Genomic DNA, 72,089 nt, shown 5'->3' on the forward strand with positions numbered 1-72,089 from the left:
CAGAGCCTTCTTAGGATTCTCTCTCTCTCTCTCTCTCTCTCTCTCTGTCTCACTGCCCCTCCCCCACTCATGCACGTGTGTGCATACTCTCTCAAAATTAATAAACATTAAAAAAATAGAGTCAGTAAATGAGTCCTCGTATGCATAAGGAAAGCACATGTTTACAGAAGGTATTGGATGAGCAAGTGAGGAATACATTCCAAATAATTTCTCACTATATTTGATGACTTATGGATCTGCCTTTTAATATATTTGATTTAATTAATGCAAAGCTTAACTAAAAGAGACAAATAAGTGTGTTTGTCACTGTGTAAGTTTTAAGTCTGAAACTCATTTCCATTAAAAGGTAAAAGAGCTTAACAATAGGGAACTAAGTGAGGGTTGATGGAGGGAGGTGGGTGGGAGATGGGCTAGATGGCGATGGTATTTAAGGAGACTTGCTGTGATGAGCACTGGGTGTTGTATGTAAGTGATGAATCACTGAATTCTACTCCTGAAACCAATATTGCACTGTATGTTAACTAACTAAAATTTAAATTAAAAAATAAAGTTAAGGGACGCCTGGGTGGCTCAGTCGGTTAAGCGTCCGACTTCGGCTCAGGTCATGATCTCGCGTTCCGTGAGTTCGAGCCCCGCGTCGGGCTCTGTGCTGACGGCTCAGAGCCTGGAGCCTGTTTCAGATTCTGTGTCCCCCTCTGTCTGACCCTCCCCCGTTCATGCTCTGTCTCTCTCTGTCTCAAAAATAAATAAACGTTAAAAAAAATTAAAAAAAAATAAAGTTAAAAGGGAAAACTCGAAAAACAAGACTGTAAGAGTTAAGGAATAAATAATGACCATTTTTTCTTCTTTGGTCATTTAGTTCCATTTATGTATAATGGGTAAAGAATTGTCTTTAAAAGTAAATAGAAGAAATAAAATGGTTTGTATTTCATTATAGGCAATTCAAACTTCCGTGAGTTGGTGTATTTGCGAGCCTTCTCTTTCCTCTCGAGACTGCTCTTTAGCATCTGCGGCTGAGAAATCAATTGAATGGGGACTGTGACATTCACACTGTCTGTCTCCTCTGTCCTGTTCTTGGAACTTAAAAGAAAGTCATTTATTCTCTTGTGACTCTTCTGCCAGTACATGATGAAGGCTTTGCAAAGCGTCATTTAAGTGGGACATCCATCACTTACAGCCTGGCTCCTTTTCTTGCCGAAGACTCTCACACTCCAGTACCTGGGATGTAAACAAAGATAATGCATTTGATTTTCACATTGATCTTATCTGTCTTAGAGCCTGGCTCACTCCACAGGGGCTCTTTCAAACCAGATGGCCTTCCACTGACCTCACCTGCCACAGCCCATGATCTCTCCTTTCCTAGTCCTTCCTCCATGGATGAAAGTGTACCCACTCATGCTTTCCCTCCTCCTCCCCTGCCTCCTTCTTATCTTAGACAATAAAGTGCATGATGATGATTCCTTAATTTGGATGACACCTTATAGTTCATAAAGAGCCTTTATGCAAGAATAAAACACATTTAGTGGGTAGAGTAGTGTTATACAGAGAACTTGGACTTAAGAACTAAAGTCTTAGAGATTTGCAATTTGTTTCTAACATTTTGTTTCATATCCAGGGGAAAGTATTTAAATTTTTATTTTCTTCCTTATAAAATGAGGACAAATTACTTGATAGTATTGATAGGAACACTTATTTGTTTGTTGGTTAGTTTGCTTATTTATTTAGCAAGTACTTATTAAGTGCAGATCCTCTTCTGGACACTGGAAATACAGGCAGCACTGAATAAGATAGAGCAAGTTCCTCTCATATAACTTCCATCAAATTGATAAATCAGACACAATACTTATAAATATTTTATAATATTAGATAAATGGCATTGTACATGTCGACTAACTGCACATAATAGGCCTCAATAAATAGTATCTTTCTTTTAATTTCTATTACTATTACAGGTATTAACATTTTTATCAGCTCCTTTTTCTTTTTCCTTTTATAAAGGGAATGTGATAGCTTTCTGAAGTGTCAATCTGCCTGCTCTGAAACACAATCCACAGATTACCTTTTCTGGCACATTTCCTCTTCAAGTTGGCTTCAGGTGTATTCTTCCAAAAGAGCTAGAAGATGAAAGGGAGGCAGCCACATTTTGTAGCCAACACATATCTTCTCCAGTTATTCAATCAAACACTAACTTGGATACTGCTGTGATGGGATCTAAAGATATCATTAAAATCCTTAATCAATGCACTTTAAGTTATCAAAAGAGAGAGTATTTAGGGCGGGCCTGATTTAACCTATTGGAAGCTCTTTAAAGAGTACATGGACCTTCCCTGAGTTGATAGACACCAAACAGTAGCTGCATCTACAATTGCCCTCCCTTCTCCCTGGATCTTCCCTCCTGACTACCTGCCTGTGGAAACAAGCTTCAGCTCATGCCTTTGGGGTTATAGCCTGATTTGTCTTCCTTCCTTGCTACCTATCCTATGAGCTTTAGGCTTTAAATACAGAATTTTAAATATATTTAATGATTGGCTATGCCACATATATATAGTATAGGTTCTGCTTAGGTGATTGAACTCTGGTACGGTAATATATACTCATTTAAAAAATTGTGAAAATTCCAAATAGAAATAAATAGAAATTATCATTGTAAATATTTAAATTTATTCATTTCCACTAAAAATATGACATGCATTTTTGCAAAACATTACAAACTCTTTGGAAACAGAATTTTATTTTCTACACAATTATTATTATGTCAGTAGTTTTAGGATAATTAGTCTATTTCACTGTTGTAAATAATGTGATAATAAACATCTTTGTGCATAAAGCTTATTTTTTATTTTGTATTATTATTTAAGGACAGAGTCCCAGGGGTAGAATTGTTAGGCTAAGTGGCATGTATATTTTGTGGTTATCAATAAATAATGTTTCTGAAAAGACTGCAACCTTTGTACTCCTACCAATAATGTATAAGCAGCAACTGAGGGACACCTGGGTGGCTCAGCCAGTTAGCGTCAGACTCTTAATTTCTGCTCAGGTCATGATTTCACCGTTTATGAGTTTGAGCCCCGCATCAGGCTCCATGCTGGTGGTGTGGAGTCTTCTTAGGATTTGCTCTCTCTCCCTCTATCTGCCCCTCCCCTTCTCTCTTGCTCTCTCTCTCTCAAAATAAATAAATAAACTTGAAAAAAAGAGAGAGATCTCGCCTAAAATAATAATAGCATGCACAGCCAAGTTAGCTATTTCTCCTTAAATGGCCACAATCTGCAAATAGCACATAGTGGAGTTCTGCTACATATTTAATTCCTGTCTTTTACTATGAAGTTTGTGAAAGTCTCATCAAAGTTTACGTAAGAATATTTTCCTTGCTTTGGTACTGTTTGGTGTCCATTATTTGTATTTATCTTTTTTCTTTTCTACATGCTACAGAGTTCTTCATCTAATGTTTACTTCTCTGTAGTAAGAGAACATTATTCTAAGTGTTTTTTGCTATAATTACTCACAATTCCTACTGCAAGTATATGTTCTTTCTCAGTTACTTACATACTTTTCCTATGACTAGTTTGTTTTCTGAAAAATGTTCCACTTTTCCTTAGGGCATTTTGGAAAATATTACTTTACCTCTCTGTCATCTCTCTTCCTTTGCCTTCATGCAACAAACATTTCTTGGGCACTTAGAGAAGCATGCTTGGTCTCTATTATCAAGGTGATTAAAAATGTAACTCAGGAGACAGATAATGCACAAGTAAACAAATATAATTAAAATTTTGAAAGCACAATAATGGAAAGAATCACCATGCAATCACAGAGAATTATGAGTATATGTGTATTTAGGACAGATCTAACCAGTGTATAAGTATGGTGACAGGGGAAGCCTCTCTGTGGAGGTAACATTCAGTAAAGGATCGAGGACTAAGGTTAGCTTAAGTATGGAATTTACTGACAGAGGAATGTCTCTGACAGAAAAAAAAAAATACAAGATTCTGAAATTACCTACGGGACTGAATGTGTGTTGGTGAGAAACACAGGAGGCTAAAAGCAAAGAAGCATACGAGTGAGGCTGGAGAGATCACAAGAGAGGTGGAACATGAGGAAATGACAGAGCCAAGTGTGAGTTTGGATTTGTTTTTGAGCACAATAGGAAAAAAACAGAAAAGGGCTTTTAGCGAGTAAATAATGGGATCAGATTTTAGTTAAAATAGGAATTTTTAAAAACCTGATTTATTAAAATGTCTATTTTCTAAGTGTTTTACATGTATTATTTCATTCTAACCACCCAAAAGTGAAATTATTACCAATCTAATTTTATACATGAGTAACTGGAGGTTAAGGTAGCTAAGTAATCCACTTATGGTTACACAGCTACTGAGGGACAGAGCCATGATTTAAGCCACTGTTCTTCCCACTACCCTAAACTGTCCAGTGTTCTGAAACCAGTTAACAGTGCTTGGCAGGAAATATCTGTTGAGGAAATTATATTTATTTTGTCTTTCTTTCTAACACCTATCTCTTTCTTCATTTTCGCTTCTCACACACTCACCCAGTTTTTTCATCCCCTGTAATTGGGTTTTGGTTTTAATGTCTAGCTTTTAAGTGATTAACGTGGTAATTCTAACACTATTATAAAACTACAGAAGGGAAACATGAATCTTCATTTAGAGCTATTGTTTGGACTTTTTGTTTTGTTTTAAAACTCTGGGTTTAGATATTTATCTAAAACCAATTTGCATGCTGGGAATCCTTTCTTAAGGCTCAGATATATGAAAAGAGCAGAATTTGTTTATTACCTTTTATGAGCCATTCCACCAGACTGAAAACAGTTGCTTTCAGCCCAACTGATAGCACTGAAAGTACAAACCTATTTCCCTAAGACTGAATCTCATCTTATCTGTCTTGACTTCCTATAACAATTATCTCTATCTCTATGGCACATGCAGGCATTTCTACTTAATTATCAGTAGGTTGTAATACAAATGGCTGAGCAAATGCTTTCTAGTATGTGCATTAAGTTTTTGAATTAAACCTTCTGTAAGATTGAAGCTGAGATGTTCTGAGTTGGACATTCTCTGCTTGATATCCAGAATAAACCTTTAATAAAAGTCCTGGCGTGAATGTACAATTTAAAATACAAAAAGTCCAGATTATAACATTGTATTTTAGTGTCTGAAAATATCCTAAAATTTTAAAATTAACAGCTTTATATGTGGCCATAAAGAAGCAATTCTATTGTTTCATTTACTTTCAACTAAATGTTGTTGTTGTTGTTGTTGTTGTTGTTGTTAGTCATTCAACAAAAAAGTTACTAAAATCTGAAAACTGTGGTTGGAGCTATGGGTATCTGGAAATCTAAGAGAAGTGTTTCATCCTTCAGGGAAAACAGTTTGGAGAGGAAAGAAAAGCACAATTGCTACAGTGACACTTTAGCAGAAGTTTCTAGGACCAGATGCTGTGGGGGCTCACAGGAGAGGGTAAAAGACTTTATTAAGAGGTTTAGCTTTGAGCTGAGTCTTGAGATGGGGTCTGCAAGCTGAAGGAAAGTCAAGATAGAAGGAAGAGCATAAACCATTAAGCACCATGACTTATTCATGGTATTGGTAGCATTTCCTTTAGAATGTGAATTAAAGCCCAGAAAATATAAAGGAAACAATAAGAACTTGAAGCTTGAAATTAAGGCAGGACCATGTTAAGGACTTTGGCGTTGAACACTCAGAAAACCAGAAACAATTAGGGAGAGTTAATAAGGGAATGAAATAAAAGTAATTTGTGCTTTAGGAAAGTTGAGTTACAGTTTACAATACAGTGTACTGACAATATGTTACCCAATGTATATACTTCCTACAAAGAATATACCCCTTCAGAAACTTATTTATATATTGATGTATATGTGCCACATCACCTAGGTACTGTGGTACAACTCTAAGATTGTTCAAAATTGACCCTACAAACCTTCAGCCTCTTAGTTCCCTGAACAAGCAGTAACTGGACTTAGAAGCTCCTTCAGTTTTCGTAAGAGTTCAGTTATACTGTAGTCAGCTCCCCACAGGTACCAGATCTCCAAGTGATTGGCAGCTGTCACTCCCAGAATACTCCAATGAAAACTTACATCTAAACTCAGAAAGACAAAAACTTGGGCTTGGGTAGTATTGAGAAAGGCTGCTTTGAGAATGGGAAGTCTGACGTGGGCTTTGTTTGCATGAGTAGAAGAAAAAAGAAGGGTGGGTCATTGTAGGAAGAGATGGCATTTCCATCCAAGTCATGGAAACAGTAAGGATTGTGACAAATTTACATGATTTGAAAGTAGATATAAATGGATAATATCATTGATGCGTTGAAAAAGAAGGTATGCATATCAATAGTATATATATAATATAAATCTTTGAAGTTTGCTTCTCTAGAGATACCTCCTCCTAGTAGCTTTAGACACACTGAATGTCCAAGTTGCATAGATACATCTTGCATCTTTATGCAAGTTGATCATTTTCTTTTTCTGTTTTCATGTTTTCATTCAGGTATCTGTTGAAAGTCTTTTGAGTTTCATAGCCTTTGGAAATTAAAAGATTAATCAGACTTGGTACTCTCCCTGAAGGGGCTCAATGTTCATTAGAATAAAACAAGAAATTCACAAATAGATATATTTAAATTATTGTAATAATTAAAGCACGAAAGTCATGAAAAAGTATAAATGTCCAGGTCATTATAGAAAATGAGAGGGGAAAAATGATCATCTATTTGGAGGGTTGTCAGAGAGGGCTTCATATTGGAGGTGACTTTTCAGTCAGGTCTAAGATCAGTACAAATCTCAAAAGTAAATCAAAGAAAGGAAGGACACTGTAGATAGAGAATAATTTTAGACATGTCTGGAAGATATTTATTTTTAATAATTGAAGCTTGGTAGATTCAACTTATAGTCTCTTTTCTTTTTTTCACTGTACCATGATGTTCAAAGTATAGGGAATACTGAGGTCAGGCATTAAAATAATATGCTGTGAAGAATGGAAGCTCATGATTTGAATCCTAGTTCTTTTTAGATTAAGTGTTGAACAGGAGAGTATGTCTTTATCCTAAACTCAGATTCCTTGGTTGTAAAATAAAGTTAATAATGTCACCTATTTTATAGGGTTATTGTGGATATTAAGAGAGATGGTATAAAGTCCAAAGCACAGTGCTCAGTATATGTTAGCTCTTTTTAATATACCTGTCCTACATATTCTTGGTCTGACCTGGCTTCATCAGAAGCAGCCATTTGGCTATGTTTTCCTTTGGTATCACCATTAAGCCATAGATATCATTTTTAAAAGGGGAAATGGGGTCTGTGGACAGGGTTCTGAGCTAAAGCACTAGAAAACTTACTCTAGAAGACATTGATTAGCTAATAAAAATTTGTTTTCATTATTCAATCAGTTCCTAATAAGACATCATTTAGATTCCATTCCATATATTTCTTTACCTCTTCTGTAGGGTGGTCAAAAGAGGTGGACTTGCATATGTCCAGTTACTCCATGGCCCCCCAAATTCTTCTGCCTGACCAGTTGTCAACAAAGGATGCATTAGGCTTTGGGAGGAGGACCTGCCATCCTCGTAAAGTATGGTATGTAACCATTTAGAAATACATCATTTTCCTTACTGTCTTATCATCTAATTCTGGCATGTATTCTGTCTGGCTGACAGTGGAAAATAGGAGTGCCTACATATAAGATTCCTTTTAAAATATGCAGAAACACAAAAATTTAGGGACTGTTTTCAAGAGAAAAACTAATAGCATACCCATTATCTGTGAACTTTTATTAGGCCAAGCCACATTTCATTATTATCCTTATGTCTTCAAATGTCTTCTAACTCAACCATTTTATTTCATGATATAATCATTCTGATATTTTGGAAAGGTACCATTTTTGTCTACAATATAAAAGTAATGTTTGTTTACATTTATGGCCTATAACATAACATACGTAGCAAACATTATGTCATAGAAGTTTAATAGGTAGTATTTAGGGGCGTCTGGGTAGCTCACATCATTAAACATCGACTCTTGATGTCAGCTCGGGTCATGATCTCACGAATCATGAGTTTGAGCCCCACATCGGGCTCTATGCTGACAGTGTGGACCCTGCTTGGAATTCTCTCTCTCCCTCTCTCTCTGCCCCTTCCCCCACTCATGTGCACTCTCTCTCTCTCTCTCAAAATAAATAAAATAAAAAACTAAAAATAATAGGTACTATTTAATAAACAACAACAAAAAAACTTCTAAAATCATGCTCCGACCAAAACGCAAAAAAATTAAAGTTATATTATCTGTGGGACTAATTAACTAATTCCTGTGTCTCTTTTCCATGTAAAATTCAATGAGGGCCATATATTTTTTTAAAGATGAATCAACTTACTCTCCCTTCTTTTTGAACAAAAATCATCTAGATTACATTAGCATTTCATACAATAGGATTTGGCACTTGAGACTCACGGAAAGAAGTGTAGATGAATTATTCACATGTGAGAGGAAAGTCAATTGGAGAAATAAACATTAAAATGATTTGCAATCTGCAGTTATTCAAGACAGGCAGAATCATCAAGTGTAAGAGAAAGATGAGAACACCAGGAAATAAATGGCTCAATTGATTTACGGAATGTTTTCACAGTACCCAAATTTTGAGAAAAGGCCTGTATCGATCAAAAAGTCCCATTAATGTCTTTCATATCTAAGATGGTGAAATTACATTTTATTACCATTATGACTTATTATTGAATCAGATTTTCTCAGGGGCTAAAATCATTCTTTGATTAAAACTCAGAAAAAAATTTAAAATTATATTAACTTTGGGGCAGCTAAGATACAATTTAACAAATTATCTTTTTGGTTTCCTAAATGGCAGGGAACTAATGTCCCAAGAGTCAGAACTATGTTCAAAACTGCCCATGAAAACCAAAGAATTGCCTGTGAATGATAAGTACATGTGCACAACATAACCTTCATTCCCAGAAGTAAATGAAGCAGCTAAGTGTAGTGGAAAGCATGTTGGCCTTGAAAAATCAAAGGCCTGTGCTCTCATTCTGGCTGTACCCTTGGCCCATGGACAAGTTAGTAAACCACACTAGCCCTGACTCAAGAACCTCACTGAAAAATACGTTTTCTGATATTGAGCTGTATGTGAGGTACCTAGGACTTTGCCTGGAGCAAAGCAAACACAATCAATATTAGTTTCCTTTTTTTCTACCTCTCACTATACTGTAGTAGCTCAGCCTCGCAAGTAGGATCACATTTCCCCATAGCATTCCCAGTCAACATGAATTAAAACATATACATGCATGATTATATTGGGAAAAGCTGTTTATATGGATTTCCATATTGGCTAAGTCATGGTAAAATGAGCTTACATGAGAAATACAATTTAAATTATGAAACGGTGTGTATATGACAGTTATTGTTTCATGATAGTGGTGGTGAAGACAAACTGATGACTCTCTGATTCAAAACTCATATTCCTACTATTAGAAAAAATATTAAAATGCCACAAGGAATCTTCATCAACAAACTTACAGTGTCATCCTTGGGTTCTCCCCTTGGGAAAGCTGATCTTATAGAGGAATCTTGTCGGAAGTGATTTCATTCCTTCTTTAATGGTGATTTTCCTAATATATATCTGTATATATATATATATATTTTATTCTGAGAAAAATTATTCTGAGAAAAATCCAGAAACAATGGATGGGATGAATGGAGGGGCAAGTCTCCATGCTGTGTATGGTAGTAATATTTTCTTTATGAGGATGCTATGAATATTGATTGAGATGAAGCATGTAAAGCACTATGAACAATGCCTGACACATAATAGGTATTTAATAAACACTAGGTATTACTTCTACCATCAATGTTGCTGTTGTTGTTGTGATTATAATTAGAAAAGACATAGTTATGTGGAAGGCTATGGATATAGAAGGCAAAACAAGAGAAGGGAGGAAGCTGGGGGAGAGAGTGAGGCAGGGAGGGAGGCAAGAACTCCAGAAAGGAGCACATTCACCGCTGAGAGGAAAGAAAAACAAAGTCTCTTAGAAACTGAAGACTTGAAAGCAGGTCATAAGGCCTTGCAACGATGGTAAGGTTTGATCCAGATGCACTCACACACTCATGTGCACACCCTGAATATCAGGGTCTTTTCATTTGCCTTTCACAATTTGCAAGCAAGCATTCTCAAATACACTTTCTCATTGAAATCTTCCAGTAGATCTGAAAATAGGACTGAAAGACTGTCCTCATTTTACAGTTGAGGAAAAATCTGACGATGTGAATGGTGTTTTTCCAAGGTTTTCATAATTATTAAGAGGTGGAACCGAGGCTGAAACTCGGTGTTGAGGCTCAACCTCCACGTTGTTGTCCATGATGCTCTCCATGCCGTGCTGCCAGATTGAGCAGGAGGAAGTGTATAGAGGCTAGAAGAGTTTCCCACATGTAGAGGACATAAAGGTAGGTTCGTTCTTATCATAAACTGTGAAGGGAAATTAATATTCTATGCAAAACTTCCACCTGCAGAAAATATCTACAATTTTTAGTTTATGCAGAATGTAATCATTGATCTGATGTTTATAAATTCTGTGATAGTATAAGCATATTATTTTCACATTACCACTTTTGGTTTCAATTTCTAATTAACAAAATTTAATTAGTTCTGGTAGAAAGAATAGGGACATTAATTACAAGACTGCTGTCCAGGAAAGGAGAGGTTGCACATGGTCTATTTTAATTTCTACTGAAGTCAACCAAAATGATCAAGTATAGGTGTATAGGTATTTGTACATGTTATTGTCTATTGCATAGCAAGCCAGTAATTTGGGAAAGAAGAGTTGGATACAGTACTGTTCTTTTCACATTCTCAATTTTCCTAGACTTCTATTTTTTTTAATTTTTATTATATCTTATCTCATCACAAAAAAATAGAGAGTTAGTTGCAAAATTTCTAGAAAGAGAAAGGTCTTTGATGGCAGCCATATCTGGATTCAGAGTAAATATTTTACTATATGTGTCAACCCAGTCATGTTATAATTTAACTTGCCTAGAAACATTGTTTCCTCATCTGTGATATGAGTATAATAATATTTGGGTCATTTTGGGAATTTAAAATAACATATTAAGCATCTAATACAGCATAGCTATTGTTACGCTCCTTCTCCTCATTATTACTACCTATATTTACATATAGGAGAATAACAGTCAGTGCTGCTACGTCCTAAGACATATTACCTAGATAGCTTATAAAGTAATTTTTTGGCAAATATTTTTATTAGGACTTTTTAATTATTTTTTCCCTTGGAAACAAGTGTGTAAAGAAACTACAGATAGACAATTTCCATTGTGTTTTTATTTTCTGGAAATCAATAAAGTTGATAATTTTCAAAATATGTTCATAACAAGATTTAACTCATTTTAAAAATTTCAAAAAATCAGTAAAATCTCATTTTGCTCTAAATGGTAGCTAATGAAGGAAATGGAAAAATTATAGAGCAGTTGCTGAGTGCTTACTATATGCCAGGCATTCAATTTTCACAATGTAATGTGAAACAGGTATTGTCCCTGCTTAACAAATGAAGAACTCAAATATCAGAGACACTGGTCACACATACAACAATGGAAGATTTGCTAATAGTACCCAGTCATACACCAACACCCAGGCCTTTTTCTAACACCACTGTGTCTCCTACAAAGATTGTCCCTCTCTACAAAAGTGGTGGAGAGAGAAAACAATACTTATTGATCGCCAATCATATGTCAGGTTCCAAAGAAGGTATTTTAAACCAGACCCACTTTGATCCTCAGAGTAAGCTTAAATGTTTACTATATGCTCCCTGGAAAACTAAGACTTTGTTAGATTAATTTTATGACTGTCACCTCACTAAAAAAAAGTACCAGGCAGAATTCAAATCTAAGAATGTGAAGCATTAAAACCTGGACCCATAATAGGGTATGATGTTGCCATTCTCTGTGGTTGATTCTCATAGCATTCAGTGGTGTATTTAGAGACATGAAATCCACATTCTCATCAAAAGAGCAGTCAGGAAAGAAGAACTGCCCAGTGGTTAGCAATATACTGTTCATTTTAGTATAGGGGGGAAAGTTCCGGACTGAGAATCAGAGGTCATGGTTTATTTCCAATACTGCTACTTACTGGCTGCGTCATCCTTCTTGTAAATCACTGAACATGTCTAAACCTATTTCTTTATGTGCAAAGTATGAGAGGTGGACTGAATGATATGTAGGGCCCATTCCAAATTTATTATTGTATCATTCTAATTTCCCAGATGATCTTTCTGTTTCTGATAAATATCTTCCATTTAGCGAAAACCAATAATATTCTCCCTCCTACTGTGGGTTTCTGATCCAGACATCCATAACAGACCAAAGCCAATATTGTGGTGCTGATTCTGCTTATTTTCTGTTTTCTATGTCCTTCCTACAAGGGCAGAATGGAGATGAGTATTTCTTAGTATTATAATTAATTATGTGGTCAATTAATAATGACCATGATAATAATAGAAAGTATATAATTAAGCAGGGCAACTATACAAACACAATTCTAAATCCTTTCTTTATGAAACTGACTAACAGAATCAATGGGTCTTTATATAAAATTGATGTTTGAATAGAAAATATTCATTAAGCAGTTAAGGCATTATGTCAAGTACTGTAGTAGGTGTAAAGATGGGGAAAAAAAGCACTGTACATGTATCTTTGCAACTTTTTAGCAAATTTTAAATTATTTCAAAGTAAAATTTTACCCAAAGCAGATAGCACACCAATTCTTAAGAAATGCATTTCCTAATAAGTATACATAAAATATATGCAGTAATAGCTACAATGAATTCTATGTGGAAGCATAATAAAGATTTTTAAAACTTGGATATTTGAGACTTCAGTTTCTGAAAGATGAATCTAAGCGAGAAGACGAAGGGAAATTAAGAACACCATGATGAAGCTTTGTTTCTCAGTCAAGCTTTGTTCCTCTTAATTCTTTTCATAATTCTTTGTTTTATTTAGTGGTGTCATACTATGGCATTCAGAGACAGTCTGTAAGACAGTCTCCTTTTCACAGGTACTCATGGTATTTGGGGGAAGATATAGAAGTAAGTAGATAATCCAAAACCTGAGTGAGAAATATAATGGAGGCACCTTGATGGCTCAGTCAGTTAAGAGTCCGATTCTTGGTTTCAACTCAGGTCATGATCTCACAGTTCATGAGTTCCAGCCCGACATCGGGCTCCATGCTGACAGTGTGGAGCCTGCTTGAGATTCTCTCTCTCCCTCTGTCTCTGTCCCTCCCCAACTTGTTCTCTATGTCTCTCTCTCAAAAATAAATAAATAAACTTAAAAAAAAGAAGTATCATAATAGAAGTTAACACAAGGTAGTAACATGGAATAATGTGAAATCATGATTTTTTTTTGTAAAGATAAACAAATGTGAAAGTATTTTGTGTTTGTAGAACAGTAGGAAGTTTATAAAGCATATGATGCAGGCAGGGCTGTGGTATTGAAATTATATATGTCAGCAGAAATTGATAATGATGGAACTTCCATTCCTCTAAAGAGTTTAAATTTTGAAATTTTAAACTTCACATAGAAATTCCTAAAAGATTTTGAAACCATTATCTTCTTTTGTTTCATTTTAATACTCATTCTTTAAAATAAGTAATAATTATATTAATATTAAACATTTTTGGTTGTTTTAATAACTTTAATCTATAAAACAATAAATTTATCAAAATATTCCCACCATTGGCAATTTATAGCTATCTGGACATTAAATTAGATGCAGTGGTAAAAAATGTCCTAGTAAAAATGTATTTTATTATTATTTTTTAATGTTTCATTATTTTTGAGAGGGGGGAGAGATATAGAGCATGAGCAGGGGAGGGGCAGAGAGAGAGGGAGACACAGAATCAGAAGCAGGCTCCAGGCTCTAAGCTGTCAGCACAGAGCCCGACGTGGGGCTCGAACTCACGGACAGCGAGATCATGACCTGAGCCGAAGTCAGATGCTTAACCAACTGAGCCACCCTGGCACCCAAAAAATTTATTTTAGAAAAACTATTGACACTGGATGGAGAGTCATGACATTTGGTATTGATGGGTGGAAATAATGAAGCTTTTTTTTTTTTTTTTTTTTTTACAAAAAAGTGTTTTTCACATAGGTAAAAGTGTTTCTGTATCAGAAAACTTTTCCTGTCACCGAAGATATGACACTTCTTTTCCTTGGTTTTTGTTTCTGATCCTTTCCCAGAGCAATCTCACAGTCTCCCTAGCTGTAAACTTGAAAGAATGTTCCTTCTTGTTCTTGTTAGATTATTGTGAGGACTAAGACATATACAGAATAATAGCTAGATAATAATAGTTAGATATATCTTTTATATACCTATAAAAGTGAATACAGATCTCAGTGCTAGGCATAAAGTAAATGCTCAATAAATATTTGTTAAATAAGTAATCAGTAAAAAATAAAAATAAAATATTTTCAGAATTTGGGAGATTAGAAAATAAGTGTAAAGGGATTATAGTACTTAATGGCATAGGAGGGCCAGAATAAAAACCAGATACTAAAACTGCTAGGAAACATCCTAAATCTTTTATGGAAAGTTAAGATTAGTGAATTCAGAAGTCTGATCCTCCACTTAACAATATCATCTGTTAAATTTGCCAAATACAGACAAAAATTATTTTTAAAAAATAATTTAAAAAAATATGTCACACCAAACTTCAAAGAAGCCATGTTTGATGGGCCAGTGCAATTGAGCAAAAGCATGAAAGACGAGAAAGATGGAACGGGACAGGTATGCTGCTTTTTCCTGTTCCACATCTTTTTGTGTTAGTGTGGCAATACAGCCTCTGTTTTTGTCTGGTTTGGATGGAGCTGAGCCACCCTGTTCTTTGCCACCTGGGTGACACATTGACCTTTGTTTTGGCAAATTAGAGAACCTATTTCTCCAGGTATTTCCTTCACATTGTTCCCGCACTGGTACTTGTCCCCTGTAGGGCTGTCCTGGAGAGTAGAAGATAAAAGGCATCTTTGATACTGCTAGCTGTGAAGCAGTAAACCTGAGGCAGTGCTTGCCCACTTTGCCTGTACCTGCTTGAGAGTGAAGCCATCCCAGAACAAAGCAGAGCCAAGGGAGAGAAAGTTCAGGAGCACAAGTGATGTCATTTGAACTCTGACCCAGTTGTGTCTTTCATAAGAGACAATGAGTTTACATTTGTTTTTGGTTTGAGTTAGGTTTCTGCCTAACTGAAAAAAAATAAGTAGAAGATGATGTATGTTTATTGGACTCTATTGAGTTCACCTAGATTTATGGCATATTCAAGGATCTTAAAAAGAGCAGTGTGGAGGGGCGCCTGGGTGGCTCAGTCGGTTAAGCGTCCAACTTCGGCTCAGGTCATGATCTCACGGTCCGTGAGTTCGAGCCCCGCGTCGGGCTCTGGGCTGATGGCTCAGAGCCTGGAGCCTGCTTCCGATTCTGCGTCTCCCTCTCTCTCTGCCCCTCCCCCGTTCATGCTCTGTCTCTCTCTGTCTCAAAAATAAATAAACGTTAAAAAAAATTAAAAAAAAAAAAAAAAAAGAGCAGTGTGGATAAAATAAGAAGCACTGGTACACAATAAGGCAGGAGTCAGACAGGTGCACGTGTTAAAAATGTTGGTCTTATCCTAAGAGCAATGGAGTGTCATCACGGAGTTTTATGAAGTGCAGTATGGTCAGATTAACTGTTTTTATTAATAAACTAATGATAACAGTGACACTATTCTCTAATATCAGAACAGATATTTCTACCACTGAAAAGCAATGTAATCCTGGAATATTTGGGACCCTTTTACACCATTATTCCTGTACCCATGTTTTTAATGCATTCATTCTCCAACAGGAATATGAATATGAAGGCTCATATTCCCTGCGTGATGGTTACCAAATTGATTGTGATGAATGTGATAAATTGTGTAGCCCTGATTTAAAAAGATATAAATGATGCAACATTGTAAGTTTATGAAGAGAGGGATTTAAATGGCAAGCAGCTGTCAAGTGGAGGAAACTCATGTCAGTTCCTACCCAAGGGCCCAGAAGCTAAAACTGGGCCCTTTATAGGGGTGAGGGTGGGTGGCCTTTTTCTCCCATAGTCATTATCCACTGTTATGTATAGCAAGTATGTCTTTGAAATAATGTGCTGGTCTGGCATACTCAGGTGCAAACCATAAACTGGAGATTTTAAGTTACAAGTGTATCAGGCCTGGGAATAACCATAGCTGTTTTTAAATGTTCATCTGTGCCAGACACTGTTCTAAGTGTTTATAATCCATTTAATATTTACAGAAATCCTGTAAGATAGAGGATATCTCTTGATATCAGAGATATCATAGAGGATATCTCTGATATCAGATATCAAATCTGTTGATTTGATGTTGTTATACAGATGCAGAAACTAAAGCATAGAAATGTAAGTGACTTGCCCAGGGTCACGTGGATTGAACACAACCAGTTGGGCTTGAGAGTCTGAACTCTTAATCAGCAAGTATTACTGTCTTTCTCACCCTCACCAGCAGGGCAGATAATGTGAGTCATTCCCAAAACATTGCTGAGCAACTAATATAGGGGACCAATATCAGATTATCTCAGGAAGAACTAAAGTTCATGCTAGCCTGGAGTCATGTAAACATGAACTGTAAAATCATACAACTTTAAATGAGAAGCACTATACACTGTCCAGCTTGAATTAGTTCCTTATGGTATGTGTATGTGTTTCATTTCAGATCATTCTCACCAGAGAATGAAGCAGTTATTGTTACTATTAACCCACTTTCCAGATGACATCCTTTAAGTATTCAGAAAATGCTTTGTTTTGAGTCATATTTTATCTCCAGCCCATTTGTGGCCCGAGCAGGTTTATTATTTCATATAACAGGCATTTACTTGCATGTCTTTCTCCTCGTTAATGGAATTAAAAACAGTGGAAAATGCATTATGCTTGGGCAAGAACAAAGAGCATAAGAGTGCTTGGGTCATTTGAAATATATAGGTTCTGACAGCTTTCTTTACAGTGATTTCATTTCCAATTTTAAAAGAACAGGGAAAGTGCCTTGGTAAATAAGACTTCTTGCAATTTCCATCTATAGCTATGCAATTGCTTCTCTCAAAGGAATAAAGATTGTTCCTGTGTGCTTGATTCCTTTTGCTTTCTAGTAATTTCCACATCACATTGCTTTACATCATTTGAAAGGTGTTAGTTTAGAACCAAAAGCAGTTGTATGAAAACAGTAAAAATTCTAGGGAGGATAAACAAAAATAAAACAACAGCTTTGAGTAGATGAATCCTGATCTTTGTGGCGATTTTCTTTAAATATGCAATTCTTTTCTTTTCATATTTGCAAATTAAATTTTATGATCTACTTTTTTCTAAAAACAGAATAGAATTTAAGGACTACAATAGATTAAATACTTTTTCTATATTTGTAGAGGCACCCTCATAAATACCATTTTCCTGCATTTCCCTAATTGTCTTAGAAATTAGACATTAGTGTTCCTATTTTACAGAATATGAGATTTGGAAAAGTTTGGTAATTTATAAAGCCATACAGTCATTAAATGATAGAATATGAATTCCTTCATTTGGCCCAAAACAAACTTATGGATGCAACATGAAGTTAAATTTTTCTAAGGTCATTAACGTAGGGCTGAAAGCATTTTTATTCTAATGCTTTTTGTAATGATTTTATATTAATAAATACAATATAGGTATGTCTCATTGTTTTCTTTCCATATGTTCATTGTAGATGATACAAATTTGATATTTGTAGAAATTGATTCTTTGGTTTCAGCTGTGTTTCATATATGATTTTTCTTTCTCTAGTTAGTCATCAATCAATACTTTGACTGTAAAATACGTTGATTTTATAGCCCTCCAGTCTCCCTGGCTGGTGTTTGTTTATAAGCAGATATGAAGAAACTATTAATTACATGTTTTTTTATTTTAGAGAGAGAGTGTGCATGCAAGTCATGGAGAAGGACAAAGGGAGAGAGAGAAAGAGAGGGAGAGAGAGAGAGAGAGAAAGTTTTAAGTTATGCTCAGCACATAGCCTGACACAGGGCTCAATCCCTTGACCCTGGGATCATGACCTGAGCCAAAATCAAGAGTCAGGTGCTCAACTGACTGAACCACCCAGGTGCCCCTACATTTTTACTAATCATGTTGTAAAGGAAAATAGAATTCTGGCAGACAAATTAACAAGTACACAAATGCATCAATAAATGTTGCTTTCTGCTCTAGCAAGTAAAGAGAATCTGGAGGAAAGAGCTTCAGTTCAACACTTTAATTAGTGATACCTCACAATCTGTGATTGCAAAGCTTGGCCATATCCTTGGTCAACCAAAAAGAGGGTCTTAATGATTTGGTAGTAAGGCATGAAGGCAACTCTATTGCAAAAGAATATGGGATAAATTGTCTCTTTCTTCCTAAGGTACAGGCATCAGAGAATAGGAAAAGAATAATGAAGAAAGAAAGAAGTGAGAGATGGATAGAGTCAGGGAGGGAGAGAGGGAGAGAGAGAGAGAGGGAGGGAGGGAAAGAGAGAGAGAGAATCTCCCAGGACTTCACATATTGATATATTGGAGCCAGAGCTAAAGAGGTGGTTAAGGAATTTCTTTTTTTTTTTTTTTAAGTTTTGTTTCTGTAATAGAGATAGTTATATCTAATATTGAAAGGAAAGATTTTATTGTTGAGGATAACACTCTATCTTTCCAAAATCCAGTCAAATTTATTTCTCACTAAGATAAGCAGCATCAAGACTCTGAAGAAATAAATCAAAAGGCTATGTTTCTAATCTTGACCAATTTGGTGAGGAACAAAGACAGCTCATATGGAATAGTCAGGCCATCCTAACTGAACTCCATGGAAATCAAAGACATCCTGAACTGTCTCCATGGAAAGCAAGTGCTAAGCCAGGACTGAGGTGGATAAACAAAATTGAGGGGATTTAAATTTCCTGTGCATTGAATTTTTGTGATGTGGGGTCAACAGAAAGATGCTACAGGTGAAATAGATCAACCAGTAAAATCACTCCATTTCTGACTTTTCCTTTGCCCCTTGTGAATCAGAACCTGGTCATCTAACCCTTTGTCAGCAGAATCTTTAGCTCAGTAATTACCTAATCCTTCTGCCACATCATCCTTAAAGCACCCAAATATGAAGCAATCTGCTCTTTCTGGTCCTCTCTCGGCACTACAAATTGATGATTTGCAGTGTCAACAACACCTTGCTTACCTTATATCTGATTCTGGACACTTCTTTTTTTTTTTTTTAATTCCCTATGGCTTCCTGCAAGATGGTGGAGTTTGTCATAGAACTGAAGGTTAATAGAAGAGGAGAGAGAAGTAAACATACAAACAAAATAGGCGAGAGAATTTTAAGTCAGATGAAGCACAGAGTAATATCTAATATGCTGAAGATAAAACTCAACCTAAAATTTTATAAACTGTCAAATTGAAATGAAAGTTCCTATGTACCAAGACTGACTTTACCAACCACAATTCCTCACTGCAAACAGTTACTAAAGAATATACATTATTCATTGACAACAAGAAAAAGAAATGAAAAAATAAGGAGTGGGGAAAATAATGGGCACATAACTTAATAATATACTGGTGAATTCAACTGTAGGCTTCATATGGAAGTAATAATAGCTGTTTTTAATAAGAAAAATGAAAATTAAGACTGTGTATCACAGTGATAACAGATGAGGACAGGCTAAATGTGTAATTAAAACATGTAAACATCTCCTATTTGGGAGTGGTAGAAATGTTGATTTTCATTAAATTTGTTAGAAAATTTTACAGGCCAATTTATATCTTCATAATTTCAGGGAAGAAAATATAATGCAAAGGTAGGAAAGGAGAAAGAGGAAAAGAGAAAGGTGAGAGGGAAACATATAACGCAACCTAGCTTAAAAAATCTGAATGTATATAATTTATAAAGATGTATTTAAATTAATTTGAAAGGAGAGAGTATATAAGAATATATGTTTAAAATCCAATTTTTTTATGTGTGTGAAAGGCATTTCAACACCATCAAAGAGAGTGAGAGAGATAAAGATAGAGATTAAAAATAAAGAAATAAAAAGTATATCAAGGTACTACCAATCAAAAGAAGAAATATAGTATCTGGCTTTGGAATACAATTATCAGGCAAATACAATTTAATACCAAAATCTTAAATAGGCAAAAAACAGCACTAAAAAACAATTAACCAAAAAAATAATGGACTTATAGGCATGGACTAATGTCATTGGAAAATAAATATTGGTAAATTATCAGAGAATTAAAAGAAAAAAAACAAATTCACAATGATAGTGGGAATTTTAATATGCCATAACCAAATTGGTAAATGAAATAATAAAAAATTAGAATAGCTGTAAAAATGTGAATGCAAAATTAGCCTCATAGTCAGACCAAACAATAGACAAAAACATGTTCTTCAAGGACACTACTACATTTTAAACAATATTCCATGCAGTAAGCCATGTAAGATAACTTAGCACACTTCAAAGAATGGATGTTACCACAGTCCATGATTCTAAAACCATTAAATTGAAAATTAAAATAAAATCATAGTATGGAAAAATAAATATGAACATATTTTTAAGAAAAAAATCACTCTTAAGTAATTCATAACAGAAAAGGCACATTTCAATGAAAAAAATGTTTTTATTAGCAAAGAGATAATAAAATTACTAGGTATCAGAATATTTGAAACATAGCTAAATTAGGAAAACACTAAGAATAAATGAAATAAACATGGGAAAAGAAAGAAACGGCATCCAAATTGGAAAAGAAGAAGTTAAATCATCTTCATTTGCAGATGACATGAACTTTATGTGGAAAACTCTAATGACTACACACACACACGCACACACATACCTCTTAGAACTAATAAATTTAGTAAAGTTGAGGGATGTAAAATATACAAACAAAAATTAGCTGTGTCTCTACATTAACAAAGAACTAACCACAAAGGAGATTATGAAAATAATTCCATTAGCATAAACAATTACATATCGTAAAAAAATAAAATACTTAGGAGTAAAGGTAATTTAGGGTGAGAGACCTATATACTGGAAACTACAACACACTGATAAAAAAAATTAAAGAAGTCACAAATAAATATAAAGGCATCCTGTGTTCATGGATTGTAAGACAGTATTATTAAAATGTCTCTATTACCCAAAGTGATGCACAGATTCATGGAAACCTTATCAGAACCCCAAAGACATTTTCTCACAGGAAAAGAAAAAAAAACAATACTAAAAATCACATGGAATTATAGACCCAGTATAGACAAAACAATCTTTTTTTTTTTTTTGGTAATGTTTATTCTTTTTTGAGAGAGACAGAGCATGAATGGGGAAGGGGCAGAGAGAGGGAGACACAGAATCCAAAGCAGGCTCCAACTTCTGAGCTTTCAGCACAGAGCCCTACGCGGCACTTGAATTCACAAACTGTGAGATCATGACCTGAGCCAAAGTCAGACGCTCAACCGACTGAGCCACCCAGGCGCCCCAAGACAAAACAATCTTGAGAAAGAAGAACATATCTAGAAGCATCATACTTCCTGATGTCTAATTACATTACGAAGTTATAGTAATAAAACAGTATAGCACTGGCATAAAGACAGATGTATAGACCAATGGAACAGAAGAAAGACCTACACATTTACAGTCAACTGATCTTCAACAAGGTGCCAAGATTACATAAGGAGGTGGTGGGGTGCTGTTTTGCACCTATTTGGAAGCAGCTCCTTCAACTCAATAGCAAAATAGCAACGGCTATTTAATAAAAAAGGCACTCAGCATTGCTAATCACCAGAGAAATGCAAATAAAAATGCCAATGAAATATCACCACACGCCAGTCAGAATGGCTATTATTAAAATGACAAGATAACTAGTGTTGATGAGGATGTAGAATTAAGGGAACCCTGTACACTTTTGGTGGGAAAGTGAATTGGTACAGTCACTATGGAAAACAGTAAGGAGGTTCCTCAAAAAATTAAAATTAGAACTACCATATTACCCCGTTTTGGGGCATATATCCAGAGGAAATAAAATCTGTATATTGAAATCTATATCTGTATCTGTACTGTCATGTCGTTCAGCATTATTTACAGTAGTCAAGATGGAAACAACCTAAGTGTCTTTTCACAGATGAGTGGATGCAAATGTGTAATTTTAATTGTAATTAAAGTTCAAAAATCATATATAAGTAATGGAATATATATTATTTATACATAATTATATAATAAAATAAAATTTCAAATAAGCAGAGTGAGAAAGAAAAACATTATATGATCTCCCTTATAGGTAGAATCAAAATTTAAAAAAGCAAGCAAACTTGAACTTGGGTGCTTGGGTGGCTCAGTCAGTTAAGCATCTGACCTCAGCTCAGGTCATGGTCTTGCCATTCCCAAGTTCGAGCTGCAAGTTGGGCTCTGTGCTGACAGCTCAGAACCTGGAGCCTGTTTTAGATTCTGTCTCCCTCTCACTCTTCCCCTCGCCTGCTGTGCTCTCTCTCTCTCTCTCAAAAATAAATAAATGTTAAAAAAATAATAAAAAATGTTGAAGTCATACAGGCAGAAATTAGAAGGGGTGGTTGCTAGTGGCTACAAGTGAGGGAACAGGGGAGATGTTAGTAGAAGGGTATAAACTTTCAGTATAAGATGAGTAAGTTTCTGGGACATAATCTACAGCATAATTATAGTAAATAACACTATAGCGTTCACTTGAAATTTGCTAAGAGAGTAGAATTTAAGTTTTCCCATCACACACAAAAAGATAGTAACTATGTTAGATGATAGATGTGTTAATTAACTTAATTGAGGTAATCATTTCATAATGTATATGTATATGAAATCATCATGTTGCTCACTTTAAATATATACACTTTCATTTGTCAATTACACTTCAATAAGGATAGAAAAATTAAAAATAAAAAAGGTGACGGCGGTAGAGGCTGTGGATGACCTGTTGAGTTCAAGAGCTTCAGGAGAACAAGATCTGGTCAACTCTTTGCAAATCCTTGTCCCTAATTCTCAAGTTTAGTGGTTGGGTGAGGAGGAAGGTTAACCTAGTTGGGAGCCAGGTTAAAACCGGGTATGCTGTGGGTGTCTGCTCTCTGGGAGAAGAAAGAACCTTGATGCACCAGCCGGTTGTGCCCAGCCAGTGCAGACACCTGAGTCTCCTGCCGGATGCAGCCTGCTGACACATTGTTAATAGACAGACACGTGCTGGCTTCTGAAATCATGCCAGAGGCAGGTTCTCAGGCCAGGGGACCCCTTTAAGGAAAGACTGGAGTTGAGTTTGCTTAGCAGGCAGACTAGCCATCAGCCTGGAGATGCTCCTGAGGCTCAAAGAGATGCTAGGAAGGAGTTAGTTTGCTCCTAAACCTCTAGACTTGTTTTACATTTTGGCAAAAAAGTGCTGAGATTCCCAAGAAGACCACACCCATATTCTGTTCTTTTGGAACAGCTTAAGGACTTCATAGACACCATCTGGGCTCATAGGACCATCCCCGGTGAAGATGGACAATCCCGTTGCATAGAAGGATGAAATATAAGAGGCAGTCTTCTGGAAGGCTAGGCTGGCTTTGAAAGGGGGAGGCATGTGTCCTTGAGGGAGGGCACAGGCTTGCAGAAGAGTGGAGCCCCCAGGTGTGAAAGCAGTGGACCTCCAGGCTGTGCTGGAAAGGTGGACAATGCAGCGGGTCCTGGCTGTGGGATGAGGTGTAATTGCTATGGCGGATACTCTATGTATTCAGAAATACAGGAATACAAAAGAAAATCATGTAAAATGAAGATATAAAAGAACTAACCAACAGAAGATAGTCTTTCTTTTAGAAAAATGTATACTGGTCTAAGAAAAAAAAGTCAAAGTCAATAATAATATCAAAATTAAAAGCAAAATGTAAATATATTTAAAAGAAATTTTCACATCATAAAACAATATGTTTTATACTGAGTTGAACTTATAATTTCCATAAAAATCTAAAAACATCATAACTGTTACATAATGAATATAAAGCTGAACTGATGATCCTTTAGTGAATTGAATAAGTAATGAATCTGCTACTTCAAAAAGAAAATCTCTGTGATATTTAAAAATTTATTTCAGAAAATCAAAAACAGAACTGCTTCTCTGCTAATTTTATGAGGCTAGTAAAACTCAGTAGCTATACCAGCCAAAAAGAACATCAGAAATAATCATTTACAATTGTAAGAAAAAAAAAAGAAGGTATCTGGGAATAAATTTATGAAATATTTGCAAGGCCTTTGTAGACATAATTACAAAATATTATAAAACACATCAGTGGATTATGAGTCAGTATTTTAAAGATACCAATGACCCTAAATTAATCTGAATATCCAATATAATTCTAGACACAACTCCCCATAGGATGTCTCAGAGAATTTGACAGATTTCTCCTGAAATTAATATTGAAAGTGTAGGGGCAGAAATAGTGAAGCCAATTTTGAGAGACCTTTTAAGAAGCAAGAAATATACTAACATGATATTAATGTGGTATAAATCTAGAGTGAGTAAAAGAATGTAGAATTAGCACAACTTTATAAACAAGTAATGGAATAGAATTGAGTTTTGGTGAAAATTTGAATAAACAGGAAAACTCACACTGCTTATGAGAATGCAGAGTTTATACTTTGTTGAATAAAGTAAGAATGTAAGAATCTATAAAATTTGAGGATGTGCATATTGAATGAACCAGAAATTCCAGTTCTGGGTGTAAATTCTAAAGACATTCTGGAGCTTATGCCCAAGGAGACACACAAAAAGACCAATCAGCATTTTTAATAATACCAACAATTTGGATTGTTCCTCAGTGTCCATCGGTAGTAGAATTAATAATGTGTTTTATTCATAAATATTAAATAGCATGTATAATAGATTTTATCTAGCTGTTAACATAATTTTTATAAGCATAGTGCAGAGCAAAAGATTCAAATTGGAAAAAAATTCATAGACTATCTTACCATTGATGTTTAATTAAATTAAAATAATATATGTTGTTTAGGGAAGTATACATTAGAAGTTGAAATATAAAAACATGGAAAAGAAGATTAAACACCAACTTCAAGAATATTTTTGCCTTTGAGGACAGAGAAGAGGAAATAAGGTCAGAGAGAGATACTAAGGAGGCCCCATATGTAATATTTTATTTCTATTAAAAATCTGTAAATGGTGTGGAAAATTTTTATATTTTTTAGTTTGGCAGGGTGGGAACACATTTTTTTATTCTCAAACTGTTTGAAATATTTTATAATAAAAGAGCAAATATAAGTTTACAAATTACTCTTCATTCATTCATTCATTCATGCATTCATTCATATATCCACTCATTTATTCATTCTGTACAGTTCCACACTTTGTGCAAGACCTGGTGCCAGGAACAAATGATGGATAAGAGACAGGCTCTCTCCTCTGGGCAGTTTCCTCTAGGTGATTCATAGCACCATTATAGCCACACCTTCCTTAGGATCTCTAATTATCTACAAGAAAAGAACTTTCTGATGCACAGTTTATTCTAAGACTCTGGCCCCACTGTACAAATATATTTTCTTATCTATTACTGTATTCCATGTACCTGGCAGTCCTTGGCTCATGGGAAGCATTCAATAAATAGTCAGTTTGCTGAGTACAAGCACTTTGTGCTTGCTCTTGAAGTGTTTCAGCACTGAGCAACAACAGTTGGAATATTTACCCTGTATAGAGGTTTCAAGAGTTAGTCTATAATTTTCTTACCTGTGCTTTATGAAGGCTAGATCAAACGTCAGACCTTTTATCACTCCATGGCTATTTCTAAAGATTATTAATTTGTACTCATTTATGCCATCTTACAGAGGTGTGTGGTACACAGCATTATTTTTCCTTTCATCTCAATCCAGACAATTTAGACCTATTAAAATATAAACTTCTGGGGCACCTGGATGGCTCAGTAGGTTGAGCGTCTGACTTGATTTTGGCTCAGGTCATGATCACACAGTCCTGAGTTCCAGCCCCACATCATGCTCTGCGCTGACAGTATGGAGCCTGCTTGAGATTCTCTCTGTCCCTCTCTCTCTCTCTGTCCCTCTCTCTCTCTGCCTCTCCACTGTGTGTGGAGTCTGCGACTCCACAGAGTGCTGTCGCTCTCTCTCTCTCTCTCAAAATAAATATATAAACATTAAAAAATGAAAAAATGAAAAAATAAAGTATGAAAGGTTCTGACTTCTTTTATGGCCTCCAATCTTAGTGGCCCTAAAACTGTGATGCGTTTAGAAATCAGGAATGGATGTACATTGAACTCTAGGCACCTAATGGAATTGCATAGTTTCTAATTCCACTGATATATTTCAATCAAAAACTTCAAAATATCATACAGAAACATCTGATTATGTTCCATAAGATTCTTAAAGGAAAGGCACATTATTTACTGAAATAATTTTTATTGAAATGAGACAAAGAGACAAAGTCAGGGATTTTATATATACACATCTATTTATATCATATTATATTTATTATATTATTATATTATGTAATATTATAATATATAATATAATATTAGATTATATTTTATTTTATTTTATCTTATTTTATTTATAAAATACATACATATCAGACAAATACCAGAAATGTTAGGGAAAAATACTACCAAGCTAATCAGTGATACTCCATTCCTTATTTAAATTCCTTATTTAATTCCTTATTATTAATAAATTCCTTATTTACTAATTAATTTAATGATACTCCATTCCTTATTTAATTAAATCCAATTTAATTCCTCAAATTGCAATGTAAAGAAAATGAAACAAAGACAGGTCCTGAAAAAGCATAGGGTTTAACAAAAAGTAATGTATAGACAGTAATGTAAAAACAGGATAAAGACTGAAGTTGGGAAACACTGACTCTACTGGAGAAAGAGAACGCTTGCTTGTATTTTGAGGTCTCAGGCTAGAATATAAAAGGCCTTGTGGGTCATGTAAAGGATCCCTAATTTACCATGAAGACAATTAAAAACATAATGGGAACTTTTTTTATTCAGTCATATAGAGAATAAAGCTTTAGTTGCAAATCTTGCCCCAAATTGTTTACATTGCCTCCAGCAAATTCAAGCCTTAGTGCCTTAGCTGTTCTGTCATATTCGAATGTGCTGTAGTTTTGGATAAACCCTCTTCTAAAGCTGACTCATTTTTTTCTAATATGCACTGTTTCTTTATTGTTTTCACCACAATTAATGATTTAAAGAGCATTCATTGCATTTCAAAGAATATTTAAGAATCTCTCAGAAGCTCTATAAGAAAATAGATCTTTTGTTTCCATAAAAATGCACTTGTACATGTTGTTCTCTTGTTACACTGTGTGTACTGAGTAAGATTTCAGGACATTTGGTGTTCTGTGGTTGAAATATGTAGCCACAAAGCAGAACAAATGCAAAATGCTGCCCTCTGTTGAAAAATGTCCAGGATGCAAATCAATCCTTGAAAGGTAGATCAGAATACTACATCTACACCAGCATGAGATGATTTGGAGAGTTAAAAAATTTGATAAGATCCGTGAAGAAATGGTAACTTTCCCATATTTGAATCAAGGAGAACAATATCGAAGGAAAATATGACAAATTAAATATTTTTAAAATATCATCAGTGTTGAAAATTTTAAGCTAAAATACAGTAACAACCTGTATAGAAAAATATTTTCTCTACATATGACATAAGAATGAATCATTTCTTTATGAGTAAAGCCCTAAGTTTATAGTAATTTGTTATGGAAATATACAAGACTAATATGCATGTAAGATTATGTAGGAAAATATAAAGTATCCATGCCAACATGCTTAATGAAAGGGCAGAATACTAACACACACATACATACATGGACTTTCTCTCTCTCTTTCTTTTTCTTCCCCCCTTTCTCATTTTCATGTAAGTGCACACACAGAAAAGCAAAACAAAACAATGAACAAAGCTATACACACACCATCTGTAACTAGATAAAATTTAGAAAAATAACTGAAAAGAAAAAAAATGTGTTTAACTTCTAGAATTGGGAGTATTTTAAATGATTGTTTGAAATTATTAATTAATGTTCTATTACTGCATTGTACATTCATTATAAATTTAAATAGTAGTACAACATATAGATAATAAAAATATTAAAAGGTAGGTTTTCCCTAAACCAGTACCTTTGATGAAAATTAGTGCTATTTGTCTTCCCAAGAGCCCATGCCCTGATTTGGAGGAATTTAAAGCAGCTTACACATAGTTCTGGGTAAACTAACTTGTTTTGTGTCCCACCTTCTAAATTGTCCAACTCTCCATGGTGGCCACCATAATTCCTGACACAACTTTAATCCATGTTCCATTTTGTAATCAGTTCTTTGCTCTGTCCATGAAAGAGATAATTAAGAGCAAGTTTAGCCTGAAGAATACTCATTTTCTGATTCAATGTCTCAACTTTAGTGGTGAGACTCATGATATTCTCCTTGAGAAATACCCTTCTTAAAGCCAGTTAAAAAAACAAGTTATGTGTATGTGTTTTTTTTTCTTTTTCCATCTTCCTTTTCTGTTTCTTTCATGCCTATATCCCAATATCTGAATTCCATTTTCTCCCTGAATAAGCAATGAGGTGGGCAAACAAGGATGCTAATCAGTTATAAATAAGAGGAATTTGATCCAAAAAGACTCTATTCTGGCAGGAATACAAACTAAGATTCTTTGAGGTAGGAAAATCTGATGTTAAGTTAAAGTGAGAGTCCTTAAAGAGGACTTCAGTTGAAGGATTAACCCAAAGTAATGTAAAGAGGATAGGGAAAATTAAACAAAAATCTAAAACAAGTGAGGTTAAGTCCTATCCACAAACAACATCTGGGGATCATGTGTTAATGGACATACGGGTACACCATATGGGGTCAAGCTACGTGTCAAGTTATGTGTTTGTCCTAATACCTTCCATGCTCTCCAGCTCCTCCAGTCCTGGCCATTCTTTGTTTTCATCTGTTCCTTGAGGTTATGAAATTCTGTTCTCAGTTTTTGATCCCATAGTGAAACATTCTGTTGAGATCTCCTGTGTGTGGCTTGTCTCTCTATGTCCTAGTCAGCTGCAAATGAATGCCAGAAATTTGTATTTGAATCAAAGCAAATAAAAGACAGTAGGAATGCTTGAGAAGTCTTCACCATGCTGCCAGACTCTCTCTCCTCTGATCTATGACTGTGTTATGTATTTCCAACTCCCTTTCATTTTTACCATTTCAACATGCAGCTCTCATCTTTCTTTCCCTCTCAGAATCTGTCAGAGTTTAAAAGTAAATACCTCAAAAATTAGTGCAGGCAAAGATATAAAAAATCAAAAGAACTTCCTTGGGGGACACAGAAAGAAACCCATCTTCTATATATGTGAGTGGGAGTGAGGAGGGCTGTCAGGAGGAAACAGGCTGAACAAAGGCTGCCCGGAGGCACTCATGTGTCCCTTCATGCTCATCTGATGAATGAGAAGTTGACAACAGATTTTGACGGAATGATTTCGTCAAAGCCATAAAGTGGCCAACTTCTGTGTACTTGCACTTTCTAAGACAAAAGAATAATACAGAAACTTCCGGATTATAAAGAATTTATAGCTACTGCTATTAGGTTAGTCTAAACTACTATCTTTGGTTGTCTGAATGACATAATAGGTTCCTGAATGATGCATCTACATTACTTCTGCCCCTTCCACTTATTTTTACACAGTAATCAATCTAATTTATTAAAATCTATACTATATGATAGCATTACCTTAAAACTCCCCAACTACATTTAGAAAAAAATCAAAACTTTTTACTTTGACTTACAAGACCCAAAAGATGTGGCCTAGGCCATGCTCAGACCTGATCTCTTATTATTCATTTTTTACCCACTAAACTCTAGGGAATTACATCCCCATTACCCTAGATCCTCCATAAGTCTTTATGAGGTTACACTTTAAAATGTATCATTTTTCTCCATAAAGCTATTTGTGATAATACACTTTAAAATGTGTCATTTTTTAGGGATGCCTGGGTGGTACCAAATCTTGATATTGGCTCAGGTCGTGATCTCAATTTATAGGATCGAGCACCATGTCAGGTTTACACTGTCCGTGGAATTGTTTGGGATTCTCTCTCTCTCAGCCCCTGTGCCCCCCAAAATAAATAAATAAGCTTTTCAAAAAGTACTCTTTTAAAAAGCAAATAAAATGCATCATTTCTCTCTAAATGTTTTATTTCAATTTATTTATTTACTTTATCGCTTCTGTCTCCTTCATTTTATTTTTCCTCAATTCGACTTCAAGTTTAACTCCCTGACAGTAAGATATTCTATCCCAAAAACCTAGAGCAATACCTGGAGCATAGATGATGCTCAATAAATATTTGTTAATTAAAGGAATAGACTTATAGGATGTGATGGTCTAGAAAGCCTCAGACATCATTCAGGTGCTGTAAAATAATCATGGCCTGTGGAGTACAAAGACCTGTATTATAATCCCAGCTTCATTTCAGCTATCATTTCATCCAAGTGGGCCTCTTTTTTTCACATTTAAAAAATGAAAACAATATCTTTATACTCAAAAGTAGTAAAGACAAAAAATAATAATTAATCCATGTCAACCAGTAGTGGCTAATTGCTTAAAAACTCTATGGTTCTGTATAGATGGGAAATCTGAGTCAGTGTTCCACATATATAAATGTATTTCTAAATGTTTGCATGTAAACATATTTTTACACCTCAATTTCCATGGTTTCTATAGATTTATCTACTTTAAATGTTTTTAATGTTTATTTGTTTTTGACAGATATAGAGACAAAGCATGAGCAAGGAAGGAGCAGAGAGAGAGACACAGAATTCAAAGCAGGCTCAAGGCTATGAACTGTCAGCACAGAGCCCCACCTGGGGCTCAAACTCACAAACTGCAAGATCATGACCTGAGCTGAAATCAGACCCTTAGCCAACTGAGCCACCCAGGCGTCCCATGGATTTATCTACTTTAAAACTGCCATCTATCTTGTTATGGTATGGCTAGTTCAAATAATTGTGTGTGTGTGTGTGTGTGTGTGTGTGTGTGTTTAGGTATATTTAAAGCCTAGTTTAAGATCTACATACACATATAGATCCATTTAGATGTGGAACATATAAAGAGTATAACTATAACATATAAAAATATGTTTTAAGATTACAGAGACCAATTGGCCTCAGACATAGGGAACTATGATCATGATCAAGGACCTCAGTAGAAACATTGGTACCAGGAATCTGTATAATTACTATCATAGAGTAATAAATAACTTCACTGGTTTGCTAACAGCTTGACAAGTGGCTGCTTTTCCCGAACGTGAAGATTAGCATTTCGAATTTTGCAGAGATCTGTCCCAAACTTTGGGACTGTTTTACATTATAGAAAATGGTGCTTCAGGGAACAGTCAGAACAGAAGAAAAGGACAGTTGTTCTGACAATCACTTTGGCTCAGATTCTTCATATGTACAATGAGAATAATATCTGTCTCATCTCCTTGTCATGGGACAAAGTATGAACATTTATGTGTAAGAGCATTATAAGCTACCAGAGGTTTATTTTTCCATTAAAATTTTTTTTTTGCAACAAGAACTGTAGGAAACTAGAACACCAAAATTGCTGATTTGAATCCATCTTAGGGAACATTGTACTAATGGGATGGACTATTTTCTCACATAGCACAACTACATACTGTACAGCTGTGAAGTCTATGGGTATAAAGCTCCAACTACAAAAGAGCCCTCAGCAAAGTGGTACCCAGTGTATCCCTAGCAACAGAGCAATGGTACCATCGTAAAGACAAGATTGTTGGGAGCCTGGGTGGCTCAGTCGGTTAAACATCAGACTCTTGATTTCAGCCCAGGTCATGATCTCAGGTTCATGAGATTGAGCCCCACTTGGGGCTCTGCTCTGACAGTGTGGAACCTGCTTGGGATTCTCAGTCTCCCTCTCTCTGCCCCTCCCCCACACTCTTTGAGAGATCTCTCAAAGAGAGAGATCGTTCATGAGCGCTTATGAGAAATTCACTGACAACCCCTAGAAAAGCTGGCATTTTGTAAAGGCTAAGATCCTGCATGGGAAAGTGGAAAACAGCCAGTGGCATTTTTGTTGTTGTTGTTGTTGTTGTTGTTAATATTATTCCTTTTGTGTTTTTCACATTGTTATTTATATTGTTTTCAGCAGAGTCCCTTCTCCCATAGCTACAGCTGTTGATTAAACCAAAACACTTCAAGAGCCAAGGGACATGCCAACACCTTTCTTTTCTACATTTATTTTCCAACAAATGATAGAAGAAAAGCCATTTATAACTGATATCACATTTCCATTAATGAAGGAATGCAAACTTGACTCTCAAGAGCAAGATTTCTCAGAAATTATTTGTTTGGAGAATGGAGAGTGACTGGTTACCCAGGGGCATAATCAGCTGAAATCAGGAAAGATTTAAAGGACCTCTAAAGAGCTGAAATAGGAAGAACAATGTGGTCATCTGGGTTAGAAAGCTAGCAAGAGAGGAATTGTATTATAATGAAATGTAGCAAACATCGTGAAGTGACCATTGAGCAAAAGTGGTGATATGCTGAACTTCACATTTCTCATATGTCAGATGAGGAAGACCCCAGAAACAGCACCATCCAAAAGTTTTTGTTTGTTTTGGGGTTTTTTTGAAGGTTTTCCCCCAGAAATGCTACCTAGAAAAGGGTTTTACAGTAATTTTCAAAACAAACTTTAAAATAGGCTGTCATTGGGGCGCCTGGGTGGCGCAGTCGGTTAAGCGTCCGACTTCAGCCAGGTCACGATCTCGCGGTCCGTGAGTTCGAGCCCCGCGTCAGGCTCTGGGCTGATGGCTCGGAGCCTGGAGCCTGTTTCCGATTCTGTGTCTCCCTCTCTCTCTGCCCCTCCCCCGTTCATGCTCTGTCTCTCTCTGTCCCAAAAATAAATTAAAAACGTTGAAAAAAAAAACAGCTTGGAAAATTACAAATCCCATTAGCAAAGGAAAAACTCTGAGATATACTACAATGACCTAGGAAAATAATGAAGAAACATCCCGAATTGTGTTCTTTGTTTACCCTATTGAGGTATTTGCCTAGTCTATCTAGATAAGGCCCCTTTAGAACACCACATAAAACAATTGTTCTGACAAGCACACTTTGCAAAACTTTACATTAATGGTCCAACTTTACTTTAAATTATTATTTAGTAGTTACCTGCCAATACCTGTTTTCAATACCTGCTTGGTCATCCTTCAATATTGAGAGCTTGCCTTCTCTATGAAGCCTTTGCTGACACTAATGGGAGAGCTGGGCACTCTCTACTCTGTACTTCCACCACAACCAATTATTTGACTACAGATTCCATAACAATTTATGACACATGTATTTCCGTTTATTGTTGGTCATGGTTATATTTAATGTATCTTTGTTTCTGCCTTTTGCACATTGATCTGGCTTAAATTAAGTGACTGAGTTTTTTTTAATATATCAGTGGCGTGTGTGTGTGTGTGTGTGTGCATGGGTGCATGTATACGTATTTGGAGAGGTTGTACAGTAGAGAAGGTGGGCTGATATTTGAATCCAATATATATTTTTACAGCAAAACAATTGGGTACAATCTCTGGAACTATATTGTGTGTTTTAAATCCCAACTCCACATGCTATATGTTGTGAAAGTTGGCTGGTAACCTCTTTGGACCTCACTTTCTATATCTAAAAAATAAGATTAATAATAACAGCCATCTGATGGGCATTTACTGTGTGCCTTCCCCTAGATATGCCTTTCTCAATTTTTAAAGAAAGTACTGCCTGATTATGTCTGAAAAATGCTAGACAATGTCTGTGTCCCCAGGTGGGAGAGGGAGTAAGCAAGCAAATGAACCATAGCCTTTGTCCTCTGAGACACTGATCCCTTGAAGAGAGCAACTGTACACGCATGCCTATAAAACAAAGCAGAATATAACAAATCCTCGTTGTGGTTCTGGTTACTAAGGGCTTGTAATAGAATATAGATAGCCTTTTCTTTCTGTGGGAAACAATGGAATCCTAATAATTAAGGTCATATATCCTGTGCTACATATATAATACACATTATCACATTTCACCTTCTCAACAATTAGGCAAAGTTGGTTTTATGTCCCCATTCTGTAGAGGAGGGTGTTCTTAGGAAGCTGAGACTGGAAGAGTTAGACTGTCAAACAAGGTTATAAAGTATGGAGAAGGCCTAGAAGGAGAGCATACTGATTCCCAAATCCATGCTTGTTCTAATGGCATACTCCTTACTCATGACTTACTGAGTCAAGGAGACAGCTCCATGTGAAAGAACTGGAGGACACGTAAGAAATCACATAGGTCAGGATCTATTTCCTACTCTGTGTACTTAAGTGTGTATTTAAGTGTACAATAAACTTGGTTTCTTTCTCCCTCCTAGAGAACAGGGATTAACGCATTTTTGAAACCTTCCTTTAATTTTGCCTGTGCCGGCTGAAACAGAGTAGAACGTTCACTTGAGAGGCATTTAAAGCGCAATTCTATCACGTGTTAGTGTGTAATTTGGGACTGGCTACTTTTTATGCCTAAGAATCAGTTTCCCATCTGTAAAGTGAAATAATACACACATAGAGTTGTAAAAATGAAATCATCTACATAGCTTACACATTAAGTTGCCTATTATTATTTTTATCATCATTATTTTCCCATTAGTATTACAAGATCCTTAGACATTTTTACATTAGTATTACAAGATCCTTAGTATTACAAGATCCTGATGTGTCTTATCCCTTGATGCACATGAGTCAAGGAAATTGAGCTGATGTTCTACATATCTCAGTAAGCCTCACATTACCCTGATAATTCTGTTTCCTAATCCTTTGTTAGGCTGTTTTCCTCCAAAAGATCTATGCCCCTCCCATCCTTCACAATTCTACCCATGTTTAAACGTTTGAAGAATAGTGTCTACCCCTACTCAACACTGCCCCGCTGCCCCCCCACCCCACACACACACAGAATTTTCTCCAGGCATCATTCTTTGACTTCTGTAGCCCATACTCACTAAACCTTCACTAAACCTAAATGCTACTTACAAGCTAGTATTATACAAACAGGATGTACTTACATTTTTTTATTTCACCTAGCTTTGTTCTGTTCCCCAAGTTCAGGTTAAAGCATCTTCAAGTCAGGGAGCTTTCTTCAATCTTCCATAATATTCCCCACTGAGCTTAGCTGGATACAGAAGGAGCCCTGCACAAATACTAGGCTTACTTAATTCATTTTAATGATACATAAGATATTGATATAATCTAAATTCTTCTCCCAATTTGAATTAATCAAATGGCTAACACTTCCAGATTCTAGAACTCATATGAACTCAGAGAATTTCCATGTGTAACTGTGTATCTGTTTAATCTGATATCCATTTCTGAAAACATTTTGACAGTTTCCCAGTGTGAAGAAAAAGGATTTTTGTTTAATTAATGAAGCTTTTCTCAGGTCCAGATTTTAGTCTTTTAATGCACTTTCGGCTGTTAGAAAGATAGTATTAAAATGCCTTAGCTATTGACTAATGCTTAATTATTCTCTTTCTGGAGTAAATCACATTTTTAATGTAGATCAGTCTTTGGCTTTCTTAGCAGGAAATCCTTTAGCTTAGTAATATATCAATGACCTGTGTTTGTTTTCCATTTCTCCTTGTCTTATTTTAAATGGGAGGTTTGCAATGCATTGCATTTATGGAAATGCACTAGGTAAACTTGTGACTACCTAGAGTTTTGGGGGGAACAGGGGAGTGGGTTATGTACTATATGGTTAGCTAGATGTAGCCAGACCACTCTCCTCATCAGAGTTATGTATATATACTCATAATATATTTAATAATATATTATTGGGGCACCTGAGTGGCTCAGTCGATTAAGCATCTGACTGGCTCAGGTCATGATTTCATGGTTTGTGAGTTCGATCCTGGCATCGGGCTCTGTGCTGACAGCTCAGAGCCTGGAGCCTGCTTTAGATTCTGTAACTCCCTCTCTCTCTCTGCTCCTTCCCTGCTCATGCTCTGTCTCTCTTTCTCTCTCAAAAATAAACATTAAAAAAATTTAAAAAATAATATATTTATATATATATGAGTAATATATATGGTACATATAAATACCTCATCAAAGGTACATATATGAATACTATATATATATATTTTTTTCATTTGATGAACCCAAATATTCTGAAGTTATTAGTTAAATCAACTTTATTCAAATGGATGATGACATTAATAATCTGATTATTTGATATACCTGTATTTAGCAAAAGCATAGATGTTAATGTAACTGAAATCTTAAATTATTTGGAGAAAAACGAATATACAATAATAATCCAACCTAAATATACTCCAAAATAATCTCTTAAAATATTCCACATGTCAAGGATTTCTTACTTTTCAAATATGCATTAGACCATAAATAAAGAGGAATTTTGGATCTAGTTTAGTAGATTTCTAGCAATTTATAGTGCAAGTGACAAAAATCCTTCTTACATTGTGTGCTGAAGCCAATTATAAGTCTCTTCCCAAATTTGCATTTAGTGATATCTAGTTGGTGGTTCAAAATCAGCCATGGTGGGAACATTTATACTATGCTATAAATAAGCATTTTATTGTCTACAAAGATCCAAGTGCAGAGATACAACAGCATACAAGGTTAAAAATGTCACAAATCCCATGAAATTTACCTTTTAGCCTTCTAGTGGAGGAACTAGGTTTTAAACAAATCATTCAAATGAAAGATATTGCTAATTTATGATAAGATATTTGAAGAAAAGCATATAGTGCAATGCGAGATGAGCACAGGGTTAATTTTGTTGTTGTTGTTTTAATTAGGGGTTTAGTTTGAGGGAAAGGTGCGTTAGGACAGGCTACTCTGAGAAAGCAGAGTTAACACTGAACACTAAAATGTTGAACGGGAGCTAGTTTGATGAATCCCAGGTGAGTGGAGATTTCTTGTCAGAAGTTCTTTGCTATTGCCTAGGAAGAAGGTAAAAGTAACTATATTGATAAGAAAAACAGCATGTTGAAGTTGTCAGGATAACCACTGAAAGATTGGTAAATGCTTGTTTTATCTTCTAAACAAAAAAAGAGTAGTGGAATAATGAAAAAAAATCTAAAAGAAGCCAGGGAATGAGAGGGAAAAAAGAACAAATACTACTCAGGATAAATAGAAAAAATACACTAAAATATAGCTGTAAACCTATGTATACCAGTAATCACATTAAATATAAATGCCTTGATAAATGTTCTTATTAAAAGATAACTGTTTAATTTATTTTTACAGCCAACTATACATTGTTTGAAAAAAAAACCCACAATTTTAAAAAAGTATATACAGACTTTGAAAGTAAAAGAATAGAGAAATATATACCAGACAGCTACCAAAAGAATGAGAGTCTAGTCCTATCATTACTGGTGAAAGCAGGCAAGAGAAAATAAGAGAATTGGGATCATTGAATACATATAATCATAAGATGTTTTAGTGTATGTGATGAAATCCAAATGTGAAAGTAAATTGATAACCATTACAATCAATTTTAAAAATATATCCGGGTGCCTGGGTAGCTTAGTTGGTTAAGGGTCTGACTTTGGCTCAGGTCGTGATCATGGGTTCGAGTCCTTCATAGGGCTCTGTGCTGACAGCTCAGAGCCTCGAATCTGCTTAGGATTCTGTGTCTCTCTCTCTGTCCCTCCCCCACTCACACTCTGTCTCTATCCCTCAAAAATAAATAAACGTTAAACAAAATTTTTTAATACACAGACAGGTTTTTTACCTATTTTTCTTCTTAATAGATCATAATTTTACTTCTCCCTGAGAATTTTATCCCGATGTGATATATTTTTGTATTTGAATATTTTTATCTTTTATGGGTCACCCTATCTTCTGTAACAGAAGTGTGTACTCAAATATTTTCTACTTCCTGCAATTTTTTATAACTTAAAAAGTATTTTTGAGTGCATTATATAGTTATTAGTAGTGCATAATTGAACCAAACAACGTAAATTCTGGCAATTATTAACATAATTTAAATTTTATTAGAAATGTATCTTGTATTGAAATGGTGGTTGAAATATAGAGCTTTAATTAAAAGAGACATCTGTGGCACCAATATTTTAAATTTTTTATGTATATAACATCCTACAGGTTTTGTTTGTTTTGTTTGTCATTCCTGGGGAGTGCACTATGGTAATTCTAGATGTTTCAGCTTTATAATACTTTTCTTTTGTAGTGTGAAAGAAGGGCAATTATAAAAAAGGAGGTAGAAAAGGGAACCACAGGTAAGCTCTCAGTCTGGTCAATGAGGACCTGAAAATCAGGTTCCTTGAAATACCTCACTATACCACCAAGATACGTGTGGTCCAGTTTGAGACCACCAATCTAGATCAGTGTATTTGATACTTTAAATCTCCTCTTACACACCCATAACAGATAAGTCAGTGGTTATATATATATATGCACAGTATCCTTCCCACTGGACTGTTAAAGAAGTGGAGTCTTATATTTTTCATAGCTGGAAGCACAGGGATGACATTAAAATGATATATTGAATAAAATCGATAAACATGGATTGAATTGAATTAGGATTATAAAGTATTTGAAACAGTTCCTGGTGGAAAAAAATATACATTTCATTAAAAAAAAAAGAGGTTAGATGATAAAATGTTAAAGCTAATACATTGCATAGAAACTCACGTTAAATTTTTTTGTATTTCAAACAACACTTGGTGTCGACTAGGAATGAGTCAGTTTGTGAAGCACAGGGGAAGAGCCACAAAAAAAAAAGGGAGGGGGTACAAAACAAACAACAGATGGAGATTTAGGCCAGCACCCACTCTCCCTACAGGCCCTTTTAAAAATATAGCAGCTCCTTTTTAGATTCCATGTTCTGGGACTGGTTCTGCTGCTTTAGAGATATGTCCCTGGTTCAGTCAACCCTACCAAAACCCAGTTCACAAGAAAATAGCACAGTAATATTGGTTGAGTTAGGGAAATTAGTCTTGAAATACTATTAAGCCATACTTCTGTCTCCCCTCTGATTTCTCTGTATTCAAGCTTTGCTTCATTTATCTAATTTCCTTTCTCCTCTGTTACCCAGTTTGGTGAATCCTACATCCTTTTGGGTTCTTCTACTCTTCCGCTTATTTGACTATGACTTTTCTCCCCTTGTAGAGAATCTTACCTCCTATTCTCATATGGTCATATAGATACGAGGTCTTCTGGGATCCCTCCATCTAAATAAGGTTGACTGGTGCATCTCAGTCCCAGCCACACAGAATCCGTCCTGGGAAACCAATGAAATGGAACCAGGTGGGGGAAGTTAAATGTTTTCTGATGCTTTTGATCATTATCTAAGGGATTTTTCTCTATCCCCACACTCTTCTTCTTTTTTTTTTCTTTTTTCTTTTGTTTGTTTGTTTGTTTGTTTTTTGGCTTTGGATGTTAATTTTGTGCAACTACTTATACTCTACAAGTAAAATGGAAGCTGAGTTCATGGTGGTGATGTCACTACATAAAGACTACATTAATACTTATTTGGGTTCCTGTGTTAATATTTTCATTTTCACTGGCTTCAAAGTAAATAGTTTGTTGTCACAAAATTAATAAGCTCTGATTGGACTCAAGCTTAGAGTCCTTTCGGGTTCCTTACTCAAGCAACCAAGATAAAACTGTTTGCTAGTCAAGTGGTAAATTATTTCCTTTTATTGGTCTACGACTATGATGTGAGTGATTAATATCACATTTGCTGCCTCTTTCCCTTGTGTCCTCATAGCATGAAATTTCAAATGAAAGGTGTGTGCATTGAGCCAAATGAAAACATTTGGCTTGAGCTTCACTCAAAAACAGTCTTTCTGTTCAAACAGCTCTATTTCGGTGACCAAGTGCCTGCTATGTGCCAAGAGCTTCATGTTGTTTATAAAAGTAACAATGCTATAAGCTACATACAGTTTTACCCCATTTTACAGATCCTGCAACTGAGGCTCAAAGATGTTAAATACTTGTGCAAAAAAAATCCAATTACAGCTAAGTGACAGAGTTCGAACTTTGAATTTTCTCTGCTTCCGCATAAGACTCAAGCTCCTCCTACTCAAGAAATACAAAACTATGTTACAATTGTATTCTACTCCAAACATTTATTAATGTGTTCATTAATTCAACACATATTTGTTCTAATGCCTTCTTAAATCAATGGTAAATGCATATAGTTACAAAATTAATGAATAAGAAAAAAATCATAAAGATGTATGTATCAGCCCCTGTCCTTTTTATGTGGTTCAGTAATCATGGTGAGAATTCCACATAGTCCTTGTATTTTTTTTAAGTTTATTTATTTATTTTTGGGGGGGAAGGGCAGAGAGAGAGATGAAAGAGAATTCTAAGCAGGATCCATGCTCAGCATGGAGCCTGAGGCAGGGGTTCAGTCTCAAGACTGTGAGATCACGACCTAAGCTGATATCAAGAGTCCTTCACTTAACTGACTGAGCCACCCAGGCACTCCACCTCTCACTTAGTCCTTTTAAAAGTGCATATCAGAAACATTAGTGTTAGCACATAGAGCAGTCCGTTGTATGTAGTAATAACAACAAATAAAAAGCATTAGATAGGTGAATGAATATTACCGATGGTCTCAGGGAGGCTAATGAATTAAACCACTTTTCTCTGCCAGGATTCCTGCACAATTTTAGCAGCAACACACCAAAAAAATGAAAGATGAAATTGTATTATTACCTTTATTACTAGAAAGAAACCAAGTTGGAAGACCTGGTTTTAGTTGATGGCACTACTGGATTTTGAAATCTTATGCATTGGAAAAGAACACCTGGGAGTGTTCAGCAAAGCCTTCTCTAAGGGCAGCTCACTCCCTGAAAAAGGAGAATGAGTGCTAAGCCTCTTCAGCAGGTGTGTGTTCAGGGTAAAATCGCTCTTCATGGAAGTGAACAGTGTTGCTACGGCCAGCAGAGGACAAAGCTGAGCATGGTGAATCAGCTGCTACAGGTCCTAAAGCCATCCCTGCAAGGGCAGAGCTCTTCACCTGCACATGCCACCCAGCAGAGGGTGTATGCATATACAGTGTGGAGTGAAGGTAGGATAGACATCAGTATCATTTGCTGAGATTTCTCTCAAAATAGCGTGTTTTTTCCATGTAAGATAAATCTCTCTAGCTCAGCCTCTTCTGCCTCTCCACTCACAGTGTCTAAGATAATGCTTTGCACAGCCCTGCACCATTATTAGCCATCTCCAACAAAAGATCTATGCTTCTGAAGTAATGGATTTAGATATGTAGAGATTTATTCTTCACTAGGGCAAAGCAAACATGATACCGTAGAACCTAAACCTTTCTAAATGGGTATGGGTGACAGACAGAGAAAGGTGTTTCATTCATTCTTATTCTTCGATAGCAACAAAAACATATACTACGTACACTAACCCCTTAATTAAATTGTCCTACCATATGTGTAAAGAGCCTGACACAAAGATGTTGAAAATTATTCATATCACTTCATTATTATGATTATGGACAAAGAATCAGGCCAGAGCATTGCCTTGTTAAGCACAAGAACTGGACTTTGGGGTGAATACCTCAGGGGAAAGTCTCTAAACTGAACCTCTACTATCACCTAGCATAAGGGACTCTGAGTGATGCAAATATTACCTTGGGGCAAACATATACTTTCTGAAGTTGTTTCATCTTCTTGAGTTTTACTTATTCCAGGAAGATAAAGCACTTCTCTGCCTTAGAAAAGAGATGAGAATATATGGTCAACTATAAGCCAAAAAAACTGATTTCATAGAATCCATACAGGTCTGAAATTCAGTATTTATTGTTTCCATCAATTCCCCAAGGAAGTTTTCTTCCTTTACTCTGAAAAGATAATATCTATAGATAATAGAAAAGAAAAGAAAAGAGAAAAAGAGGGGAAAGAAAAGAAAAGAAAAAAAGAAAGAAAAGGAAAAGGAAAAAAAAGAAAAGAAAAAAGAAAAACTGTAAAATTCTGGAGATGGTAAAACAGTTCAAAGATGATAGAGATTGATTAATTGATTTATGGTTTTGGGAAAAATGATTTTACCTAAAAGTTATATACTTACATTTGTATTTTTAAATAGATTTAAATTCTAAAATTTATTTAGAATTAAAGATACCTTCAATGAAATCTGAATGTTCACTTTAAGTAATTTGTAGCACAGATGGCTTAAAATACCAAATCCCAATTCTTGGTGCAGTGGAAATATTATTGGTCTTAATATTATAAATGGTCTTAATTCAAACATTTACTAGTTTTTGTCTCGGAAAAGCCTTTTAACATCTCTAAGACTCAGTTTACTACCAAATCCAGCATTAGAAATTTTACTTATATCAAAAGTTGTGGCAAAATTAGGTGCAGTGATGTTTCCTTCAATGTAGCAAATGTGGACTTATTTGTACTTTGTTTTACATAATGCCATTAAGAAGCTCACCCTCAATATTTTTTGACTTTTGGGGCAAAAGTACAAATGTAGGTTAATATTTCTAATATTTAAGTACTAGATGCTATATATTTGCTTTCCTGACAAATACAACTTCAAAATTATATATATATATACATAATTATTATTATATATTATATTATATAATATATATTATATATAATACATTATATAATATATTATATATATATTATATAATATATATAATATATTATATAATATATAATTTATATTATATAATATTATATATATAATATTAAAATTAATATATCTATTATAATATATTATATTATTAATATATATAATTAATATAATATATATAATATATATTATAATATATTATAATAATATATAATAATATATAATATATTATATATAATATATAATAATATATTATATATTATATATAATAATATATTATATATAATATATAATAAATTATTATATATTATATATATAATATATTATATATATGATATTATATATATATAATATTTGTTATGGTCCTTATATAACCAAAAGGTAACTCAATATGAGGGACATCCGAATGCAATTATTGTTGCACATGCCTAGATAGTCTTTTGGGGCTAATAATGTTTGTGTTAGTAATTAAATAGGCACAAGAATGTTGTTATAGTAAAATTTTTACTTGATTTGTGTTTTACCAAGACTAACGATCTAAAGGATTTAAAAATAAAACGTAAGCTATCAAAGATTACTAAAGTCATCTCAAAAGGACTCCGGATACAACTAAATAAGACTCCCACTGACCAAATATTGAAATTATAAATACTTCTAATGATAATAACTGCAGTGGATGAAAGCATATTAAGTATTAATAAATGCATGGTTTAAATTATGCTAAAATCATGTTTATAGAAGATGCTAGGAATCTAAATCACTATTTGAACATTGGTAAATAAAGGGAAAGAATCACAATTTACCCTGCCATTAATCTCCACATAGATGCACTAAACGAAGAAGAAATAGTAGAATTTGAATGTTACCATTTTGCAACCTCTGATGAACTAATAATACATCTAGATTTTGAACATCCAGGACAGCTAATATCATAAACAGAAAGACTGCCAAGGTTTATATGCCTCTGGAAGGAAGAACATAAAAGTATCTGAAGAATTCTTACAAACAAAGAAAAAAGGAAAAACAATTGAAACTGATTAAGCCTCTCCTTTGGATTTAGGCACCTGTTTACAAGAAATAAAAAGCTCTGAGAGGCATGTTAGACTATGCCATAGTGACACAGTCAACAAACTCTAGAGCTTTTCTGTCCAGTGTTGTAGTCATAAGTTATCAGCCACATGTAATTAAATTTAAACTTAACAATAAAATGAAACAAAACTTGTTTCAGTTACTGGGGCACACTGTACACATTTCTGTCAAGAACTCAATAACTGTATGTGGCTAGCGGCTACCATATTGAACAGCCTAGAACATTTCCATCATTGAAGAAAATTTCTTTTGAACAAGACAGATCTAAACTGTGAAAGACACTAAAGGACCAATGATCAGTTTCTGCAACAGTGAGAGAGTGAAGAAAAAGAAAGTCAAGAGAATGAGGGAGGACAAGAGCAAGAAAGAGAGAAAAATAAATTCATAGATATTTATAAGACATGCCAATCGATTGTGATGTGTGAAACTCACTGTAATCCCAGTTCAAAAGAATTATTAAAAATAATATATTTTAATATTTATGAGGTCATTGGGATTTTGAAAAGTAGTTGGATATTTCATGATATTAAGTAACTACCATTAATGTGTTTTAGATGTAATAATGTTAAAAATAGTTCTTATATTTTAATATTACAAACCAAAATATCACTAAGTGAAAGAATAGCATGTTAAAACATTAGAAATGATCATAAAGGATGAAAGGGTGCACAAAATGTAAAAATACGTTTTACTTATAGGAAATAAACGAATAGGAATCACTATAATTGATTGAATGTACTCTTTGTTGAAGTGGTCCACCCAAGAAATGGTCCAAGCCTGGAGACAGGTAAAAAAGAATAAAACTAATATGATCATGATCATGATGCTCCTCTTCTTTCTCCTTTTCCTCCTATTCCTCATCATCACAATTTTATCTCCATGTTTTAAGAAAAAATTAATATCTGCATAATCTCTTTATAGACTTTTCTTGTGAAGAACCGAATACTAAATATTTTAGGATTTGCTTTCCAGATAGTTTCTATCGCAGATACTCAACTCAGTAGTTGTAATGTGACAGCAGCCATATGCAATCCATAAACAAATGAAAATGGCAATGTTTCAATAAAACTTTATTAGTGGATACTAATTTGAATTTCGCATAATGTTTGTGTTAAGAAATAGTTTGCATTACGGGCGCTTGGTAGCTCAGTTGGTTGGGCATCCAGCTTTGGCTCAGGTCATGATCTCACAGCTCATGGGTTCGAGCCCTGCATCCAGCTCTGTGCTGACAGCTTAGAGTCTGAAGCCTGCTTCAGATTCTGTGTTTCCCTCTCTCTCTCTGCCCCTCCCCCACTCAGACTGTGTGTGTGTGTGTGTGTGTGTGTGTGTGTGTGTGTGTGAAAAATGAATAAACGTTAAAAAAAATTTTAAAGAAATAGTTTGCTTTATTTCACTGGAATGAAATCTCGAGAGTGAGATGATTTATTAACTACTCTTTATGTCTCACAAATTGGCATTAAATAGACACACAACACATTTTGTTTCTTGAATGAACATGAGAAAATAAGCCTAATTCTAGTTCTCTAGGATCGCATGGTCAAAATCTGGAGACAGGATTCTTTTAGCTACTTTCTGCTCTCTTGTCATGTCAATTGCATCTCTATGCAAAGTAAGTCATGTCCTGAATCTACCCTCCCACAAAAGCACTTAGGCCTTTGCTTATACATGGTATAAATATTTAATCATCTGTTAATTACCTCTTTAAAGCCATTGTGTATCCATTTATGCCAGCAGCAAACTCTTGGGGATAGGATTAGGATTTAAAATCTGTTTTTGGATTGATTGCTTGCATGTCTAATGAAGACGATTGGCACCTCTAGTTGCAATGTCATTGACCTGCATAATACAGCATGAAAAAAAATCTGCTTTTCAGGAAACAAAATTCTCCCATACAGTGAAAGTTTCTTCTGTTGGTTATACTTTTTGCACAGTACAGGTGATTAATAGCAAGAATATAAGGAGGAGAGTAATGGTTGATAAAAGCAATCACCAATGTAAGGAAACATTATCACTCTGTATTAGCATAATATGAAAAGCAGCAAGAGAAGCAATATAAAATGAATGAATGATTTTGCCCAGTATTGGCACTCAGTTTTAAAGCTGCAAGCAAAACCACATAAGATTCTTGCCACAAATAATAATATGCTATGTGACTCCACTAGACTCAAAGTTCCAGGACTTGACTCTGACTAGAAAGGATCTGTTGTTTGGACATTTTGGACCCGTCATTAAGATTCTTGTCCTTGAGGAGCACCTGGGTGGCTCAGTTGGCTGAGCATCCGTCTTCAGCTCAGGTCATGATCTCACGGTTCCTGAGTTCGAGCCCCGTGTAGGGCTCTATGCTGACAGCTCAGAGCCTGGAGCCTGCTTTGAATTCTGTGTCTCCCTCTCTCTCTGCCCCTCCCCTGCTCACACTCTGCCTCTCAAAAATGAATTAATATGAAAAAAAAATTGTCCTTGAAAGGAATCACGTATCTAATTCATATCTTGAGGGATAGTTCTTTGAGTTAAATAATCCATGGAAAGATAGATATACCTTTGGGATGTATAATAATAGTAATCTTTCCTATGCTCAAGCGGACTTTCATTTACAAATGGAAAGTTTTATTTTATGTATATGATATAATGTTTGTTATGTATTTAAAAGATGCTGTCAAAAAGAAAAAAAAAAGATACCATTATGCCATTACTACAAATATCTACACAATAAAAAGCAAATAGCATTGCAAAAATTATTATTGAAGTAGTTGGTTTCATTGACCCAGTGTAAGGGAGTTGGGCCCTCCCAGGTTTGGTGGAACACACTTTGAGAATTGTTATTTTGGAGCAATGACCTTAATTAAGCCTTTTTGGATGGTGTCCTATGATTTTACTGAAGTTCAATCTAATGTTTCTTTTGCTTTGGGTAATTCTAATAATATCCTTTGGATGCTTTTGTTGGTATACTAAATTTGAGTTATACTGGCTTTAAAAAGTCAATTGTGTGTATCTTTGCACAATTCTGAATTCTGAAGTTAAGTGATGTCATGTTAGTGGCTTAAAATCAGTCATTGTGAGAGTATTTATGCCTCAAAATTGAGAAATACTACGAACCAGAGCATTTTGCCCCTGGGGAGCTTGTTGTTAAACATTTACCTGTATATTTTGTATGTATCTCTAATGTATCTTACATCTCCACTACTAACATCATATCAGTCTCATCTCAGAGGATTCTAATAGATGTAGATGCTTGTAAATAGTTCAGGGATTCATCTGCTACAGGACAATTCAGATGATTATGACTTGGGAAAACCCTTATCCTTCATTTGTATTTATCTCTTATGCCTTTGATATTTAACCAGGGTATATAGTGCAAATGCACATTATCCTTTAAAAACAAATCCATACCTTCTCATTCTATAGAGTATCTATTTGATTAATTATAAAATAAACACACAAATAGAAACATTTCCATGTGATATGCCTCAGCCAATTGGGATGAGTGGTGGTTTAGAATTAAAAATAAAATAAAAAAATACTCCCCCAAAGGTAGAATCATAACTTCAATAATTATTTATCAAGAAAATTTCTAAACAAATAAATACAATAGTGTAGTTATTAGTAATAATTTTTTAATTAGTAATCTTTGTGTTTATATATGTTTGTGAAAAAATACTATCAGTATCAGATGCTATCAGTGAGCTCTTACCTGTTGTGGGTTGAGTCACAGAATTTCAGGCCCCATTTCAGTCACTTAACTTTTATGAGATTTTGTATTCCTATTTTAAAAATGGCAAGCGATAATATGAGTTGGGCTAGATTGTCCTGAATATAATTCTTGTCTTCTTTTCCACCTGGTTAGTACCTAGTCATTATTCAACCCTCCCCATATGCTACATGATTGGAGAAACATTTCTTCATTTCCTTCTGATTAAAGAGTGCACACCTCTGTTTATCTTGTGCTCTATTTACTGCATGGTAATATTTAGTTAAATATGAGCCACTTGAGGACAGAGGCTATGCCTTTTCATTTCTGAATTTTCATTTCTGAACACTTTGTAAGTGTTCAGTGACTGTCTGATGCATATGTGAGTGAATAGATATTTTGATGAAAAATATTCCATGATTCTGTGGCCCAAGTTCTTTGTTTTCTTGCTCTTCAAGCCTATAGACAAAGTAGTGAGTGAACATTGTTCAACCTATTACCAAACTGGGCATAGTTTCCCATTTTGAAAGATTATTGCCTTTTACAAATATCTGTAGGATAAACATGTTTGGTCTCTGAGCAACCAGTGAATGGAAACTGAGGTGTCGGACACACAACATCCCATCATTAACAGGTCTTGAATATGTTTAAATGCCTTTAGAAGCCCTTTATTAGGAGGATTTTTTAGTGCATTTTAAGATTAATGGTTGCTTTCCTGTATTCATGTTCTGTTTGTGGAAACAGATGGAATTTTAAGCATTAGGCTATAATAAAATTTGTTACTTGCTATGACAAAATATTCATTATATGCTGTCAGAGGAATACAGATTCTGAAAAGTTGGCTTTTAAGTAGTTTTCAGGCATAAAAGCTTGATTTACTTATTGAGGTAAAAAGTAATGGTGTGAGCTATTGCAACTGTAAACTACACTTCTATTTGCCTGATAATCCTTTTTATTAGCAATAGAACAATGGATGTGTGGGGAGACACATTAGTTCAGCCACAGGAGGGATTCTTCTTTATTAAATGCATGTTTCCAAAGAGGAGAGATTATTTACCTTTCAGTGGAAACAACCACAGCATCCACTCAAAAGCAAATTGTGTTCTCAGGGCAAAGATATTAAATTGATATTAATAGGCATTCTATTCTGGTGCAACTGATTCTGTTGGTTCAGTTATTGTTCCACCTTTGGAAGATTGCAGAATCAATGGCCTAAAAGGTTTCTTAGTCTCCAATATTTATGGTTTGGATTTTTAGTGCCTTTTAAAAATATATTTAATTTTGTTCTCCCTAGAAGCTTTACTGTGTCTTTGTTTCACAGTTTGGAAAAAGCTTCACATTGATAAAAACAAAGAGAAAATGGTAGGTTTATGTGATAAAGTATATCAGAAAATTCAAACAGCCTGGAGGTACCAGATTTTAGAGGAGATAATGCTAAGATTTTGAAAGATTTTTTTTTTTTTTTAAGACAGGCACTATTCTATGACTTACCATATATTTTTTAGGTCTCCTTTATCTAAAGATGCTGAGTGATTAAGTAAAATGTAATATATCAGGATCTCCACCCAGAGATGATGTATAATAGGGGCACTTTGTGAGCTATTTAGCTCTTCTACCTCTAAAGAGGGCAGGCTATTTACTACTATTCCTATGGATCTAATTAAATGATCTTAAAGCTATGGGATTAGAGAAGTCACCTCAAATTCCATATCTGGAGAGTTCCTTCTCAGGAGAGGAGAGAAAGAGAAAGACAAAGAATATTATGGAGAAATAGCTCAGAGAACATTATCTGGCTAGCTAGCATTATATTGCTATATATAATGTTACATATAATATAATATTTATATAATTGCTTAAGCTGGGAAGTTTCCCAACACGTTAGTGGAAGAAAAGCATACACACAGAGGTGTCTCCATGTTTATGCTGTAAATGATATTCTCAAATAGTGTGAAGTTTCTTAGGATTTCTTAATCCTTAGAATTTCTTAGGATTTATCAGTTCCCATCAGCTTCAACTGTCCTTTGGTATCTTGGAGCCTCTTAAATTCTTAAGGTTTACAAATGCTGCAATTAGAAAAGGACATAAAGAATTTTAGTTTTGGAGTTGGTATGCACAAGCCTACACTTACCAGATGTGTGTTAGTGGATAAGAAACTTAAGTGCTATTCTATAGTTCTTTGTGTTCTCGTCTGTAAAATAATATTGTTACCCAGGTCTCAGGAGGATTTATTTTTATTTTTATTTTTTTAATTTATATCCAAGTATTTGCAAGATGTATATAATGCACAAAATATTTTTTTATTAAAAAAAATTTTTTTTAATTTATTGATTTTCAAGAGAGAGAGAGAGAGAGAAATGGAGCTCAAGCTGGGGTGGGCAGAGAGAGAGGGAGACAGAATCCAAAGCAGGCTCCAGGCTCCGAGCTGTCAGCACAGAGCCTGACATGGGGCGTGAACCCACAAACCGTGAAATCATGACCTGAGCTGAAGTTGGACGTTCAACCAACTGAGCCACCCAGGCACCCCTATAATGTACATAATATTAATTGGCACATAGTCATTCAATAAATATTTAATTCCTCAAGCCATGCTAAAAATCAGGTAAGTCACTATAACTGGCCCACACTCAGCCATATTGTATACTTCCAACAGTGTTGTCTTTCTTTTTTCTTTCCCCCTGCTTCTTTCCTTTCTCCCTTTCTCCCTCCCTTCCTTATTTCATTCCTTTTTCCTTCCTTCCGTCCTTCCATCTTTCTTTCTTTCTTTCTTTCTTTCTTTCTTTCTTTCTTTCTTCCCTTGTTGCTGTTGTTTATATCATAAGCAAAGGTGTTAAAACACATTACAGCATGTCAGATAAGTCATTTCTCATTCGTTACCTTCAAAGAATGAATAGGCATACCAGTGACTGAGAGGTTTAAATTCATAAACTACTAGATTGGGAAATGGTAGATCAGAGGAGTTGGCCTTAAGCTCAACTTAACAGATATTCTTCGATAATAAAATTGCTCCATAAACACTGAACATGTCTAGTATGTAATGCATGCATATTCTACATATATGGTATTTCCCTTCTTTTCTACTCAGGATTTCTTGAGGCAGGGCAATGTCTTCGTCTTGACTTCTCCAGTATATACTGCATATTATCTCTCAATAAATGTTGAAATAATTCTGTTTCAATTTTAGTGATCTGACATGTGAGCAAGGACAGGTTGGGGTTAGGGCTTGTAAAATATGAAAAGGTCCACAGAAGCTAAGGCTCTTGGAATGGTAAAGGGAAGCAGCCAGAGGAATGGAAAGTATCAGTCACAGCAGAAGGGTCTACCTGTCATCTAGTAACATGGTCTACACTGAAGTTAAGGTGCTAGTTTGTGCGGTTTGTGCCATCCCCAAGAAGACTGGGGAACTGAGAGACTTGGAACTAATTGCTGCACTGTCCCTAGCATAACACCCATAGAGATGACTTTCTATATCTGTAGAGTCATTTTTGAATATGAATTAATAGTATATACAACGGTATAGTTTCAGTCTGTAGGCTAAAGCCATTTAGCTTTAATGGACTTGTTAAACATGGAAGCCAGAGCAAGATGCTACTGTTAAAAACAAAAAAGGGGGGGGGGGCTTTTCTACAATTGTTATATCCTTAGCAAGATAAAGCCAAATACTAAATTTCAGCAATTAATGAACATTTCATGTAGCTAAAGGCAATTTTTGTTTCAGTATTTAAAGATATGTTTGTATGTTGTGAGTAACAGCAAAATCCTCTCAAAAAAAAACAACAACCTTGTTTTGTGTCATAGAATTTTTATCATCTTGGGGAAGGACTGCCATGGCATATACTTAGAGACCAATTCCATTATTTTATTTTACTTTAGAACTTAAGCGTATTTGTTAGAATGTATGCATATTTTCATTCATTTTTGTGAATTAGAAAACTGTTGAATCTTAGCATGCAATGGCACAGTATTCAGTTTTGTCTAAATGCATTTAAAGAAAGCTCATTTGTAATTCTGGCCAGGAAAATATACTGTGAGCTTCTAAGCCAAGATACAGGAGGGATTCAGCTAATTGGTGAAAAAGCCTACCAACAGGCAAGCATCCCATCTGAAGAGCTTCATTGTTCTTACTTTATATTAAATCATATACTTCTCACAGCAAGCCTGTTTTAGCCCCATTTATTAGATAAATAATAAGTGAGGTGTATGCTCTAGAGTGCTTAATAAATACTTGCTGAATAAATAAATGAATGAATGAATGAATGAATAATATACAGCATACAGAGTTCTTGGGATAGAGAAAGTCGTAAGAACACCTTTGCATTTTTTTCTATTTAAAACCACCTCCAGCCATTGCTATTATTTTTCAGTTTACTAAGTGAGGACTTTTGGGAATCTACTGGCAAACCTAGAGAGGAATAGGTCAGCCCAAAGGATGTATTTGAGCTTTAAGAAATGTCAAGAATAGAATTTATAATAGGAATTTTTCAAAATGTGAAATTCCTGGCAAAATAAGAAAAACGAAATGAGAAAATGTGAGTCAATAATATAAATAATAATAATATGCCTTTTAAAAAGGCAGAGTATGAAGATGGATTTAACTTATATACATTACCCAAAGATCTCATGGAAGAGATTTATATTTTTCTCTTAAGAAAATGTTTTAGAGGGGCACCTGGGTGGCTCAGTCGGTTGAGTGACTGACTTTGGCTCAGGTCATGATCTCACAGTTCATGAGTTCAAGCCCCGCATCAGGCTCTGTGCTGACAGCTCAGAGCCTGGAGCCTGCTTCAGGTTCTGTGTCTCCCAGCCTCTCTGCCCCTCTCCCACTCACACTGTCTCTCTCTCTCAAAGATAAAATAAAAACATAAAAAAAAGAAAACTTTTAGATAACATGTATGACAGAGGAGTGTTGTCTTTAATATATTGAAAAATCTAAAAAATTTAAAAAACACATATGTAAATCATTTATAGAAGAAATAGAGTCAATAAACTTGAAAAATATTTAATAGTCAAAGAAATTCAAATTAGATGCCAAGACATGATTTTAAAAAAAGTTTAAATCAAAAGGTTAAAAATAAAACTAATACTGGGATGTGAAAGACATAAAAAATCCAAAAAGCAAATAATTATGGAATAATTATGGAATAAATAATGGAGGAATACATTGGGAAATATGTATCAGAATCATAGAATTCTTCACACCTTTTCTCTGATTCTCATTCTAAGAATACTAGTAATTATGAGTATAATAGAGTTTCAAAGATATTTACATTGCTCTTATAGTGAACATCTGGGGGAAGACCTGAATGTGTAGCAGAATGTGTAGAAGAATGTGTAGAAGAATGATTATTGCATATGTATTTAGTGAACTGCAATAATTAAACATATTATAGAACATTTGTTTTCCAATGGTGATGAGAGGATTGGTGGTGTGATGGATGATATTAGAATCTCCTGCTGGGACTTCTCAAGACACACTTTCCTTCCAGAGTTGACCAGCAAGATCATACTCATCGTACACTGGTTGTTCCCAAGAACGTAGCTGCAGGTTATTCTGGTAAATGCTTTTCATTTCTTACTCTTCAAGAACCACTGTTCTAGAAGAATATGCTGATGACATAGATATTTTTAAAACACTAGCACAATGAACAAGTAATTCCTAAATTGGTGTTTAATTTTTTTAAATGAGAGACAAAATATCTTCCTATTCATATTTTAAAAAGTCAGAAAAGATACACACCAGAATGGCCATGATGCCCATCTTGTTAGTAAGATTATATATAATTTTTTAATTATTTTCCATTTCCATATCTACCAAGTTTTCAATAATGAATACATATTCTTTTATAGAATGTCACCTCAACATACATACACTTCCTTTTATCTTTTCCAGTTTATATTTTCTCCAAATCAATTATCAATACCTCTCATAAGATATATTTTACTTATTTTTGTTCATTTATTACCCAAGACCCTCAACTAGATTGAAGATTGAAAACTTCCCAAGCAGAGATGTCTACAACTTAAGCTGGTTAAATATTTTTGAATGTATGAATGTTCTATACTTCTACAATCCTTCTTCAACTAAAGAGTGAACTTAATTTTGTTTTTTTTAAATTTTAATTCCAATATAGTTAACATACAGTGTTATATTAGTTTCAGGTATACAATATAGTGATTCAATAATTCAATACGCCAGCCAGTGCTCATCTTAAGTACACTCCTTAATCCCCATCACTTATGTGAACTTAATTTTTAATTTTCACAATGTGAATACTATACATTGTACGTTATTGTCACATTAGTTTTAGTGAATCTCTTAGTCTGAATGAGCTATTGGCAACTTTTCTTTATGAGGAGAAGGGAAATGGACCAGTACCCAGCCTTTGCTCTGGCATATCTCCTTTCTCCCAGGTCCATTGAGTGTCTTTCCCTGCTGATCATTATGACCATAAGAAATACATTTCTTTCAGATTGACTGTGTATCCAAATAATCATGGTCACTTAATTTAATGTATTTATGTATTCTAACTTATATATTCTAATCTGTGATCATATTTCTTTTAAACATGGTTTGTGGTGGTCCCCCGGCATTTAGCAGACTGTAAATCTTAGAAGTCTGGGATTGTGTCTTTGTACCTCCAGAAGAACCTGGAATTATGTAATTCTCCCATGGAGTCTAGAATAATTCCTGGCATCTTTAAAAATTACTAAATTGTAAATGAATGAATAAGAATTATTTATGCTAATATATAGGGGTAAATAGACCGAAGCCAGATGGCCTGAGTTTGGAATTTAAAGCTCTCCTCTATTACTTATCAGCTGTGACACTTGGAGCATTACTCAATCCTTCTATTCTTAATTACCTCATCTATAAAACAGAGCATCTGAATACCTATCACAGAGATTAGTTAGGAGGAATACATTACACACACACACACACACACACGCACGCACGCACACACACCCCTCATTTGAAGAAATAAATGGCTGGCATGTAATAAACACCACATAAGTGTTAGTCGCTGCTTTCATTCATTGTCGTATTGATACTATTATATTGTTTTTATTATAGAGAAAAGGTTATTGAAGTGGAAGTTTGGATTCAGATGATTCAGCATTTATTTATACTCAATGGACATTATTTTGTCTAGTTGTAAATCAGGCGTAAGACAAAAAGGTGATTCCTACCTTGTAGGAATAAAGATGTTAGGATCAAGAAAAATAGATATGTGAAAGCAATTTTGAACCAAAATGTTTTATATAGATAGATGCCAGAAGTTATTGTTATTTTTACTCTAAGTAGTAATTAATAAAAAATGACATAAAGACACATTGGTAGTTTTCATTTTTGTTTGTTATAAAGAAAAGTCTCTCAAATATACATATTTACGGGGCGCCTGGGTGGCTCGGTCGGTTAGGCGTCCGACTTCGGCTCAGGTCACGATCTCGCGGTATGTGAGTTCGAGCCCCGCATCGGGCTCTGTGCTGACTGCTCGGAGCCTGGAGCCCGTTTCGGATTCTGTGTCTCCCTCTCTCTCTGACCCTCCCCCGCTCATGCTCTGTCTCTCTCTGTCTCAAAAATAAATAAATGTTAAAAAAAAAAAAAAAAAAAAAAAAATATATATATATATATATATATATATATATATACATATTTACTACCCGAAGAGCCCAACTATATCCTTGTATTGTTTTAGGTATAAATGCTTTTTGTATTTTTTCAAAAAAAATGTTTTGCCATTCACAGAGTTTTTTTTTTTCAGAGCACTAAGATGAAGACTTAATTTTTATTAAAAAGAAAAGATATTAGGACTCTCACATCATAAATTTAGATGCCTAAAAGTACTTCATAGTACAAAGTTAGGTATGTATAAATAAATGTATAAATAAACCATAGTATCAGCTTTAGGATATTATAGTGATTATTGTTGACTAGATTTAGTATAACTCACTTTTATTACAGATGGGGAGATAGAAGATAAAAGATGAAGATCATTGACTTTACGATCATTGGATGGATGGCAAGATCAGGACATTGTGTCCTGACAGGTTCAATGATAATGTGCTCTATGAATTTATTAAAGTCTTAGTTTTTCCAACTATAAAATAGAGATAATAATACCTACTTGAGAGGGACAATGCCAGGGTCAGTTTAGGTCTGTGCTTTGATGATTGTACCATTCTCCCTGAAATGATACATATTTAATACTCTGCACATCAACCCAGCCCTTACTTTATTTTAATATAACATGATAGTGCCATAAAAACAAGAACACAATGATATTATGACATTTCCCTCTTAAGCCAAGGGAATTATAGTCATTATAATCATGTTTTCTAATAAGCCATTAAACATTTATGGATGGACATACACATATCATGAAATTTTAATGTGCACATGTATATCTTAGGTTTAAAACAAAAAAAATTAAAGACCATTAATTTAGTAGTATTGAGGATCTTAATTATCTCAATTTAAACCAGAGTTGTACAGTTTCTATTGAATGTATTTGAGTATTTGGTTTGACATTGATTTCATACTTGCTTGTTTTGAAAGTGTAGAACAAAAACAATGAGGCAGTAAGTATATACTGAAGGCCATGATGATAAAAGAATTTCCCTTTAAGTTAATTTTTTCACATATTCTCCTCCTATTAATTTTTCCTAATTTAAAAAAAGTTCTTACTAAGTTCCTATAATTTTCCTTTCAAATAATCCCCCATGCAAATGGAATCCCACTTAATATTTGTTGAAAGGTTGAATGCTCCAAAGTGTCATTCAATCTAATCATATTACATTTGACCCTTCACTACAGAGATTTGAAGTGCACAAGTCCAGTTACACATGGGTTGTTTTGCTTTGTTTTTATTTAAGAGTCGACAGCAGAACCCATAAGACATTTATGTACCACTGTCTATCGCAGTCTCCACAGGACTGAATCAAAGGTGACTGGTACAAAGGTTGTGCCAGCTGTCCTCTAAGTATCTGGGGAGGCCCTCTGACACCATCAGCAGCCTCCAGGGCCCTGGGTCTGGGCAGGGCTGCAGGTCTCTCTGTGTTCCAATAGGTGGTTCAATGGAGCACCAGGGGGCTAGTGGGCAGAAGTGGAAGAAGGTCCCCAGTGGGCAGAGATGACATAACGCAGGGGGCATAGTGTCCCTAATCCTCCCACCTCCTGGGTCCTTTGTGCACCCAGCCAGCCTTCCAGGCTATGCCTTGGTAGCCATGGGCTTCAGTCCCTCCTCACAGGAGCACCCAGGACTCAGGCCCCCCACAGGCTGGTATACTCATGAGTGACCACAGCTGCCAATAGTCTTGGACCTGTGGTACAACTTTAGGTAAATGGGCATTTGTACTGCACCTGCAGGCCACTGTCACTACCAGAGGGCCCACCCTGCAGCTGCCAGTGTAAACTGAGGCCACCGGCTACAGAATATTGCCATCCTGTATCTAGACCTGATGCTATGGTTGCCCTTGTCACAGAAGCTACCTATAAACTGATTTCTTTTTCAAAATATACCATCCGGTACTCTAAATGTATTTTCTGTCCTTATGATTTTCTTCATAACCTTTTCTCTAGCTTACTTGATAATAAGGTTACAGTATATAGTACATGTAACATACAAAATAAGTGTTAATCAATGGTTTAGGTTGTTGATACGGCTTCCTGTCAACAGTAGGCTATTAAATTTGGGGGGAGTCTAAAGATATACTTGGATTTCAACTGTGCATGGAGTAAGCACCTGGAATCCCACATTGTTCAAGAGTCAACAGCTTTTCAAAATTCAGTGCAAATGCACTTTCATCATGAAGTATTCAAACAATTATCTTTCCCTCTTGGCTGAGCTCTTGAAGTATCCACTTTCTATATTCCTTATTTGTCATTCTAGTCGTTTATTTGCTGAATGATTATTTCAGACTCAAATTTGTACCCTTAGGCTTACAGTCTAACAGAGAGCAAGAAATAGAATGCAGTTTAGTAGATACTGGCATAGGTATCTCCAAAGTACTGTGGGAAAGATGGTAAAACAAGAAATTCTGATATATTTATGAAAACCCCATAGAGGAGAGGTCATGTGGACAGTAGTCCCTAGTTGTTGAATAAGAAGAATTTTGACAAATGGGAACTGATGGGAAATCGTTTTATTCAGGGCCTACATCAAAATGTCATTAAGGTAGTGGCACCTGGGTAGCTCAGTCGGTTGAGTATCAGACTTCGGCTCAGGTCATGATCTCACCACTGGTGAATTTGAGTCCCGTGTTGGGCTCTGTGCTTACAGCTCAGCCTGGAGCCAGCTCCGGATTCTGTCTTCCTCTCTCTCTGCCCCTCCCTTGCTCTCTCTCTCTCAAAAATAAATAAACATTAAAAAAATTTTTTTTAATGTCATTAAGGTAAAGCAGCCTGGGATATTGTAAACCTTTTGAATTTCCTGCTAATTTTATAATTTCCTTGTATGCAATGTGAAGACATATTCTCTCTCTTTCTCTATTAATCTCCCTCCTTTTCCTTCTTTAATTTTCTTCTTTTGTTTCTTTCTTTCTTATTTTAAAGCAAGATCCTAATCTCTTTTTTTAAGCACAACTCTGTGCCGTACAGTAATGAATTTGGGAGGGTAGAATTTATCAGCCTATCTTCTCTTATCTTCCATTACCTACAACATTGCACATTATCGAAAACAGGACAGGAACTATATCACAATTTTATCCTTACATCATAGTGCTGTATTTTTTATTTTTTATTTTTTGTTTTTTTTTTTCTTTTCCCCCTCCTGTTCCAGAGTTTAACCTGACAAGAATTACTTACAGCATCTCTTTGCTTCATACTTTTCCTGATCAAAGCAGGCACTTGACATTTGCTGATTGAAGGACTTGTTTTTGTTCTTACATTGCACCCAACAACTTATCAGCCACAAATTTGTGATTGGTTGAAATTTAAAAAGGGATAGGAGAGGAATTGCAAAGTCATGCCCATTACACCAAGAAGGAAACAGATCAAATTAGCCAAAATTCATTGTAATAATAATTTTAAAAAGTGTCTTATCAATAAACAACTTATTTTTCTCCATATAAGTTTGCTAGGGCTACCATAATGAAATATCACAGCTTGTTGGCTTAAACAACAGAAACTTATTTGCTCCTAGTTCTGGGGGCTAGAAGTCTGAGATCAGAGGTAGTTTCTTCTAAGGCCTTATCCTTGGCTTGTACGTGGCCATCTCCTCCCTCTGTCTTCACGTGGTTATTCCTCTCTATGTGTCTGTATCCTAATCTCTTCTTATGAGGACACCAGTTACATTGTAAGACAAATACTTGCTAAAGTACCACCAACTTTCACTAAAATGAGCAGAGACAATTCAAAATGAGAAGAACTATTTAGGCCCTCTTTTTTTTTTTTTTATGGGCAGAAAGCAGGTTGAGAGAACATCTTCTAATGAATAAGAAAGACAACAGGGCAGAGTCAGAAGCACGGAGCATGGATTAAAAAAACATAATAAGTAAGTTAGTCACACTGGTTTAGATTCTACCCCAATGACGTCATTGAATGTAATTACCTCTGTAAAGACCCTATCTCCAAACCAAACACAGTAATGTTATGAAGTACTAGTAGTTAGAACTTCAACACATGAATCTTTGGAGGACAGAATTCAGCCCATTACTTTTAAGAGTATTAGAGGAGGGAGTGAGGGCCAAAATTCATGCTTTTACATGTTCGGTAGCAATGTAATCTCTGCTCCTTCTCTTAACTAAGGCCTCAGTCTTTGTGTTGGTTTCCACTTTTATCTTCTTCACTGTTGCACCTTAATTCCATTTCTCATGCTAAGATTTTTTTTTTTTAATTTTTAAAATGTTTACTAGTTATTTTTGAGAGAGAGAGGAGAGAGAGAGAGAGAGCGTGAGCCAGCGGGGGAGGGGCAGGCAGTGAGGAAGATGCAAAATCTGAAGCAGGCTCCGGGCTCTGAGCCGTCGGCACAGAGCCTGACGTGGGGCTCAAACCCACGAAACATGAGATCATGACCTAAGCCAAAGTCGGACACTTAACCAACTGAGCCACTCAGGTGCCCCTCTAAGTTATTTAAATTGTAATTTTGTGTCACTCATGCGATTGGTCTGAATGTTAATAGTGAGGGCTGACAAATGTTGTCACTAAGAACAATGGCAGGATGGGAGCAAGACCAGTCATCTATAGGATTAAAGAAAAATAAATAAAAGTCAGGGTTCTGAAACGCAGCAACTAAGAATATAAAGAAAAGTATGTTTTATGCTCACAATTTGAACAAAGAAAGAGTTTGGAAATGGTGAACATCTGGTCATCTACTCTACTACACTAATACTGGGGATCTTAGGATGAACCAATTTGGAGACATTGCTTGGACAGAGCCTTGGTTATACGTATTGTATTCTCTGTGATGGTTCACCATGTCTTATGATTAGTTTGTATATAGGCTAAAAAATATTCAATAATGGGTAGTAAATACAGGCAGCAGCAGTGGTATTCATAAATTTATTAGAGATCAACTTGGATATATAGAGGATGGAAAATCAAAACTTAAAAAAACTACAAAATCTCCAAGGTTTCCAGCTAGTGTTTTTGATGTATTTAGTTTCAATGTCAGCATAATAATAGCTCTGAAAAATCTGTTTTGTGCTTCATTTTCACCCAGAATATGAAAAGAGAAAAAGGTGTGGGCTTTTTAAAAATGCTATTTTAAATGGATTACCATGCAGCAGTAAAAACCACTGTAACATTGAAGTGTTTCTAGGTCTGGGTGCATATTATTGGAGGGGGATGAGAGAGATTAACATTATTCTTGGCTTTCATTTTTGATGACCGTGTTGGTTTATTGCACTTCCAAACAGTCATTCTTTCAGTAAATACAAATTGGTTATCTACTTTTTGTGCCAAGCTTAGGGAACACAAAGACAAACCAAAGAGTCATAAAATCTGTGCCTTAAAGTATGAGTAAAAGACAAGTTGAAGATAAACATCTAGGAAGCTCAGAGGTCTGAATTTTTTTTTTTTTTTTTTTTTGTGATACTAAGGAGATTTAAACTTGTCTGTCGGTAGGAAGTGGAGGAACCAGTGATGATCTTTAAATAGGAACATGACATGGTACAATCTCATGGAGTTAACCTGGAAAGACTGGAGACTGGGAAACTGCTGGGCATTTGATGCCATTGTTTAGACAGAGGATGATCAGTCATGAGAGGAAACTACAGTGAGGAAGGGGAGGAAGAAACAAATTCAGGTTGCTTGATTCAGGTCCAAGAAAGATCCTTTATGCTCAACAACACCAAAGATTTCTAATGCTAAAATGGATCAATACTGTAAAACAAACAAACAGAAACACATACTTAAAAGTGACATACTGCAATTATTTTGAGTGGGATTTTCCATTCTCATGGAGAATATTGCCTTTACAAGCAAAAACCTGAAAGAGCAATGGAATGTGTCCAGAAGCTCAACTTGTTGCAACCAATTTTTACTGGGCCCTGGTGTGGGCAGTGGATAAGGAAGACATTAGGACAGTGATTCTTGACTATAAGAATTTATAGTTTGGTGGACCTGACCAGTTTATTTTAGTATCCTTAGTTTTTATACCATTTTCCTCTCCCACCTCCAAATACTAAAAAGACATTTGTTACTATAAATTTGGGCTTTAATAAAAATACAAAAGCAAAAAAAGGGTGGTGCTAATCAGATTACCTGTGAAGTCTCTTGCAGCTCAAAGATTATAAAAATTATTTTGTCTAAAGTAAGTCCTCCATAAAGCAGTTGTCTGCGGAATGATGAATAGTTCCCATGGTAATTCATTCAACTTGGGGAAAATTTGTTTGAAATCCAAGTCAAAAGAAGAATATATAGAGCCTTCCCCCATTGTTCCTGCATTCTCTGCTCACTGTGGGATCAGAAAACAAAAAACAAAACAAAACTCTCATGCACACCAAGCTTTTTCTTATAGCAAAATGGCCCCAAAGCTTCCAACTGCTCCTCATATGGTTAAGATAGCTCACCCTCTCTGCTTACTCTTTTCTGGACTACCTGCACTACATTTGCTTGTTCTATGCATTGTTTTGAAAGTGTGGCTCTTAAAAATCAATTCAACCTCCAGGCATTTCATTCAGGTGAGGTAAAGCTGCGCTCTCATCTTCATCATCATGGGTGACATCATGGGTGCAGTTTCGCAGTTCTTACAACTACCGTAACTCAGAGTCTACTTTGGAAATACAGATACAGTCCATGGTATGAATTCTTCTCTCAAACATAATGCTTGTTTAGATGTAAACATCAACATTTTACATTCAGTGTCACCAAGTTCAGGTAAGAATATACAAATAGGATGATGATACGAAAGACAATTCAAGTCCTTGTAGTAGAACTTAAAAAAAATATTACATTTGCTTAAGTCTTCTATAGTTGAAAACCAAACATCCATATTGTACTTTAATTCAGTAGCTTGGCCAAATCAGGGACTCAGCAAATGATTGCTTATTTATATTTCTTATTTTAGTAAGCCAATGTCACTATAGGTATGGCCATTTTAATAATTATGGTGACAAATTGTAGAGAATCCTTCTTTTGTTCCTTCTAATCTTCTTTCTGTTTCCCAACTTCTTATTTCCAGCGCTCTCTCTCTCTCTCTCTCTCTTTCTGTGTCTGTCTCTCTGTGGGCATATATATTATACAGGACTATTTTTAGTATTTAAGGATTTAATATAGTAAGGTTACATGTGATAGCCTATGTAAAACATACATAACTACAAATATATAGTAAGTATCCGTGTTATAGCTGGAGATACTGAATTGGGATAGCAATGTTGTCCCAAATTGTAGAGAATTCCAGCTTTAAAGAATGAAATCCAGGGTAAAGGGCAGAAATTATGTTTTAAATGGTAAGCTGATGAAGATGGGTGACTTTCACAGTCTTTTCCAGATGGTAACAGCTCCAGAAGGATCTCGTGCCTTTCCTTTTTCTTTGCTTTTCAAAGAGCTAAAGTTTTAGAGAATAAGGGCAAAAAATTAAGGGAGATCCAAGTCTTCAATTAGATTGAACATATACGCCAGTTAAGGTTTTGTTCTTCAATGTGAGTTCAGTAGTTCTAGACAAGTCAATAGGAATTCTGAAGAAAGTTTTGTCTTCTCTTTCACCTCTTAATGCTTAGGAAAGGGATAATAAACGACTCTAGAATTGTTACCAGTCTCTCACAAAGTTGTTATTTCCTGGTATTATAAAGTTGTTACTAATATACGTAGTAATATAAATGCATATTTTTAAAAAATGTTTTAAGGTTTTTTTTTACATTTATTCATTTTTGAGAGACAGAGGGAGACAGAGCACAAGCAGGGGAGGGGCAGAGAGAGAGGGAGACACAGAATCTGAAGCAGGCTCCAGGCTCCCAGGTATCAGCACAGAGCCTGGCGCTGGGCTTGAACCCACAAACCGCGAGATCATGACCTGAACCAAAGTCGGATGCACAACATATTGAGCCACCCAGGTGCCCCTATAAATGCATATTTTGAAAAACACTGGGAACATTTTGGAAGGAGAGTCTAGATAGATTATTTCTAGCAGAAGAGTGTAGAAGTTGGAAAAAGGACTCGTAAAAGATGAAGAAGTCTTGAGAATTTTTCAGTTAATACTTGGACAGAAGCTGGGTGCACATTTCAAGCAAGATAAAGCTTTCAAATGTGTTATGTGACTATAGAATGCAAAGCAGTGATATCTTTGGAGGTGTGGACAAATCCTGGAAGGGACAGAATGCAAATATAATTAAAATGTTTTCTCTATTGAAGAAGTCACAGTGAGGATCCCTGTGAATGGATGGGCTCTTCATTGTGTGCTAATAGTTGGACATAAAAGGAAGAGGTGGATTTAGATAAATATAGAGAGGATATAGTGTAGAATAGGAAAATTGAACAGATTGAGCAAACTTTTAGGAAAGGCAATTTTCCAGTTTCGTGACTTGGGGCACTGAACCTGGCCTTGATGGAACGGACATTGTGGGAAATAAGGATGTAGAGGTTTATGACAGAATAAGATGTCCATTTCACCTCTTACTTATGTGATTTTGGGTTATCAGAAGAGTAAGATTTCAGAGCTAGAAGAAAATTAATATAAATTCAATCTGATTTCCCCATTTCAAAAATGAGATTGGGCTATTTAGAAGAATGGAGTTGAGAGAAATGGCACACTTACGGAAGACAACAGGTAGTTTAGTTTAGCTGGACTGTGTAGAGATGCACCAGCATTAGCAGGTGGGCAAGGTCTAGATCCTGAAGGCCTTGAATTCCTTGTCCCATAGTTGTTGTTTTTTAATTAAGTTTTTAATTTTAATTCCAGTGTAGCTAACATACAGTTTTATATTAGTTGCAGGTGTACAATGTAGTGATTCAACAATTCTATACATTACTCTGTGCACATTGTAAACGTACTCTTAATCCCTTCACCTATTTAACCCATTGCCCCCACCTCGCCTCTGGTAACCACCAGTTTGTTTTCCACAGTTAAGAGTCTGTTTCTTGGGGCACCTGAGTGGCTCAGTCGGTTGAGCATCCGACTTCGGCTCAGGTCATGATCTCACGGTTCGTGAGTTCGAGCCCAGCATCAGGTTTTGTGCTGACAGCTCAGAGCCTGCAGCCTGCTTCAGATTCTGTGTCTCCCTCTCTGTCTGCTCCTCCCCTGCTCACACTCTGTCTCTCTATCAAAAATAAATGAAGATTTTTAAAAAAAAGAGTCTGTTTCTTGGTTTGGTTTTTATCCTGCAAGGATTAAGGTGCTCCTGAAGCAGGGTGGTGACATGTGCCTGCTCTGTACGAGAAGTGGTACAGAGTGACACATAACATTAGACAAGGCTTGTAGAAATACACTTTGGTACCATTCCTCAATCTGTTTAAAACCAAAGAGTTCTTACCTGATCACCTTCACTGGCTTGTTAAATTTCTCACACTCTGTAGTCAATCCAATTTATGAAACCTTTAACTCTTTATTGACATTCAATTTTATCTTCTCTTTTTATTTAAAGGAAAAAAGAAACAGTGTCAGACTACTGAAAGTATGCTGATGATCCCCTGGCCCATATTCTCCTTTCAAGGCTGGTTTTTGGGGACTGAGTCTGTATAATGTTAATCGAAGGTCAAAGCAAGACCCCATGGACTGAAGCTTGACAAGTGAAACATATGTTCACACAAATGCTGCTGATTTTCCAAGATGTGCAGCTGAGCGAAAAAAGAAGTTGGAAGGTGTTAAATTGCCTCCTTAACACATTCATTGTCTCAGCTTTGAATTTAGATGCTAATATGCCAACACTAAAGTGATCAGGGAAATTGTTGCAGTTTTGAGTACACAGCATAATGTGAAAGATAACATCATGTATTTTGAGCTGAAAAGTAAGCCTAATCAGAGAAGGAACTTTAGAATTGAATACAGGTAGTGTTTTTAAAAAATCCTCAAAAATCTTCTTTGGTGAAATTATTCATCGATACCACTTGAAATCCAAATTGAACGTGGCTGGGCATTTTTAAAGTACCATGTGTGTGTGACTCAGTTGTGCCAAAAATAAGACTTTGCTGGTCTGTGAAATAATCGGCAGAAATGAAATGAGTGCAGTTTAGTAATTAAAGTTGTCCATAGGGATTGAGATTTATACACATAACATTTGCCACTGTACCAGCCAGCCTGTGGTGCTTCTTTATACAGAAGTTGGGCAGGCAAACTAGGAGTTATCCTTTTCCTAAAATGGTTTAAACTTGAAGTTAAAAAATAAAATCTGAATATTGACTAAAGAATGACAGATTATTCATTCAGTCAGTCAGTCAGTCTCCTGCATACTTACTCTCCATTGGTAAAACTATGGTTACTTAGTTCACTGATAAGAAAGCCTGTGTTGAAGAAATTAGATATGGTCAAATTCAGCTGTTATCTCAGTTGTTATCCTGCAGCCTCCATTCCTTCTTCTTCCTTCCTTCCTTTCATCCTTCTTTCAATAACCAGCTCATCCTCACCAAGGGGTGAGAATACATATTAAAAAGTCAAGTTCCCTGCACTACCGATGAAATAGAGCAGGCGTCAGTAATTTTTTTTTTTCTCTACAAAGGACCAAAGAGTAAATATTGTAGGCTTTGTAGGTCTCAAGGTCTCTATCATAGCTACTGAATTGTGCTATAGTGAAAAAAGCAGCCATATCTAATATTTTTTTTCCACAGTTTCAATTTTATTTATTTATTTATTAATATATGAAATTTATTGTCAAATTGGTTTCCATACAACACCCAGTGCTCATCCCAAAAGGTGCCCTCCTCAATACCCATCACCCTCCCCTCCCTCCCACCCCCCATCAACCCTCAGTTTTTGTTCTCAGTTTTTAACAGTCTCTTATGCTTTGGCTCTCTCCCACTCTAACCTCTTTTTTTTTTTTTTTTCCTTCCCCTCCCCAATGGGTTTCTGTTAAGTTTCTCAGGATCCACATAAGAGTGAAACCATATGGTATCTGTCTTTCTCTGTATGGCTCATTTCACTTAGCATCACACTCTCCAGTTCCATCCACGTTGCTACAAAAGGCCATATTTCATTCTTTCTCATTGCCACGTAGTACTCCATTGTGTATATAAACCACAATTTCTTTATCCATTCATCAGTTGATGGACATTTAGGCTCTTTCCATAATTAGCCATATCTAATATTGAAAACAAATGAGTATGTCTGTGCCCCAGACATATGTGTGTTCCCACAGTTTTGTAAAATTGTGTTTACAAAAACAGGTAGCAGGTTGGCTGGTAGACCAACAGGCTGGCATCAAACTGGTGGGGGAAATAAAATGGTGATGTATACAAAAAGCTCTGGGGCTTGGTTCTCAGCTCCACTTTTAGCCTTGTGACTGATTCATTTACCTCATCTATAAATCTGCATTTTGCTATTTGTTTGCCAGATTTGGGATATTATGAGGATCAAATTATATGAATGAATGTATTTCAATTTAAAACTAACCATTTCTCTTTATAGTTCTTCATAAGCATATTATATACTATCAGCTCTCATATTCTTCTATACAAAGAAACTCCAGAGAGCAGTACTGAGAGCGATCAGAGAGCAGAGATCACCTTTTCATATCTTATGTGCCTAGTTTATGCACTGTTTTGTAAAGCACATATATCAATCTTCAATTTGATTTATTTTCCCCTTTTCTATCATTTTTGAAACAGAGAAAGTGTGCCACAGGATCACTGAAATGACTGATCTAACACTAGAGATTTATAGTGGTGGAGTCAAAATAAGAAACTGTATTTTCATATCACTTGAGCAACTGCAAGAACAAAATCTCTTTAAAAATAAAGTAAAAATGTAGACCCCTCAAATTGTAGTATGCATACAGAGAAGAGAATTTTACGGGACATAGGGAGGTTTCTATAATTTGCTAAGTGTATAATTTCAGTGACTGAGAAATATTTTAAGTCTGTTAATAATACAAGGTAGAAAAGGATATTCTTTTGGTTAGATTTCTTTATAGTTTACTCCAAATAACAATATGTTTGGGGCCTTTTGCAAAAAAGTATCCCATGCTCCTTTATCTAAATTTCCCATTTTCTCCATATTTGACATTGTGGTTCAGTCTTGTTACTATGGGTTTTGTTTTTGTTTTTGTTTTTGTTTTTAATGGAATCTGTAGTGTGTACCAATAGTTTCTTGATGTGCAAGCTGTTTTTTAAAACCACATTAATCTTGAGGCCACTGTACATTCATCTTGGCTTCTCTGATGCAGTTTCTGGGCTATAATTTAACCTTCCTTCTATATAACTGATGCTTACAAAGCTTCCAAAATAGCCATATTTTATTACTTGAAGATTTTAGCAAGATTGAGTACAGCAAGTATACACTCTAGAGAAGGGTACTTGCTCACACTCTGCTCTATTGATGTTTATTCAGAAAATGTTCTTTTTGTATTTTTCCCTGCTGTCATGCTGTACCACCATACACAAGATGTTGAATGTAGACAGTGTGATAATGAAGAAGAGATTATGAATAACCGCTCTGGATCCTCATGGAGAATCACTCCAGTTTTACATTCGAAACTTACAAACTTTGAGGAGTCTCTACAGTGCCATCATGATCATATCCAGCCTGTCTTCCTCTAATCATCTTGTCAACAAGATCCATTCTAGGAGCACCAGGGTGGCTCAGTCAGTTGAGTGTTTGACTTCAGCTCAGGTCATGATCTCACGGTTCGCGAGTGTCGGGTTCTGTGCTGACAGCTCAGAGCCTGGAGCCTGCTTCGGATTCTGTGTCTCCCTCTCTCTCTGCTCCTTCCCTGCTCGTTCTCTCTCTCAAAAATAAAAAATAGGGGCGCCTGGGTGGCTCAGTCGGTTAAGTGTCCGACTTCAGCTCAGGTCACGATCTCACGGTCCGTGAGTTCGAGCCCCACATCGGGCTCTGGGCTGATGGCTCAGAGCCTGAAGCCTGTTTCCGATTCTGTGTCTCCCTCTCTCTCTGCCCCTCCCCCGTTCATGCTCTGTCTCTCTCTGTCTCAAAAATAAATAAACGTTAAAAATAAATAAATAAATAAAAATATTTTTTTAAAAAAGGAGAAGATCCATTCTAGCCATACAGAATAGTAGTTCCTATTAAGGCCAATACTTCCAGACATCTGAAATTTATTTCAGTGTAGTTTTCTGAGTGAACTTTGACTTTAGGCAGAAAAGTCTGGTGAAGTCATGTCTTTGTGCCATGGGGTTAACTGTGTGTTCCACCTAAGAGACTGGAACTGTAAAAAGATGTAATTTGAGAAGACCTAGGAACCAGATTCTTTAACTAGGGGACATAAATTGAAATCTTCTGCTATTAGATATACTACTTAATATATAGTGATAAATAAGCTATTTTATATACAGTGAATATCCTGAGCTGAGGTATCATACATGGTGTTGGGTTGAATTTTTTCATGCTTTGTCTCTGAACTTTGAGATTAGTTGATCTAGAATAATAAAATTAGCCAAGTGTCTAAGACTGAGCTAGTAGCTCCCAGCTAGCTCCTGTTAAGAAGGATTGAGGAGAGCTTTGAAATATTGGATAGAGGTCTGAGTATTTACATTTGGCCTCCTGTAGTGCATCTGTGTGCCACTGAGCAAGCTGCAATGATGTTCTAAGACTATCTGCTCCCTATGAAAAGGGGGTAAGATGATAAAATAAGGCACATAATATGTATGCCACTTACATTTGAGAACTATGGTACACGTGCTTGCTCAAACTCTGGCCCTATAAAAGCACATCCTGTGTTTTCTAGGTGACTAGGGGGTCATTCCCTTTACCCTTTAACATTGAGTTAATTAACATTAAAGAAAAACAAAAAACAAAAACTCATGGCCTCTCTACACATACCATAAAGAATCTCCAGGGACTACTTTTCTCAGAAAGTGCTAAATGTTATTGGAAGGCATTTTAAAATTTTATAGCCTATCCAGTGGTCTCAAATCTGTACTTTCTTATGCCACAGAATACCTGAAACTATAGGAATATATCTCTGACATTTTGTTCTACTAAGTGTACTCCTCTTGACTTCTAGGCCATTCCCTTCTATCTTTCTGTTAAACGTGTATTTCTAGTTAAAGAACATTTAGCTGGAATGTCAAAGCCCTAACTCTTGCACCAACCAAGAGACTATTTATGCAAATATTCACTTTATTGCCAATTAGGGTTTTGGTCTCTCACCTTCATGTAGACTCTTTTATCTACTGGGCTAAAAATCCTTGAGTGGTTAGGTTCTTCCTATATACACACCAAATAGATGTAAATGGCCACAGTCCTGATTTATCTTTCTGAACACTACTTTGATTCTTACTTCATCATCTAGAAGGCCTTTGAGGACAGAGGCGGCTGTCTCTAAGAGGCAGACCTGGGCATTTTTCTCTAACTGCATAATTTCAATAACCATCCAAAAGAGAGGAGTGCTTATAAAGAAGATAATTGGTCTTCACCTTTAAAGCTTCACTCCCTACACTGTTGCTTTAAAACAACAACAACAAACAAACAAACAAAACAGTATTCCTTAAGAAATTAGATTGAAGTAATAATAGTGTTCACTAAAGAAACAAGTCTTTGGTCTTCTGATTCTTCATACGAAATCACCCTCTATACTCAGTACTCATGTTTTCTAACGGACATATCCTTGGCCAACTTATCTACCAGGAAACTCACCATCTTAAGCTCTAAATAGCCTTTGGATCCTCATATACTTCGTGAACCAGTCCTCTTGATCAATTAACTTGAAGGCCAGCACATCTAAATCTTTCTTAATGTGTCGTAGGTAGAAGGAGATATATTGAAAACACTAACAAAATTATATGAGCAGAATTAGAGAGAGACAGTGTGGAAAATCCTCCTATAATACATCCTTATACTGTCTTCACAACAATGTAAAAAGAGTCTAAGAGTAACAGTCTGTGTTTCAGTGATCATGGTGTGGCTTTGTCAAGTATTTATTTTTCCCCTTTCCTTCCCTGATTAAGAAGCAGAAAGGGCTCAAGTCCACATTAACCATCTTTCTCCTAATTACTTCCAGACAATCATTATGGCTCACAGGTCCAAATTTACCCAGACTCCCTGCACACAGAAGTGATTATTTTTACTTAGAAAAAAAAAGTAAAGTGCAGTGGAATAAGAGGAAACTATTTATTATCCATTGGTTCAGATTTAATAGGTCCTAGGCTATTTGCCTTATGAAACTTGTACAAGGTAATCTAAAAATGCAACTGACTTAGGCAAGTTGATCTTTACAGATGGGAACATCTTAGAAGAGCATACTACTCTCAAAGAGGCATTTATAATCAATCTCTAATTTAAAATCTAGCAAAACTTCTTAGTCTTAAGTCAGTTTTATGCTTTAAAAATAGCTTCATCTGTAAATTCTGCTTTTCACAATACCATGGTCATAATGTAGTGTATGAAAACCCTTTAAAACTAATCACCTGTAACAAATACATAGAACAGCATATTGTGGAATGACATACTTGGCCCCACACAGTTCCTTGGGTGTTCACTGGGTGTTGATTGCTATGATATGATCAGTCCCATCCTGGAGTTCCTTTGGCATATTCTGCTAACATCTGAAACCTCTGTGATGTCATTTCACCCTTGTTTTATTCAAAAATTAAGGACAACATTCTTGCTGTTTTGGCTCAAAATATTTTTCATAGGTGCTATAAATGTCATGCTTTCTATTTATTCCTTTGAATTTGGGGGAGTACATCGCCATTTGTGTGTGTGAGAGAGAGAGAGAGAGAGAGAGAGAGATGGCTCTACTTGCTCTACCAGAGAATGTCTTGGCAGGCTATAGGTTTTGAAACCACTATCTGCCATATATTCTTGAAATTGAGGGAGTTTCAAGAATCCCAGGTTAACTACCCCAGCCCCTAACCCCACTTATTGCACCATTATGCATTTCTGTATTTTAACTATCCTGAGCTGCCCCATTTAGTCCAATGCCCTTCATAATAGTACCCTCAAATATTCCCAAAAGGAAGGTAAGTCAAGAATCCCCTGTGAGTTCCACTTCTGCAAGAAGAGACTATATGAGTCTTATGCCATCTCCCAGTAACTTTTATTTTCTTGCTCAACTATGTATGTTTCACCCTTGAGAGCTAGAGTAAATGTGGGCTCTATCCAGTGACAAACATAGCCTCCACAACTCCTGAACAGAGAACCCATACTTTTTAGCCAATTACTCTAAAAATAAGGAAAAAATAATCATATTGCATGTTGTTGGACTCCACGGGCATGTTTTTCTTTACCTTTTAATGGGATTTGTAGCCAAGAGATTTGTAGCCCTGTGATAGAGTGATTGTAACTACTGCTTCCTCTTTGTAATTTGTTGTGATGCCACACCCTGCCTCCTAGGGTAGCCTTGCTCTTGTTATCACAATTATCTCAGCTGCAGAATGAGAAGTTGGAAGTTCTCCCAAAGCTGTGAGATTTAGAGAATCTAGAGATTAGGGCCCAGGGAGGTCATATTGAGCACAAGGAGGACTGCTCTCTTATTCATGATAAGATTCTCAAAATCTTGCCCTTGGTCATCTTTTTGAACTTCACTAATTTAATGGCACTAATTTAATGTCATTGCAAATGTGCTTTTGTGTCACTTTCTTTTCTGAAGCAATAGGGACATAACTCTAGGTTTCCTGAATTTTCTCTCGGCTCACTTTGTTCAGTAGGGCCCGGATGAGATTTTAAATTTATAAATTGCTTCTTTTCTAAGCTGGATTCTTCCATCCTCAAGCATCTGAAGTGTTACTGTGTTTGCCAGACCATGGGTTCTCTTCGAAGAATTTCCCTTTTCTTTTAAGTACATGTATTTATTTTTATGACATAGTCAACTATAGGAGGACTCACCGTGAATGGAAAGTATAAATTACCAAGCCAATTATATGTGTAGGGCATCCATTTTTTAAAAATATATTAAGCCTCATGGGAATTAGTTCCCCATTTTATTGAGGTCTTTGACCTATGAACTTCCTTCTTATATTCTTGCTAAGTGTATTATATTACCTGTGCCTTTTCTTAGAACCTCTTATCAATGTCTGAACATGCTTCTTAGTGCATGGAACACAGTAATCGCATCATTCTCAAATACTG

The sequence above is a fragment of the Panthera tigris genome, chromosome D1 (genome assembly GCF_018350195.1).
Source record: "Panthera tigris isolate Pti1 chromosome D1, P.tigris_Pti1_mat1.1, whole genome shotgun sequence".
Classification (NCBI taxonomy): Eukaryota; Metazoa; Chordata; class Mammalia; order Carnivora; family Felidae; genus Panthera; species Panthera tigris.